General features: G+C 37.8%; 1 protein-coding gene across 1 annotated transcript; it reads left to right on the forward strand.

Annotated features, from left to right (window-relative positions):
- The first annotated feature begins 7,689 nt into the window (after nucleotides 1-7,689).
- On the forward strand, nucleotides 7,690-59,118 carry LETM1 (leucine zipper and EF-hand containing transmembrane protein 1). The gene is made up of 13 exons (XM_044680015.1): nucleotides 7,690-7,723; nucleotides 14,377-14,830; nucleotides 24,107-24,250; nucleotides 24,692-24,829; nucleotides 28,193-28,396; nucleotides 33,272-33,391; nucleotides 37,317-37,448; nucleotides 38,093-38,281; nucleotides 42,759-42,902; nucleotides 49,858-49,992; nucleotides 51,937-52,127; nucleotides 54,482-54,620; nucleotides 58,134-59,118. The coding sequence occupies exons 2-13, from the start codon at nucleotides 14,420-14,422 to the stop codon at nucleotides 58,281-58,283; spliced, it is 2,097 nt and encodes a 698-aa protein (XP_044535950.1). The 5' UTR covers nucleotides 7,690-7,723; nucleotides 14,377-14,419; the 3' UTR covers nucleotides 58,284-59,118.
- The last annotated feature ends 12,971 nt before the right edge of the window (nucleotides 59,119-72,089 follow it).

The raw sequence follows: 72,089 nt of genomic DNA on the forward strand, positions 1-72,089 counted from the left end.
AACAAACAAAAAATGACCAGGCCCTGCTCTCTAGGATCTCACAGTCTAATGGGGTAGACAACATGCAAATAGCTATGTGTAGATACTATGAATACAGGGTAAAGTGGAGAAAATCAATAGATTAAGGAGAACTGGGAAAGGTTTCTTCTAGAGGGTGAGATGTTAACTGAGGCTAGAAGAAAGTCAGGAGGTGGAATTAAGAAGGAGAGCATGCATAGCTGACAACCAATGAAAATGTACCAAGTAGGGAGATGGATTGTCTTATGTTAGGAAGAACAAGGAAGCTAGGGATCTTAGATTGTAGGATATGTCAAAGAGGAGGGCAGTGAAAAAGAACCGGAAAAGGGAAGAAGGGGCAAGGTTAAAAACTAAACAATTACTTAATCAGTAAACACTTAGTAAGCACCTACTACATGCCAGGCACTGGGAATACGAAAAAGAGGCAAAGAATAGTCCCTGTTCTCAAAGACCTTACAGTCTAATAAGAGAGATAATGTGCAAAAATATATACAAAGCAAGCTACATACAGGATAAACAGGAAATAATTTAAAGAAAGAAGGCACTAGAATTAAGAGGGGTTGGGGAAAGCTTTCTGAAGAAGGTAGAATTTTAGCTGGGACTTAAAAGAAGCCAAAGAGCATTCTGGACATGAGACACCAGAGAAAAACATCATTTTCTGCATGGGAAGCCACTGGAGTTGATTAAAAAGGGGAATGGCATAGTCAGAACTTCCCCTTGGGAAGATCAGTTTGACAGTTGATCATGTGGCACCAATGATCTTATTTGATTGCCTTTTAATGTTATCTTTATTAAATTCAGACAACATATTTTCCTTTTAAAAATTAACTTAAATAACAATGAACAGGAATATTTCAGTATCTAAAGGACAGAAAGAGAGTTGTACATGAAATTGTGAACTTCTCTTGTATAGTAAGTTAAGTACACATTGACAAGAGGATTGACTTGAACTTCCACACAGGACCAGAGAATCTGGATTTTATTTTCTTTATCACCTTCTAGTCCTAGCCTTGCAACAACTGTTGGTGTTTGGCTCTCTGTTGGGAGCCTTAATGTGGAAAAAAGGGAGAGACAATCAGGGCTCCACAAGGGACCCAAATAAACTGCCCAAGGGGAACTTCTTGAGCACCCCATGAATGGGAAAAAGGAGCAACAAGGGAGTTCTAGGTTATTTCTTGACACATTCTCTAAACTTGGGCCCACTTATACTTGTGAAAAAGTGTCACAGAGTTGTGGGAGGATGGTTCGTGCCAACTCTATCTAGTAAATAACTTTTATAAAAAAAATCTAATGAAACCTCAATGATGAATTGATGTCTACTAGTACTTAGAGAGGTATGTACATAAATGAGGACTCTATGCCCCTAGTGAACTATATATACCCCTATCCCCCAGAGAGAGAGACCAAACTCTGGGGACCTAGCTCATCAGTGTGAGCGTGAGGATGAGAATTCCCAGAATCTAGATGTGCTGCATCTTATATGTATGTAGTTATTTACATGTTGTTTCCAGCATTAGGATAGAAATTTCTTGCCTTTTATATCTGTTAGTATGGTGTAGGGCAGTGATGGGCAAACTAGGGCCTGAGGACCAGATAAGGCCCCCCTGAAATGTTCTCTTCGGCAGAATACAATGAGTAGGATACAATACAATGAAACCTGAAAGAGTTGCCTTAGAAACAGACTGACAGATGAGCATTTTATTTCCTTTGGCCCCCTCTTTAAAAAGTTTGCCCATCACTGGTAGAGGGTTTTCTGGGAGAACTAGCACTTGTGGTGTGAGGGCTTGCTGAGCCTTTTCAGGCTGCTCATCCATCTTTGGTGTCCACCTTTCACCCATCTCTCTCACCTGTGGCTATAAACCAGGTTAAGGATAACCCAAGAAATCTCAAACCTGTTAGTGAATTGGTGAGTGCCTAAGCATGAGAAGACTTCCCCTGGTGGAAAAGGCAAGTGCGAATAATTTGCAAGGTCATCCATTGCATCCCTGACCATTGGCTGTCACCCTGACTTTTATCTCACCACCAGACTTTGATGACTTCGGAACTGAGAGTGAGACTGATGACTTTTTCTGCTTTGCTTCACTTAAATCCAGTGTAAGATATCACTCTGTGATGCCATTGGTCCTCTTTGACAAATGAAGGATGAACAACAACATCCCTTTTAGCACAGTATCTTTTAGGATTAAAATTCTCTGGAGATTGCATATTAATGTATAATTATTTATTAGATAGTGAAAGCTGAAGAAAGGCTTAGTCACATGGCTGTGCCTAGCTGATCCGAGTTTGCTGCTTACCTTGTGTCCCAATTCATTAGCCAAGACCATGCCAGTATGTGCTGCTTCCTAGCCAAAGCCAACAGAACTGTCCCTCCAGACAAGTTTCCAAATCAAGTTAAGAGCCAAGACCACTGCTGCTTCTTCAAGTCCTAATTTATAACCCCTGTAAGGTTACTCTTTCTGGATCTCTCTGGTTGGACAGACTTGACTTCAGTACCGGGCAGAGGCCAGTCTTCTTGAAGCCATGGAGGACAAGAGGCAAGCATATTCCTATATGCCAGGGAACCATGAGGCCTCTGGTATCCTTCCATATGGCATGCATGTATGCCTAATCAAAGGGTGAGGCTGAGGCCTACCAAAATGGGTTTTTAAAACTTTCCTTTCTAAAAGGAAAAAGGAGTGTAATTTATATTAAATTCATATATCTTGTCTATAGCAATGTTTAGTAATTGTTTGTTGATGACTGAGGTAGGACATTTAGGATTGTTTTTATTTTCATCTCATAAGTGATTTGTAAATATTTTCTAAGTTATTTGTTGATCATTTTTTTCCTTTGGAAACATTTGTATTCTTTTATCACTTGTCTCTTGAAAGATAGCTCTTATGAAACATCTTTTATAAATATCGGATACCCAGAATTTCTGGGGAGTTGCCACAAATTTATAAGACCAAACATCATTTCTCAGTACCTAACTGGTCATAGGATATGTGCAACCTACAGAAATAGAAATGCAAGCTCAACAACCACATAAAAATACTCCAAATCACGAATAAAAGAAATGCAAATTAAAACATCATTGAGGTAACACTTCATTTCCATAAAATTAAGTAGGATTTTTTTTTTTTATTGGACCAGCTGCTTTTATCAGGATAGGGAACTCCATCTGCCAATGCAGGTCTGCAGTGTATAACCTTGGAGAGTTTGCCTGGGACACTGAGGGGTTAAGTAACTTGCCTGGGTTCACACAGCCAATGTGTGGCAGGAGTAGGCCTGGGAATCCGGTTTTCCTGAGTCTGGGACCAGCTCTATCCATTCTGCCACCTTACTTCTGTCAGCATGAAAAAAAAAAATCTTTGTGTAGGAAGGACTGACACAGGAAGAAGCAGAACTAAAAAATTGATATACAGGGACAGATGGGCAAAAGAAAGATGCTACTTGGAGAAAATGTAAGTATAGGGGCCAGTGTTGACTCAGATGAGCAATATTATCCCAGAAACTTGTCCTTGCTGTGAGGAAAGAAGAGCCTGTGTTTATATCCCAATTGCTGAATAAGAATTTGGTGCTTAACTGGCTACTTATTTGTTTTGAGGGAAGGAACCATGTAGTAAAGAATATTTATAGGGAAGTAACTATCTCAAAAAAACATGATGAAGCAATTTAAAAAATCAAGGGCTAGGATACAAAGAAAGGTAAAAATGGTCCCTGCCTCTGAGGAACTTGCATTCTAGTGGAGACAACATAAGTGCGACCATGTATGTACAAACTACTATAGCATGTGAGTACTGACTCTGGGGCCAGTAGGCTACATCTGCCCCTCAAAACTTTAGTGGGGGTAGGTAGGACTCAGAGGTTGAGGGTATCTGTTCTCTATTACCATTGCTCCCATGTCCATTACTGTTGTTAGGGGTCATCTCTATATGCTTCCTTCTCAGTCGCACCATGAATAAAGTATAGAAGTTCTCTATACCATTGAAATGACCTGGGTAGAAGCTTAATAAAAGATGGCTTAGCTGAATTTTTCATCTTATATCTGTTATAATAATACTACCAGAGATTCAATATAACATATCCTTGGGCCAATCTGCTGGAAATGCCTTATTTTGCTTCATCTGTTTTTGGAGGGTGGGATGATTTCAACAGTGCAGGAGACTCCCTCTGTTGGTTAAGGTCATCAAGCTTCTGTAACTTATAGTCTTAGTTGCCTTAATATCCCAGAGATAAAGTGACATGCTTGTATAGTCACTTAACTTTTAGGTATGTCAAATGTAGGATGTTGTTCTAAAGCCAGCCCACTCTAAGCCATGCTGTCTCTCTAATAATGTTTATTGGATTGAATTAATAATGGTCAGTGAAAGTTATAACATTTTAGTACTTTATTATCTTTTCTGATCTTCATAATAGCCCTTTGAGGTAGATATTACATTTTTAACAATTTTATTTATTATTATATTTACAGATGAAGAAAAAGCCTCAGAGAGCTTCAGTAATTATATGGTAGTCACATAGGCAGTTGAAAACTTTTTGAATTCTGGTCTCTCTTGACTTCAAATCCTGTGATTTTCCTTTTCACCAGGCTGCTTCTTCAAGTCTCCTGCCTTATGGGAGGAATATCATTTTGGGTCTCAGTTGCCTACCTGAGAAGGCTCTACTGTGTGGCCAAGCCCCTGAAGATGTTAATAATCTACCTGAACTCATTTCTCAATGATTAACACACTCCTATGTAGTGATTCAGAACCCCAGATTATCGTTCATTATTCAAATACCTTTTCCAATTTCTCTCCGGTTGCCACCTTCTTTACATAGTCCTTTACTCAATGCATCCATGCCCACTCTAAATTCATGTCTACCCTTTTTATTTTGCTTTCTGGAATACCTTCTTTTTTTTTTTAAACATTTATTAATATTCGTTTTTAACATGGTTACATGATTTTTGCTCCTACTTTCCCCTTCACCCCCCGCTCTACCCCCACCCGTGGCCGATGAGCATTTCCACTGGTTTTATCATGTGTCATTGATCAAGACCTATTTCCAATTTGTTGATAGTTGCATTGGTGTGGTAGTTTCGAGTCTACATCCCCAATCATGCCCACCCCAACCCATGCGTTCAAGCAGTTGTTTTTCTTATATGTTTCCTCTCCTGCAGTCCTTCCTCTGAATGTGGGTAGTGTTCTTTACCATAAATCCCTCAGAGCTGTCCTGTGTCATTGCATTGCTGCTCGTACAGAAGTCCATTACATTCGGTTTTACCACAGTATATTAGTCTCTGTGTACAGTGTTCCTCTGGCTCTGCTCCTTTCGCTCTGCATCAATTCCTGGAGGTCTTTCCAGTTCACCTGGAACTCCTCCAGTTTATTATTCCTTTGAGCGCAATAGTATTCCATCACCAGCATATACCGCAATTTGTTCAGCCATTCCCCAATTGAAGGGCATACCCTCATTTTCCAGTTTTTTGCCACCACAAAAAGCACAGCTATAAATATTTTCGTACAAGTCTGTTTATTTATGATCTCTTTGGGGGTACAAACCCAACAATGGTATGGCTGGATCAAAGGGCAGGCATTTTTTTATAGCCCTTTGAGCACAGTTCAAAATTGCCAGTCAGAATGGTTGGATCAGTTCACAACTCCACCAGCAATGAATTAATGTCCCAATTTTGCCACATCCCCTCCAGCATTCATTACTCTCCCCTTCTTTCATTTTAGCCAATCTGCTAGGTGTGAGGTGGTACCTCAGAGTTGTTTTGATTTGCATTTCTCTAATTATTAGAGATTTAGAACACTTTCTCATGTGCTTATTGATAGTTTTGATTTCTTTAACTGAAAATTGCCTATTCATGTCTCTTGCCCATTTATCAATTGGGGAATGGCTTAACTCCTTGTATATTTGAGTAATTAGACCCCTGTCAGAGTTTTTTGTTATAAAGATTTTTTCCCAATTTGTTGTTTCCCTTCTGATTTTGACTTGGAATACCTTCTTCATGGAGTGAGGAGCTTTTATTTTTAATCTCTTACTTTTTCCCTCCTATCAACTTCTGGCTCTCACTGTGACCCTGGTTTCTTCCTGAAGACCTTAGAAATGTTCTAGGTCTACACCCTCATTTTACTTTATTTATTTATTTTCCAACACCCACACTTTCTGTCTCAGAATCAGTACTGTGTATTGGTTCCAAGGCAGAAGAGTGGTAAGGGCTAGGCAATGGGGGTTAAGTAACTTGCCCAGGGTCACACAGCTAGGAAGTGTCTGAAGCTGCATTTGAATCCAGGACCTCCTGTTTCTAGGCCTGGCTCTCAATCCATTGAGCCACCCAGGTGCTCCCTGCCTCTTTATTTTAAAAGAGAGAAGACTGAGGCTCAGTGATTAAGTGATTTGCCTAAGGTCTCACCGGGCATAAATGTTTGGAATGAAATTTGAACTCAGTTTCCTTGACTTCAAGTCAGGCATATTTTATATTTGTTTATAAAGGAGAGGGAAAGTATCAGAATAATAGAAAAAAATCAGATAGTTTCGTTCACAGAACCAGGTAATTAAGAGAACATTAATAACTACCAACTCATAGACCTGCTTCCTAATCACTGTAAAATCTTTGAGAGTTATTTGTAGTGTCCTTGAAGAAAATATTGAATAATAACAGACAGGTTTTTATAAGCAATTTTCTACAGTGGATCACATGTTTCTCTTCATAATTGATTGAAGGGTGTGGATATAAGAGCCATTATTTGTGCTTATTGTCTGTTATAACAAGCATTAGAATAAAATATAAACCTAAAGATTCTTTTCTAATAAATCTTAAATGCACATATATCTTAAGATCACATAAGGTTCCTCAATCACTACAAAGAGAGATAATAACTAATTATTGTCAATTGAGGCAAATGAGGGAAGTGTGCACTTGCTAGAGCGCTCAGTATTGCCATGGGAAATGTTCTGCTCAAGGTCCAGATGGAAGAGGGCTTTCTTAAATAAAATGGTGAGGTCATCAGATACTCTCATTTACAGATGAAATTATTCTCTTTGCATCAGACCTCAGAATAAAAATGAGATCAAGGTTTGCTGAAAAAGAGGCTGGTTGTTTTAATAATCCATGTAGGAAAAAAATCAATTAGGTGATGAATAAAGTTGGAATTGTTATTGACCACAATCTAGTTGGAGTGGCAAATCCGTTGAATTAATACATCATCATGTATATCTTATAAATGGACAGTAAGATGGACAGATCTTGAATGTAATAGAAAAAAGAGAACAGGCTAGCTTGCATTTGGAAAAATCATGTAGGGTATTTAACAATTTTAAAAGGCTCCCTGACACAATAGCACATTTTTTTAATGAATGTTTTCCTAATGATGCTTTATAGTTGTAAATCTTGGAAGAATATAGATTTTGAAGGGTCAAAGTTAGAGGTGACCAAAAGTTGGTGTAGAAATACATGGTGGACTCTGTGTAAATAGACTGTGCAATAAGTGGCATAAGGGAAATCAGTCAGGAAATGTGTGATCAAATTAAACTAAACAGAATGAGTTTTATTCAGCTTACATAGTAATTGCTTTATAATAGTTCACTAAATATTTCTTTTTAAAAATTCAAATGACTTTTTACTGAAGTGTAAATTTGGAATGGTTAGGATTTAATTTTTTTCTTTGTTTTTGGTTTTAGGTAGTCTGGGAGATCGTGCTTGTCTTAGTTGTACATCTCTGAGGTTGATAAACCATACGTAAGTAACAGTTAAACATGACATCAAATTTTTTCATTATTCTTTGTAAATTCCTGACAGTTTAAGAACAGTATGTGCCCCTCTTAAATATCATGAGAGGAACAGCTGGGTAGCTCAGTGGTTTGAGAGCCAGGCCTAGAGACGGGAGATCCTAGGTTCAAATCTGGCCTCAGACACTTCCCAGCTGTGTGAATCTGGGCAAGTCACTTGACCCCCATTGCCTACCTTTACTCTGCCTTGGAGCCAATACACAATATTGACTCCAAGATGGAAGGTAAGGGTTTAAAAAATATATTATGAGAGATTTGGGGAAACATTCCTTTGAAAAAAAATGAATAGCAAACCTTCCTTCTTTTCTTATCTGTTCTTTATCCTTTTTTTTCTGAATATCTGGAGATGTAATTATATGTTTTCTTGTACTATTGAGAATATTATCAGATATTTATTTTGTCTTTCTCATTTTATGATGTATACTTCCTGTTTTGTTGAATGTATGTCAATTAGTAATCATGGTTAGTGTATTTGTGACCAAATGAACAAGGCCAGACTTGTTGCCATTTCTGATGGATAATCTTCTAGGTGGATGATAAATAATAGTCGTGTGGTGACAAAATAATTTCTTTACCATAACAGAAGAGTATTTATTTTTAAAAAACACAGAATTTTTAAATTTATTTTTAGCATTAAAAAACTTTTTTTGAGTTCCAAATTCTCTCTCTCTCTCTTCCCCCACCCTACCCTACCCATTGAGAAATCAAACTATATATAATATCAGTTATATATGTGAAATCATGTAAAACATTTCCATGTTAGCCATATCACAAAAAAAGAGCAAAAGAAAAAAAAAGAAAAGAAAATGAGAAAAATATGCTTCATTTTGTACTCAAAACTCATAAGTTCTCTTCCTGGAGGTAAATAGCATCTTTCTATCATGTGTCCTTTGGAACTGTCTTAGGTCACTGTATTGATCAGAGAAGCCAAATCTTTCACAGTTGAACATAATTTCAACATTGCTGTTACTGTGTACAATAATCTTCCAGTAATTCTCACTTTGTTTCACATCAGTTCATATTATTCTTATCATATTTTTCCTGAAATCACCCCACTGGTCATTTCTTTAGCATAGTAGTAGCTATCACAATCACATGCCACAACTTGTTCTACTCTTCTTCAATTGAAGAGCATCCCTTCAGTTTCCAGTTTTTGCCACCACAAAAAGAGCTGCTATAAATATTTTTGTTATATAGATCCTTTTATTTTTTCTTTTATTTCTTTGGGGTGCAGACCTAATATTGGTATTGTTGGGCCAAAGGGTATGCCCAGTTTTATAGCCCTTTGGGTATAGTTTCAGATTGTTCTCTAGAAGTTGGACCAGTTAACAACTCCACCAACAGTTCATTAATATGCCTATTTCCCCTTGTTCACTCCAACATTTGTCAGTTCTGGTAGATGTGAGGTGGTATCTCAGAACTGTTTTAATTTACCTTTCTCTAATCAATAGTGATTTAGAGCATTTCTTCATATGAGTATAGATAGCTTTGATTTCTTTTTATGAAAAATGCCTTTGTTCATTTCCTTTGATCTGTTATCAGTTGGAGAATGGCTCTTATTTTTTTACAGTTTGACTCAGTTCCCAATACTTTTGAGAAAGGAAGCCTTTATCGGAGAAATTTGCTGCAACATTTTTGATAATTACTTCATTGCCTATGATACCTTTTAGCAAAATATTGTTTTCCTGCTAATCTCTTTTTAGTTAGGGGCTATTTTTGCTTTGTCTGAGGTCTGCCCTGTCCTCTTCAAGTTAGCTGGAACATTATAGATACTGCTTCAGTGCTTTATTTTAGCTCTGTTTTTGTCTTTCTCTGCCAAATATGTCTCTTATACACAATATATTGTTGAATTCTACTGTCTGCTTCCATTCTATGGATTAGCTCAGTCTGTTTGTAATCATAGTTAGTATCACTAACTTCAGTTCCCTCTATTCCATTTTATTCTCTCTTTTTATCCTGCTCTTCCTCAAAAGTCTCTCTTGCTTCCAACTACTGCCTCCTCCAAACCATCCTCCCCTTTATCAGTCCTTCTCTTCCATATTTTTCATCCTTTTCCCCTTCTGTCTCCCTATTGGGTAAAGTGGATTTCTATATCCAATTGAGTGGATATATATGGCTTTTACTCTTTGAACCAATTTTGAGGAAGCAGAGTTCCACTGAAGTGAACCAGTTCTGAGATTGAACTTCAAACATTGCCTACCACTCCCTAATTTTCCCATTTATTATAAAAACTTTCCTTGTGCATCTCTCTCTCTCTCTCTTTTTTTTTTAATTTTAAACCCTTAATTTCTGTGTATTGACTTATAGGTGGAAGATTGGTAAGGGTAGGCAATGGGGGTCAAGTGACTTGTCCAGGGTCACACAGCTGGGAAGTGTCTGAGGCCGGCTTTGAACCTAGGACCTCCTGTCTCTAGGCCTGGCTCTCAATCCACTGAGCTACCCAGCTGCCCCTGTGCATCTCTTTTCTGTGAAAAAAATTTCCCCATTCTCTCTCTCCCTTTCCCCTTCTTCCAGTACAGCCTTCTTTTTCATGCCTAAATCCTTTTTTGGAGATTATCCCAAAGTAATTGACACACTCATAGTTTCTGTCTATGCAGATTTTTTCTAACTGCCCTAGTAATGATAAAGTTCTTAGTAATTACATGTATCATCATCCCATATAAAAATGTAAATAGTTTAATAACTCCATTGAATTCCTTATGATTGTTCTTTCATGTGTAGCATTTTTGTGTTTTTATTGAGTCTTGTATTTAAAAATCATATTTCCTGTTCAGCTCTGGGCTTTTCATTGGGAATGCTTGGAAGTTCTCTATTTCATTAAAAGTTATTTTTTTTCCTCTGAAGGATTAATCTCTGTTTCCCTGGATAGGTTTTCCCCCCTAGCTCATTTGTCCTCCAAAATATCATATTCTAAGACCTAAGCTCCTTTAACATGGAAATTGCTAAATCTCATGTGAACTTGACTGCTGCAGCTCCATGATATTTAAATTGTTTCTTTCTGATTGCTTGCAATATTTTCTCCTTGACCTGGGAGTACTGGAATTTGGCTATAATATTCATGGGAGTTTTTATTTTGGGATCTCATTCAGAAAGTGATTGGTGATTCTTTCAGTTTCTATTTTACCTTCTTATTCAAGAATATCAAGGTATTTTCCTTAATAATTTCTTGTAATGTGATATCCAGACTCTTTTTGATCATGGCTTTCTAGAAGTCCAATAATTCTTGAATCTCTCACCTGATTCTGTTTTCTAGGTTAGTTGTGTTTCCATCAAGACTGGTAATTTTGTTTCCTCATTACCTATTCTAAACCTTTCAATTTTTTTTATGCTCTTATTGCTATAGTTAGTTTTTCTAGTACAATATTAAATAGTGATGGTGATAATGGATATCTTTGCTTCACTCCTAATTTCATTGGGAAAGGTTTTAATTTATTCCCATTAAAGATAATGCTTACCAATGGTTTTAGATAGATGCCATATATTACTTTAAGGAAAGCTCCATTCCAGTATTTTCTAATGTTTTTATATGGAATTGATATTGTATTTTGTCAAAAGCTTTTCTTCATCTATTGAAATAATTATATGGTTTTTATTGGTTTTGTTATTGATATGGGCAGTTATGCTGATGGTTTTTCTAGTATTTAACCTTCCCTGCATTCCTGGTATAAAACTTGGTGATCATGGTGTGTGATCCTTGTGATTTAATGCTGTAATTTCCTTGCTGATTCTTTTTTCATAATTCTCTTGCATCATTCATTTCTTTTCCCAGTTTTTCTTGTCTCTCTTATCAGATTTTTAAAATCCTTTTTGAGCTTATCTCAGAGTTCTTTTGGGCTAAACACCATTTCAGCCTTTCCTTTAAGACTATACATGTAACTGTTTTGATATTATTGTCCTATTTTGTATTTGTGTTTTGAGCTTCCCTTTCACATAACTTTCTCGGATCAGTTTATTTTTTTGTTTTGTTTTTTTGCTCATTTTCCTAGCTTGTTTCATGGCTTTTACTTTTATGCTAAAATTAGGCTCTGCTCTTGGGGTGGGGGGAGTTGGGGCACATGGAGCTTGGCTACCTGGGGGACTGTGCCCAGAGCCATGTGGGCCTGGTTGCCTGTACGGTGGATGGGTTGGGGGTGGGGTTGGGGGGTGCCTGACTACAAACTGTGCCTTGCTGCTATCTTATCTGGATGCTGCCTGTGCTGGATTGCATTCCCCTCTTACCCTAGTGAGTTAGATTTTTTTCTGCCAAATTTCTAAGTTGTCTTGGGCTGGAATATTCTTTCACTCCATCCTTTTGTTGGTCATACTGCTCCAGAATTCATTTTGAGGCTTTAAAAAAAATAATAGTTGATTTAGAGGTTAATTTGGAAGAACTGAGGGAATTCATTTCTACCTTATTCCACTATCTTGGCTCTGCCTCTTGGTGGTGTCTACTAGTATTCTAGAAATAAGATTTGGGAGGAAATGAATGTCTGGAGTCAAATCTTAAATACTAATTTTCAATCATAGATGTTACTTCTGTAGAATGTTCTCTCCCCCCCCCCCCCCATCTTTATCTTATTCTGGATGAGAAGGGTTTGATGCAGTCATCATGTCATTCATAAACTGAAATATCTAGAGGACTTCCTACAGGAAATTTCTCTTCAGTTTGGATTTTGCACCAGATCTTTTCCATCATAATAGTGAACAGAAACACCTTCTTAAGAAAGAGACCTTTAAGGCAATATTTTTTGTACAAACTGAAATTTTAAAAATATTTAACACACACCATGGACTTTTATATTCTACATTTTTGAGTCTTATGTGTGATATTAAAGGTGTGATCTACCATGGAAAGTCACTTGTATGAGTCTTCTTGTTCCCTTCTCATGCATCCATCCAGTGTGCCCTGCTAGTTGTAATTATTCTCACAAAAATATTGTGAACGGGAAAGTAGTTTGATGGCTGGTAGTTATTGATAGTTTTTCAGTTGCTGTTTATGTATTGAGCCCATTTTTAACTATTAAAAAGGTCTTGAGGTCTTTTTTTTCAGTTACCATCTGTATCTATGACCTTTTGAAAATCTTGAATGTTTCTCAGTGTCCTCAGTTGCTTCTTCTTTAATACAAATGAGTCATTTCCTATTAAAATATAAATGTTAAGGGCAGCTGGGTAGCTCAGTGGAGTGAGAGTCAGGCCTAGAGACAGGAGGTCCTAGGTTCAAACTCAGCCTCGCCACTTCCCAGCTGTGTGACCCTGGGCAAGTCACTTGACCCCCATTGCCCACCCTTACCAATCTTCCACCTATGAGACAATACACCGAAGTACAAGGATTTTAAAAAATATATATATATAAATGTTAAGTTTTTTGTAATGCTATTTGGTACCTTCTTTTTTTCCTTCAAGAAAGTATTAATGATGTATAGGTGTGAGGCTACGTGAGAGGGAGGGGGATGGCCTTTTATTCTTTGCTTCTAAACATAATTTACCAATTTTTTTTCTTTTTGCTGACCTTAACTATTACCACCTTTGTTTGCATTGATGTCAAGTATCAGAGTACTAATTAATTTCATTTGGAAGGTCTTAAGGGATTGTGGTGAGATCTGGTAGGTAAGATATTTCAATGCATTTAGCTGTACAGGTCTAGACCTTGAATGACATTAACTCACTTGTTTTAAAAATTCATTAGTGGTTTAAAAAAACCAACCAAGAATTTTACCTTTTTAGATTCTCCCCATCCCTTTTTTGAGGAATGAGGTTATGAGATATTTTGGAGGCTAAATGGTTCCTGAGAATCACACTCTCAGAGCCTACTTGTTGACTGTAAACATAAGTTTGGTTTCTACTTTTTGGGATGTCTTGGGATAGAGGGGGAAGAGAAAAGCCTTTTATTTGGATATAGATCAGTTCTACAATCCTACCTTCATTGGTACTTTGTCTTAACCAATTGAGATAGCCAACCAGACCACTTATGGCTTCCTTTTTGTTTATACTTTTCTTTTTGTTCAAACTCTCTTGGAGCCAGTAATTCAAATATTTATAAATAGGTTACCTTGCAAGCCAGAAATTATACAATTTCCCTTTAATATTATCATATAAATTAATAGTAATAGAAAAGTGGTTTGTTTCTTGACTCAAGAAGGGATTGTTTCAGGAAATAGTTTACAGTGAATGACTGAAGACATTTTATTTTATTTTTATTTTTTTTTATTTTTATTTTTTTAAATTTTTTTTTTTTTATTTTAAACCCTTAACTTCTGTGTATTGTCTCATAGGTGGAAGATTGGTAAGGGTGGGCAATGGGGGTCAAGTGACTTGCCCAGGGTCACACAGCTGGGAAGTGTCTGAGGCCATATTTGAACCTAGGACCTCTCGTCTCTAGGCCTGGCTCTCAATCTACTGAGCTACCCAGCTGCCCCCGACTGAAGACATTTTAACAAAGAAGCATTTGACATATTGATATATTCACTGAATTTAATGTATTTATTTAGAACCAGTTTATACATGTATTTTCTGACAAATTATGGTGTACTATTTCAATTCATCTTGCTCTATCTGTGTAAAGTTTTTAGGTCATAAATTAAATTCTTTGATTGCTTATTGTTTTCTCTTTTTTTTTCCCTAAAGGAATTTCAAATTTGGTTGTTGCACTCATGTCCACTCTGTTTACATGTCCTTCAAAAGTGATTACTTAAATTGTTGGACTAAAAGACCTGAACAAATATATATGGTAGTGAGATCTCCTGAATCATGGACGCCTCTTTCCAGTTTTCGCTCTCTCCAGTCTCCACACATTTCTGTGCGGTGCTTGCACTCTTCTTGTCCTGTTCGTGATGACTCGGTAGTAGAAAAATCCCTAAAGTCTATTAAGGATAAAAATAAGAAGCTTGAAGAAGGTGGGCCTGTCTACAGCCCCACTGTAGAGGTGGCTGTGAAGAAATCAATTGTTCAGAAGATTGTGGATGAGCTTAAGCATTATTATCATGGCTTCCGATTATTATGGATTGATACAAAGATTGCTGCACGGACACTTTGGCGAATTCTCCATGGTGGCACCTTATCTCGGAGGGAGCGGAGACAGGTAACAGGGAGTGAATATCTGTGTGATTTTGCTTGATTTCATGTTGCTTTAAACATTCTTAAATTTGAGCACTAGAAACAGAGAAGTTCTTTTTGTATAATAGAAAAAGGATTCTCCACTTCCCTAATCTTTTTAAATATAAAGGTTAAAATTTCAGAAGTTAATTCAAGGTAACTTACAGGCCAGTGGTCTCTAGATGATTGGGCTAGATCAGTGATGGGCAAACTACGGTCTTTGAGCTAGATGCAGCCCCCTGAAATGTTCTATCTGGCTGTGTGACATTATTCCTAATCTGATGAATACAATGAGTAGGATGCAATACATTGAAACTTCTAAAGAGTTGCCTTAGAAACAGACTGACAGATGAGCATTTCCTTTCCTTTGGCCCCCTCTTTAAAAAGTTTGCCCATCACTGGACTAGATGGTAGAAGACTTACCTCCATTTTTTTTGCTGAGTATCTTGGAACTAAATGCTTCACTATTCTCCTCTTTATTTAAAGAAGGGAATAAGAATGCCTTGTCTTGGCCTTCTTTGTAGGAATATTTAAGGAGATTCAATAAATACATTTTGTTAAGTAAGTTCCTTGTGCTCTTGGAATTGCACAAAGTATATGTAGAATTATAAGTAATCAGTTTGCAAGCAAAATTAAGACATTAAATGCCCCCAGATATGCATTTTAAACTAATATATTAATCATCGTACTAAGATGTTTAATCTTCTAGACAAATGCATTAATAGAATACATTTTATTTTTATATTATTTTTACCAAGATGTATCTGACAAGGTATATTGGATTTTTATCAGTAATTTGCATCTGAATAAATTTGTAGAAGAAAAAAGAAATATAAGTCCTCTTGCCCAGAAAAGCTTTTTAGGCTATTCCTTTATCTGAAAATGAGTGTAAGAGTAAGAGTGTTGGAAGGACAGATGAACTTTGTGCTGCCTCAAAACAATAGAATTGAGTCATTGGTGGAGAAAAGGAAGGATATACAGATGACAACTTTTCTATATCCGAGTCTTAGACTCCTCTAGTCTAAGAGAATCTGTTAATTTGTTCAGTTACTTGAAATCTAAAGAAGCAGTATTTTTATTTGAGTATTTGGAATAAAAAAGGGAAGCTTTATGAATTCCAAATCGTTTATACAAGTGTGTGCATACAAGAACAACCTTTGAAAATAAAATAATAGAATGCTTTGTTCAGATTTCATGTTTTATCACATTTAATGACCATGGCTGGTTTTAATTTATTTTATATTTTTATTATGTCTTGTTAAAAAGAATAGAATTTTTTATTGTGATTGATAAGAATGTGATTTGTAGTTCTGCTTTTCAAATTTTAGCAGATGGTTTTTTATTTGTATGATATATTTTTCAAACAGTCTTTATGGAGGGAAATGCAAAATGTAATCCATATGAATACTGCTAGGGTAGTGAATAAACTCAGTTTTGAATGATTTAATTTTAAGGACTTTTTTAGGTATAATTCATATCATGGAATATTTGAATGTGTCAGAATTATACTGTTGGGCATTTATTTTTTGTCAATATATGTTTTCTTACTCATGTTTTGAACCAGATATTTATTGATTTGTGGGCTAATTTTAGCATCAAGACTGGAAACTATACTTATATTTCATAATTACTAATGACTAATGTGTAAGACTTACTATCTTAGTAGATAACCTGCTTTATTGAAGAATGTGAAATTGAGTTTCTTATTGTTAGCTGTATAAATGTAAGCTTCAAGAAAGTCTAGTATATAAATATGGTGCCTTATACTTTTTAATGTGATTACTTTTTTAAAAGTCTAGTGGCATGGTGTTTTTCCTGAAGTGTTTCAGTTGGAAACTTTTAAACAGCAAAGATCAAAGGAGTTAGTATCCTTATGACAATTCAGAGTAGCAGCAGGAAACTCTGACACAATGAACCCTTAGAATTTAAGAACCTGGGGAGTCAGACAGATTGACAGCAAATTTGGTGAAATGTCTCCAAGGGTTCCTTTTTTTTAAAAGATCAATGAAGCAGCTAATTAGTCTTAGCATATATGATATTTCAGTTTACGTTGGAAATGTCTGAATAAATGAATTTCACTTTTTACATTTCTGTACATGTGTAGTTAATGGCATTGGTTTTGGGGATGGTGGGGAGCAGAGCTATGGCCTGGAGTTTTTCCCTTTAGTTTAAGATTGTATATTCATTATAATTTGGGCTTAAATACATGATCAGATCTCTTCTGAAGGGAAAATATGTCCAGAAAAGAGTAACATTAAAATAATTGAGGTCGTGCATTGCAGACCATATGGTGTTTCTTGTCTTTTTTCAGGGAATAACTTGTCAGCCAGCCTTTTCTCTCTCTTCATTCTCTGAGGCATGCTACTGCTAATGATGGTCCTGTTCCTGGCAGAAGTGAAAGTGGGGAAAATGCCATTAATGTAGGTTAGACACTTAATAGCAAATGATTCATTTATAGTTCAAAAAAGAACTATAGAGTATTCTTTTTTACAAGTCTCAGGATTAAAAGTATTTTGGTAGCTTTATAAGAAATTTTGTTTTCTAAACAAATTTTTCTAAAATTTCTAAAATTTTTCTAAAGCTTTAGGAAAGATGACATTGTCCAAAATCTTGATTTTCTTTCTTTCGATATTTTTACTTTTCAGAAGGCCACAGATAATTGACAGTATATGGGAAACTTTAGAATTAAATAGCTAGATTGATATTTAATAACAGTTGAATGTCTTATAGCCATTTATAAATGCTTCCCTCACAGTCTTGAGGGACAGCAGTGCAAGTTTTTTTCTTTGCATTTTATAGATGAAGAAACCGTGACTCAAAAGAAGTGAAGTGACTTGCCCACAGTCACTTCCTTGAGTAAGTGCCAACGCTAGACTTGGAGCCCAGGGCTCTGATTCCACCTCTGCATCCTAGGGCATAGCATCATGTATACCTTGTAGTTCAAAGAGAATCATAAATTACCAAAAAGCTGCTATGGGAAAGGTCCCACTTCCAAGTCATCTTGGGAAGCTCTATTGTTCTGCGCTTCTGCCTGAATAGGAGGAGAAGGTGACATAGAGAATAAGAAGGTAAAATCCAGGGGAGCATATGTTTCCTAGGACCATTGTCTGTTATTCTCCTTTTGAGCAGGAAGTGAATGCAGCAGATGAGACCCATTTCCCATCAATTGCTGGATGCCGACAGCTTGAAGCATAGCTACTAGAAAAGAAATCAGATGCTATCAAATGATCTGGCTCATAATATAGTGATGTGGATACCATAAAGGGGGACAAAGGATTTGAAAAAATGTCAATAATTAGAATAACTGTAGAAAAAAATCTTCTCAGTGTGTTATTGGGGTACAGTATAGAATTCCTGGCAGGTTTTATGAAACTGGAAAGACTTTAAGTAGATCAGGTGATAGATTGTACTTCTGGCATCAGAAGGTCAGCCTGGCTAAGTTGGACAAACTATTAAATGCCAGGCTATAGGGCTGTGTTGGTGAACCTATGGCATGAATGCCATTCGTCACATGACATGCCCCTCTGCCCAGCAGCCCAATGGAAGCGCATCCTCCCTCCCCTGTCTGGGATAAGGCGGTGGGGGGAGGGGAAGGGAGAAGGAGTGGGAGGTGGCTTACATGTGGTGCGAGGGTTGCAGTTTGGGCATTTGGTCTCTAAAAGGTTCGCCATCACCACTATAGGATAAAGGATGCTTTCAACCATGGCATCTCATGAAAACTTTGTATCTTTGTGGAGGGAACTTCTGCCCCAATATGAAATAGATCCTTGAAGAGCCAAAAAAAGAGAAAAATCACATTTTAAAAATTATAATAGGATAAAGTATATGTGATGAGAAACTGAGGTTCATTTAAAGAAACCTCACAGGAAATGCTGCCAAATAAGATCATGGATATAAATTGCTTGGCTAAACTGAAAGCACTTATAAATGATAGCTATTGTTGCCTAGAATGTCAACATACCCATTATTAAAAAGATGTGGTGGAAATTATATTCATATTGAGGGTCACAATGATGGAGAGGTAGACATTATCTTGCAGTTACATATACATTGAATAGAGGCTTTTCTGAAAGTTGTTCTTGAAATTTCTGTTTTATAGGCTTCTCTTTCTTCATTTACTTCCTTATAAATTAGGAGAAATAGTCCTGTATTAGATATGCTTGTTCTAGAGAATAATAAAAACCACATAGAGTATGACAAAATTTTTTTTGATGAATTAAACAAAATCAAATATTAATAGTTCTCACAATATCACAATGTAATATTGAAACTAGACCTAACAGTGGTAGTCAGTATGGTAGGTATCATTGTAGAGAGAAGTGCAAGTAAGTGAGCTGTAATGACTTTCTGAGTTAACTTTGTTTCTGTATTGTTTCAGGCAGTCAGTACTTCTAATTTTACATTAAGATAACTTCTTTATGATCTCTTTTGTCCTGTAGGCTGTCCCTGCTGTTTGCTGGTCAGTTTTCCACACATTTGGTTTTGTAACCTTGAGATCTGGTTTTTGGTATCTTTGGTTAGATTAAATGCCAATCCCTGCCCACTTGAGAATGATAACTGTTCTTATTCCCATGTCTGCATCTGGTAGTCACTCAAGGCAGGTGGGCACTGTAAGCATAGGGGAGGGAGGCTTTGTTTAGCTTACTGACTTCCCAGACATCTCAGTGATAATTTTTTATATTTTTCTCAAGATAAAATATTTCCAGTTGCACTAGGGAGCCTTATCCTGAATTCTGTGGCCTCTTTCCTCAGATTTTACCTGTTGAGGAAAGTCTCATCCTTTATTGAAGACTTAAATTAGATTGATTAGGGAGGAGAGTTAGGAATGACAGACATAAGATTCTTGTCATCCTTGGCGATTTGCCTCGATTTTGGGCAGATATTTCAAGTTTGTTTATGATGATTTTTGTAGGAGAAATTTCTGCCAATATGGCTTGCTTAATTTCAAGGAATAATTAAATAGCAATCTCCTTGACCTGGTGATTTTTTTTAAATTTTTTTAAAAATTTTTTAAACCCTTAACTTCTGTGTATTGACTTATAGGTGGAAGATTGGTAAGGGTAGGCAATGAGGGTCAAGTGACTTGCCCAGGGTCACACAGCTGGGAAGTGTCTGAGGCCGGCTTTGAACCTAGGACCTCCTGTCTCTAGGCCTGGCTCTCAATCCACTGAGCTACCCAGCTGCCCCCTGACCTGGTGATTTTTGAGTGATATTCATTCAAGAAACACCTCTTATGTGCCTGTTAAACATTGCTTTAGGCACTAAGACGTACAAAAATGAAACATACCCTGACTGTTAACTTTAGTTCCTTTGGTTGCCCCTCTATGAGATGCATCTCATTTTTAGCTCTTGAAAATGACAACTTGGATTTGTAAGACCTTGTTGGTTGCATAGAGCTATGGATTCTGTCTTTATTTTCTTACCATGTAGCTTTTGTCTTGGGATCTAGTTTTGGTATAAATATCTCCATAGATAAAATTTAAATGTGGATTGACATATATTTATATGTATTAAATTTTTTTTTTGCCTTTTGAAATTTGTTTAACTTAAAATGCAGCTAAGTGTAGTTTTAGTTATTAACAACACAGATTACCTTATCATTCAAAAGAAAATATGATCAAACTGTGATTTTTCTCCAATGATAGAAACTATTACATTGTCAGCAATAAAATAACTTAAAAAATATATTTTCCATAATATTCAGGTTTATAAGCTAAGATTATTTTCTATCTAGAAATTAATTACATAGTTAAATTGCTATCATTTGACAATTCTTGCTGCAAAAGTGTCTGGTCTCCTTTTCGTTTTGAGGTACTTTCATGATTCTGGAATGGCTCTGGCCTAAATGTCATGGCAATGGAGGTGTGGGTAGGGGCAGAAAAGAGGCCTGAAATTTGGACTTTGACTACAAACAGCTCTTTAAGACTAGCAACAAAGGGATTTGGCTGAGCAGAACTGAAGGTCACACCTGATGCACCGTGCTGGGGATTTTGCTGTGTGGGAAAAAAGCCTTTTCTGTGTGATGGTGATATGGAAGAAATGCTGATATCTTTTGTGAGATGATAGAATAGGATAGAAAAGCTAAGAAAAAAGGGACAAATAAATGGGTGTGGTCAGGGCTCCTGGGAAAGACAAGCAGCAGATGCTGTGATGTTGGAAGAGGAAGAAGACCTCATTTAGATAAAAAGAGGTGCTTGTGGGGGTAATATAGCTACCTGTGCTGCCCTTCCATATAAGATCTGTGACTGCTAAGGAGAACATGAGACATGTCACTTTGTGGCTGGAGCTGAGAGTAGGAATCATCCATGCTGTGCCTTTGTGACCCTCAGAAGACATTGATGTGCCTGACTTCAGTAGTACAGGGGGCAGCATTCACTGGGTGCAGTAACATCCAAGTACGATGGCAATCCTGGATGCCACAAAAGGATCTGGAGACTAACTACTCTGGTTGGGAAGACAGCATAGTCACATCTCATCCAACAAAAACCTCTTTCTGTGGTCATCCATTCTTTGTTTCTTCCCTTTAATTCCAGAGCATATGATGCTCTGTCTTTTTTTATGATGGCCCCTTTCCTTTGTCCTATCAGACATTCCGGTTCTATCAGACATATTTAGGTTTCCTCAATCCTGTTCTCCAGACTGCCCCCCCCCATCTTTCCCTTAGCTCTGTTCCTAGTTTAAGGGATTATCCTACTTTCTTCTTTCACCCCCATATTTCTAAAGAGTAGTCTACTTTCTGTTTATGCTTTACCTACCAATTCTTTAGCTCCTGGAAAGGTAGGTTGGGGGCAGGTGACAGAGTGCTTCAAAAGCTAAACAGAGGAGCTTATATTTGGTTTTAGTCAGGAGAGTTTATTGAATGCAAGAATGACATGGTCAGAGCTGCTGTTTATGAAGTTTACTTTTTAAAAATGAACAGCAGTCACTTTTGTTGAAGTTTCAAAATTGAGATACAGAATAGTCAAAACTGCTTCATAGGTCCACCAGCAGTGCATCATTGTGTCTGTCTTCCTGAAGTTTCTCCAGGGCCCACCCTCCCTTCCTTCTGCCCACCTTCCTTCCCTTCCTCCCTCCCTTCCTCCCCACCCCCAGTAATATTACACTTTTCCCCCAATTATATATAAATACAATTTTGGGCATTTGTTTTCTAACATTTTTAATTCCACATTCTCTCCCTTCCTCTCTTCCCTAAGATGATAAATAGTTTTACATTGGTTATACATGTGCTATTATACAAAACATTTCCATGTTTGTCATGTTGTGGAAGAAGACACATTAAAAAAAAACCCTGAAGAAAATAAAGGGAAGACTGGTCTGCTTTGATTTGCATTCAGACTCCATCCAATCTTTTTCTTGAGGTGGATAGTATTTTTCATCCTAAGTCATGTCTTTGGTCCCTTGTATTATTGAGAATAGCCAAAGTCATTTATAGTTATTCATCATATAGTATTATTGTTGTTGTATTCAATTGCTCTTCTGGTTCTGCTCATGTTCCTCTTCATTATTCATATTCCAGGTTTTTCTGAAGTTCTCTGTTTCATCATTTCTTTTAGAGCACAGGAGTATTCTGTACAATTGTGCCACAACTTGTTAAATCATTCCCCAGTTGATGGACATCTCCTCAGTTTCTAGTTCTTTGCCCTCACAAGAACTGCTATAAATATTTTTGTATAATATGCCCTTTCCCCTTTTAAAATCTGTATGGGATACAGACCAAGCAGTGGTAGTAGTATTTATTGCTGACCTTTGGGCATAGTTACAAATTACTCTCCAGAATGGTTGGATCACTTCACAATTCTACCAACACAATTTTCCCACATCCTCTCCAACATTTGTCATTTTCCTTTTTGGTTATATTGGTCAGTCTACTAGGTGTGAGGTGGTACCCCAGAATTGTTTTAATTTGCATTTCTCTACTCAATAGTGATTTGCAGCATTTTTTTATATGACTAAAAATTTTCTTTATCTAAAAACTGCCTGTTCATGTCCTTTGACTATTTATCAAAAGGGGAATGACTTGTATCCTTATAAATTTGACTCAGTTCTTCCCTTTGAAATGAGGCTTTTGTCAGAAATACTTGTTATGAATTTTCCCTCTAGTTTTGTTTTCCTCCTACTCATGGTTGTATTAATTTTGTTTGTGCAAAATATTTTAAATTTAATGTAGTCAAGATTATCCATTTTATATCTTGTAGTGCTCTATTGCTTTATCCATAGATCTGATATTTTATGACATACTCTCCTTATGGTACTTTTCTTTATGTCTTGTCATGTATCCATTTTTAAAAAGTGAATTTTATTTTCTTCAATTATATGTAGAAACAATTTTGCATAATTGTTTTCTGACATTCCTCAAATCAGATTTTTTTCACTTTCCCCCTTCTAGAAGCAGTAAATAGTCTGATATAGATTATACCAAACCTTTCATAAAATACATATTCCCATCTTCCCCATGTCTTGAGAGAAGACACATATCACACATACAACAAAAAACTATAAAGGAAATAATGTGAAGGATAGTGTGCTTTGATCTGAAGTCAGATTCCAACAGTTTCTTCTTTGGTTGTGGATAGTGTTTAAAAAAAAATTTAAATTTTATTGTCAGTTCTTTGTGGTTATCTTTGAACCTTGTTTCACTGATAATAGTTTAGTCCTTCACAATTGATCATCATACAATACTTCTGTTATTGTATATCATGTTCTCTTGTTTCTGCTCACTTCATTTTGCATCATTTCATATAAGTCTTTCCATGTTTTTCTGAACTCATCCTGTTCATTATTACTTATGTCATCATGTACCCATTTTGGCCATATTTTAGTATACAATGTGAGATGTTGATCTGTGCTTACTTTTGCTATATTGTTTTCTAGTTTTTTGGTATTTTTAAAAAAATCAAATAATGAATTCTTTTTAAAAAAAGTTCTCATTTTTATTTTTAACCCTTACTTTCTGTCTTATTAAGAATTCTTGCAAGGGCTAGTCAGTGGGGGTTAAAGGATTTTCCTAGAGTCACACAGCTAGGAAGTATCTGAGGTCAAATTTGAACTTGGCACCTCCTGTCTCCAGGCCTGACTCTCAGTCCACTGAGCCACCTTGCTGCCCTAATTAGGACTTGGTACTTCTTAATATTTCCTATTCCCATTTTAGGCAACTCTTCCTTATAATGTATTGTAGTTGTCACTGATTTTCATGTAGGAAAAAAGTCTCCCTTTGTAAAAATAATTCTTTCCAGTTGCCAACTAATATTTTTCTTTTCTCCAGTTTCTTCGGATATGTGCTGATCTCTTTCGCCTGGTCCCTTTCCTGGTCTTTATTGTGGTTCCATTCATGGAGTTCCTGCTTCCAATTGCTGTTAAGCTCTTCCCAAATATGCTACCATCAACATTTGAGACACAGTCCATAAAGGTAACAGTAAGATATAGTCAAATGAGCTGGCTTATGAATGATTTTTAAGTGCTTTAAAATAGCTTTGCAGTTCATGATCATATTTCAGATGTTAGCTGTAGTTGTCTATTTGAAAACTTTGGGTTATTTTTATATTGCAATGCTATTCTATTTTAAGTAAAATAAAACTTTTTTGAGTGTGTGATCTGTATTCCAAAATAAAATAAAGGGAAGCCATTTTGTTTCTTTGGAGCCAGTCAGCCATAACAAAATGGTCCATTTCTGCTAATGAAATGGCAGCTTCATTGTTTCTGCAGATTCATAATGGACATTCTCCAGTGAGGAGTCTTGGATTTGATGGTTATTCTTAAGGGGGATAAACAAGGCAATGATCAGAATTGACACATATTTCCTGGATGGGACATTGTGAGCAGAAGCTTTCTTTTTTTTTTTTTTTCCTAGGAGGAGAAATTGAAGAAAGAATTGAGAGTAAAACTTGAAGTGGCTAAATTTCTTCAAGACACAATTGAGGAAATGGCCTTAAAAAACAAAGCTGCCAAAGGAAGTGCTACAGAAGACTTTTCAAAATTTTTTCAAAAGGTGACTGACGATCTTTCAGGTGTCTAACTTTATGCTTTTCAAGCTATTTAGATAAGGAATTTAAAATAGTTGTGAATTTTTGTAGTGTTATCCAAAAATTTTCTTTTTTTTTTGTTTTGGACATTCATTGGAAGGAACATTTTGTGATGAAATTTATTAATGTTGTCCCTAAAACTTAAGCCTTGATGGAAGAGCAGCAAATGTCTGAGAAGCAAATGACTTGTGTTGTTGTCTTAGTTTTGCTATAAGTATAGTCATAAAGCCACAAGTCATTTTTCCTTTTGATGAGTTTTTAGTTTCCTCATTTGTAAATTAGAGATAATAATCCCAACTGTTTGGGATTTATGTTTATGCAAAAACACAGCTTGCTAATGGGTTAAAAAATTATAAAGTGGGGGCAGCTGGGTAGCTCAGTGGATTGAAAGTCAGGCCTAGAGACAGGAGGTCCTAGGTTCAAATCTGGCCTTAGATACTTCCCAGCTGTGTGACCCTGGGCAAGTCACTTGACTCTCATTGCCCACCTTTACCACTCTTCCACCAAGGAGCTAATACACAGAAGTTAAGGGTTTAAAAAAATTATAAAGTTATCATATTTTTTCAGCCAAATATTTTCAGAGAGTCAATTTAATTCAGCACTAGGTTAAGTGCTAGTTTACGGGAATGCTCAGCACAATCAGTGATAAATTTCCCCATTTGCAAGAAGACAAGAATGTCCACTCAGTCTATTGCATGAACTTCTGAGGTCCCATAGCACAGTGGAAAAGAGACTTACCTGAGAGTGAGTAGAAAAACTAGAGCCATCCCTTCTGGCTCCTAGGCCAGGGTGCCTCCCTTGGTAACCCCACATGTGCTTTTTTTTATTAGCCCCTCTAAAGCCCCAAACCAAGAATATTTGCTTTCTTGCCTTCTTGACAGAAGTGCAATGATAACAAAAACCATGTAAGAAGAGGCTTTGATTAGAATCAGTGCAGGGATAGTGCTGTAATGTACTTTTTATTAGTCTCTGTGAGAGGGAGAATAACTACATTTTGATCCGAGATGACATTCCTTTTCAAATACACAACTAAGAGTTTTAAGTTTTTTAGAAATAAAAATGGGAAAAATTTTTAGAGTGGAAAGAGATTGTCTATTCCAAGGAAACAGAAGACCAGAGAAGAGACTTGCTCAATTGAGGCTAATAGACACATGCTCTCAGAGCCAAGATTAGGGCTTTGATGTCCTGCCTGGTGCTCTCTGTAGCAAATTCCATACAGTGAAGAATTGGGACAGTCATGTAGTCAGAACAGACACCACTAAGTCCATACACTAATGCTCTTGCATTTTGCTATTAGGATTTACTCTACTTTTAGGTACAGTTCAGGTAAAGCTGTTAAGTGGCTTGATTCTTCAAAGCCAATGGGAAGATGGCGAGGCTATTTTTTGGTGGCAGGCACATTGACAGAGCCCAGACCGATGGGAAGACCTGTTAGTAAGGGAAGAGGCATGAAAAGGACAGGACGGTGCCAGAGGAGAAATCAGCCATTTTCCCTTGTAGCAAAGAGCCCACCATGCTAGTTGTTAAATGGAACCAGCCCATTTCAGAGCTGACTAGAACTGGATCGTTCTATTACAAGCCCCATTTTCTGTAGAAGCTCAGGAGAGGTGAAATCACTTGTCTAAGGTCAGAAAACTAGTTATTGTTAAAGCTCGAGCAAGAATCCCGATCACCTTTGTTTCCCTGGTTATGTGGAAGGTTCAATGCTAGGTGCTAGAGGACAAGGATAGAGAGGGACCCTGCCCTGCCCTGCCCTCCAAGGATGCGAGCTGAAATGGAAGAGAATATGGCTACAAGTCATGTGAGAAAGGAGGAAATGCCAGCAACTAGGGCAATCCTGAGATGCTTCTCTTAGGTTTTATCTGACTTGGGACTTGAAGCAAGCTGGGGATTCCAGGAAATGAGGAAAGGGAATATGTGGTAGGCCTGGGCAGTGGGGCAGCATGGGCTAAGGAATGGAGGTGGGAGCTGGTATTCTGAGAATGGGATATGGGAAGTGGGGTGGAACTGGACTGTCATGTGGGAAAAAGAGCGACAGCTGCTGAGATGGGCTTTAGGACACTCTCAAGCACATTGTAATAACAGTATTGATTCTGAGATGGAAGGTAAGATTAAAAAAAAAAAACAGAATCAATACTATGCATTCTAAGGTTCTGAGCAGTAACAACTAGGCAATGGGGATTAAGTGACTTGCTCAGGGGCACATGGCTAGAAAGTATCTGAGGCCAGATTTGAACCCAGGACTCCTGAGCCACCCAGCTGCCCCTTCTGGAAGATATTGATGCAGGATCCACCTAGCCAGTTGCCAGGGCTTGTGGTAGAGGGCATTATACCACTGGAGGTCCCTCCCTGGCCCTATTGCTTCCTGTTGGGACTAAGGATGTCTGAGAAATAGCCATTTGGTGAGTAGTGGGTGCGAGAGGAGTCAGTTAACATTTCAGCCTGCTTTTTTGTCAGACTCTTTTACCAAATATGGTATGAAGCCAAGTGGGGAGGGCTTTGGAATTTCCTTGTCCCCAGACCCATTTGTGCAACATTCGTAATTGTCAAATTTCAAATCCCCTCTATTGTTTCATTTTGCTAGGCTTTTGCTTTCATGCAAAAGAACAAGTTATCTGTAATCACTGTCTGAAGACTTTTAACTCCATTTTAATATATGAAATTTTAGCTTTGATAGTGGAAAAAATTATTACTTGTATTTTACATTATCAACCTTGATTCTCAAGCCTCTTTCTCTCATCCATGATTCTCCTCATAGTCTCAGAATAAACTCGCACTCATTGATAAATTGCTAGGTTTACTCTAGAAATGTTTGACTGGAGGTTTGATGCCCAATAAGTAACTTGTCATTCATAAAAAAGAAAAAGTCTTTAAAAGATAGGTGTCACATATTTAGAGAGTTTGAATTTCTAAGAATTAATTCTCTTTGCACATTTGAAGTGTAGTTTTAGGGAAGAAGGATTCATTTGTTATTTTGGTCCCAGAAGACAGCAATAGGAGAAATGGATAAAGGCTACTTTTGTCCAGTATGAGAAAGAAATAACATTTAGGTCATTTTAAAATGGAATAGATTGGAGGTGGGATTCAGTAAAGGCAGCTCCCATTTAGGGCCAGATTAGACAAGGTGTCTTGAGACCTTTCTAGCTCCAAGGTGTAGAAAGTCTGTGAAGTTTGTGATGGGACCCTTGTGTAGGTCCCTGGGATTTTGCTCCATGGGGCTGCAGATCCTGGAGTTGAAGGGAAGATGGGGTTCCTGACTGTGCCCTGAGTCTTGTTGTTGATTCACGTGAGGCTCAGAGGAGAGCTTTTGTCTCCTGTTTGTTTTCCAGATACGAGAGACTGGGGAGAGGCCCACCAATGAGGAGATCCTGCGCTTCTCCAAACTGTTTGAGGATGAGCTGACTCTGGACAACCTGACCAGGCCACAGCTGGTGGCCCTTTGTAGACTATTGGAGCTACAGTCAATCGGGACAAACAACTTTTTACGCTTTCAGTTAATCATGAGACTCCGGTCAATGAAAGCAGATGACAAGGTAGGTGGACATGAGAGCTGAGTGAGCTGATGGAAAAACTGGCAGTGGCACTGTCTATTATTTTTTGCAAGGGCCTTTTTTTGGTAGTAGAGTTTTTACTTAGAATTCTAGCACTTTCCTGCTGATTTGTGAAAGGGAATAGAGGCTCTGGGAGTTGGTACATTTTTTTCCTTATGAAGAAAGAAAGTTTAAACTGAAGTATACAGTGTCACAAAAGTCTTAGTGCAGATTTAAGCTTTAATAATTTTAGAAGTAAAAAGTGCTACAGAATTGCCAAGAAAATCTTTTTTAAATTACTCAAATTGATTTTACATTTAGCTTTGTGAATTTTGAATAACAAATTTTTGATTTTAAGAAGAATATGCACTTTTAAATTTCACATTTCATTTTTGAGTCTCTTAGACCAGTGGATTTGTAGAAGTTCACTTGCCCAATTGGCCACCTCAGTCATCCACTATATTTCTGTTAGACTTTTTCTCATGATATTCTTTCAGAATCGACATGTCTGCTTGGATGATCTTAGGGCCAGAATCACAAATGCAGTTTTTCCAGGCCTTGCACAGCAGCTCCTGAATGTTTTTTATCAAGTTAGAAGATTGAGCAGAGTCATGTACTGCACAAGATGGTTGTGATTTTGAATTTTAGTAAGACATACCAATGGTTTAAAAAAATTTAAATCATTAATTTTGAAAATGTTTTTTGTAAGTTTGTAGCATCTATGCTTCTGAAGTTATTGAAGTTTAAGATTACACTAAGACTTTTGGGACCCCTATATTTTGGTTTTAGGATCTATCAAGAGATCTTTTTTCTAATTTTTCATGTCTGATTCCGAGGATTAAATCTAATCCATCTAGAATGAGATTTAGCTTTGATTGAGCTGCTCCTCTCTCACTCAGATTATTGCATAAGGCTTAGGACTGAAGTAGCCAGCCAGTCCCCTACTAGTCATAGGCAGGAGACATTGGCAAAGCTTTTTGCAGAGCTACTGTGGCATCTGCTTGTTAACTTATGCCAAACCCTGGCATACCCAAATGCTGGCCATTCTCTGTCTGCTGCAATGCAGACATCATTGTTTCTTGAGTGTGGGTGGAATATCATGAGTTTTCTAAATCTTAAAATCTTTGTTTAGGAAATAGGGAATCCAAAAGGGAGTCATGAAGAAAGAGGTTTTTTTTTTTTCTTGTGACCAGTGAAGAAAATTGGCGGTTTCTCCTCTTGTTTCCATACTAATATTTCTCTCTAGCAGAGATTCTTAACTTGGGAGCAGTCAACTTGTTTTCTTAATATCTTGATATCTGTATTTTTAAAAATGGGTTTCCTTTGTAATCTTCTGAATCTTATTTTGTGCATTTATCAACAATACTCTGAGGGGGCAGCTGGGTAGCTCAGTGGATTGAGAGTCAGGCCTAGAGACGGGAAGTCTTAGGTTGAAACCTGGCCTCAGACACTTCCCAGCTGTGTGACCTTGGGCAAGTCACTTGACCCCCATTGCCCACCCTTACCACTCTTCTGCCTAGGAGCCAATACACAGAAGTTAAGGGTTTAAAAACAAAACAAAAAAAAACAATACTCTGAGAAGGAGTCCCTACACTTTCATCAAGTGACCTGGGCCTAGGTTCTGAGCCTGGACTCTGCGCCTGGCTTTTGTCCTGTGATTTGGGAATGTCCTTTCTCCTCTCATAGCCTTGTGTTCATTTTCAAATGAGAGGGTTGGATTAGGAGATATCTAAGGGCCCTTATAGCCAAGAGCTCATGACGTTTCCTCAAAATGCCAGTCAGGCTTCTCAGATATCCTGTACATTTCACATAAACTTTCTTCCTTGAAATTCAGAAAACTCAGATTCCCTAGAGCTTCATTTCTAAGTAAAAGTAAGTTTATAATTTCTCAACAATTCAACTGTCATAGTACTGAAAGACTTATTTTGATAGTTGTTTTTTTTCTAATAACTCTTACCTTCTGTCTTAGAATCAATATTAAGTATTGATTCCAAGGCAGAAGCATGGTAAGGGCTAGACACTTGGGGGTAAGTGACTCCCTCCGGGTCTTGCAGCTAGGAAGTGTCTAAGGCCAGATTTAAACTATTTTTTCCCCTTTATTTTATTTCAGTGACAAATTTACACATAAGTTTTCACAAGATTCCATGATTCATGTTGTCTTCCTTCTCCCTCCTCTCCCCTCCCAGAGTTGACAAGCAGTTCCAATGGGTTATACATGTATTATCACTCAAAACTTGTTTCTATATGATTCATTTTTGGAAGAGAGTAATCTTATAAGACCAAAACCCCAGCTGAGGCCAGATTTAAACCTAAGACCGCCTGTCTTTAGACCTGGCTCTATCCCCTGAGCAAGCTTTCCCTTAAGTGCCTGTTCAACTTAGAGTATAAAAACTCTGCATATTTATAACTATTGGTGGAGGACTAGAGTGTTGGGCTTAGGATCAGGGAGACATCTTTAGATCCAGCTTCTGGGAGATGCATCCATTGTGACTGACAATGGTCAAATCATTCACCCTTTCTCAGATTCCAGTTCCTCATTTGTAAAATTGGGATAAAAATACTTGGATTTTTTTACCCCCCTTACAGGGTTCTTATCAGGATCAGTTGTGATAATGTAAAGTGTTATTCATAGTGAAATGTCCTCTATAAAAGTTAATTATTCTAGTTGTTAAATTCCTAGTTGTGTCACTTTGGAGACTTATTCTAAATCCAGGGGTATCAAACAGATTAAGATTTAATTGGAAAATACTTAAAAAATCAGTATCAATACAATAGAATATAGATAATATGAACATACGCTTTTCTAGGTCAGTACGTGGCCCACAGAGTTCTTGTATATCATTTTGGAACTCCAGTTTCTATTTGAATTTCACATTAATGGTCTAGATCAGTGATGGGCAAACTTAAGGGGGCCAAAGGAAAGGAAATGCTCATCTGTCAGTCTGTTTCTAAGGCAACTTTTTCGAAGTTTCATTGTATTGTATCCTACTCATTGTATTTGTCAGATTAGGAATAATGTCGCTGGGCTGGATAGAACATTTCAGGGAGCTGCATCCGGCCAGCTGGCCATACTTTGTCCATCACTGATCTAGATTATCAGCAGCTTTACTTACTATTTTTATTTATTTACTATTTTGAAGGGAAAATCCTTCTACTGAAGTCTTCCTCCATACCTACCAGGGCATAGAGGCAAGCTAGGATGGACTAAAAGTTAAATTTTCATGGGTGTTTTTCTAAATAATCTTTTTTTTAAAAAAACATTAGACATAGTAATATTATGACATGATAGCAACCCCTAGTGGCTATTATCTAAATAAAAGTAAATGGAAAAGCTGGAACTCTTGGCTACTGATGCTTTTTTGTCCATGACTCTTTATTCTAATAGGCTCTATGTAAAATAGAAAATTACATGTACTTTCTGCCCTATGGGCTTCTAGTATACCTCTAATTTGCTTACTTCTATCTAGTGTTTTACAGTGTGTTCTTCTTCTTTTATTTATGTGTGTGTGTGTGTGTGTGTGTGTGTGTGTGTGTGTGTGTGTGTGTGTTTTAAACCCTTACCTTCCATTTTAGAAGGGCAGAAGAGTGGTAAGACCTAGGGAATGGGGGACAAGTGACTTGCCCAGAGTCACACAGCTAGGAAGTGTCTGAGGCCAGATTTGAACCCAGGACCTCCTATCTCTGGGCCTGGCTCTCAATCCACTGAGCCACCCAGCTGCCCCCAATGTGTTCTTAAAACAACTCTGTGATAATCCATGATTAAAGAAGAAAGTAAGCCTTCTGAGAAGTGACCTGCCTATAGACACCCTAGTAGTAAATGGCAAGTTTGGAATATAAACCTGGCTCTTCACAGCTTTTCCTGCCATACCATGGAAACTGATAGGGGGGTAAAAACCAAGTTCATAGATGGGCAGCACAGAAACAGGGATCTTCAGGACTCTTGACTGCTCAGCTTGGTGGACACTTTCAGAAATGATTGCCTTGGCTCCAATTACACTTCTTCATGCTCCTCACTTCTGTTTGTATTTTATTTAACTAAGCTAAGAGACTACCTAAATCTACCAGTAGGAAATGTCAGCACTTCCCCACAAACAGGTTCTTTTGAAAATTAGTCAAGACAGTTGAAAGGAAATGAAAAGTAGAATATTTTAGGCCCATTCTGGAATTTTAAACCTTCCTGATGCTCTTTCAGGACGGTGCATCGTTACCATACTCATTTTTCAAAATCTTTACTCGTTCTTTAAATTCATTGGCCCATCTTGCTCATAGTACTTAATGCCTCTTCCGAGCTTTTTTTGTGTTTTTTTTTAAACCCCAAATTTCTACAAGGGATGGGCAAATGAGGTTATGTGACTTGCTTAGGGTCTCGGAGCTAAGAATTATCTGAGGCCAGATTTGAACCCTGGTCCTCTGGACTCTGCCCTTCCCCCTAGCCTCTTTTGGCTTCTGTAGAGGAGTGCGCTGTCCTTATTCTCCTGCCTTTCTGGTAGCTCCTCTTTACCAGCTGACTTACCTCTTCCCTTCTGTTTATCCTACATTTCTCCCCTATCACTGGTCTACTCTCAGAGGGCAGGCCTGGGCTCTGTGTGCTCTGGTTTTTTTCCCCTTTGTAAATCTTATTTCCTTATTTTCCCTTTTCTCCACCTTTCCTTAAGGTTCTTGTTGCTTTCACTCAAACAAAAAACAATGGTAACCCCTAAATTAGGATTTGTTTACCCTAGAACCATGTTTTACTGCTGCCTCTCAAAAGATTAGACAGATTTGGATTTGAGAGAAATAGCTTGTAATCTGGAGCTTCTAGCTTCACAAAAAAACCTCATTACTAATTTCTGAAAAACCCACATTTTTGAGATTGTTATGCTTTATTTTATTTTATAGCTTATTTCTGAGGAAGGAGTTGATACTTTGAATGTTAAGGAACTGCAGGCTGCTTGTCGGGCACGAGGTATGAGAGCTTTGGGAGTTACAGAAGAACGTCTCAGGGAACAACTCAAACAGGTGAGTGACAAACTTTATTGTGTGTGTGCAGCATGAGGAGTTGCTGAATTTTATGCAGATTGAATTGGGGATGTGCTAGATAATAAGTGGGCTGTTTTTATGAGTCACAAAGTGACTAAGAAACCAACTTCTAAATTACCTTTTGACTTGATAACTATTCCCCAACCTTGTGACTTCTGGTGAACCCATCCATTGGATGTGGGGTGCAGCATGCATTGGGATAATTACTTACGGTTAGAGCTGCTCCTTTGAAATGGACAGTTTTGGATGCATTTTCATTGACTATTTTAGCATTTCTCAAACTGTTTTCAGAATTTACTGACTCAGTGGTCCTCAGGAGTCTAAGGACATAGTGCCTCAGAGATAAGGGAGGGGAGAATGAAGGGAAATTCAGATTGTAAAAGAAGAGTCTTTTTATGCTGAAGAAATTTCCTTAGAGTTATATTTTAAAGGGAATGATACTGCTTTTATTTACATTTTCCTGTGAAGCCTCTTTTGATTGTCATCATGTGACTTATTCAAGGTTCCTTGTAACACAATTTCAGAAATTCTGGCCTGTTGTTTGGGCCAGAAGAAAGATAAATGAATCAAGTCAGCACATAATTTCTGAAACTCAAAGCCTCACTATCTGATGACATTGCTAATTAGTAAATTGAATGATTTCATGTGAGGCCTTCTGGAGGAGTACTGTTCTAGCAGAAGCAGTCTGTATATCCATAGATATTGTAACTAGTTGCAATTGATCTTATTTTTCTAGGAAAGGGATGAGGTAATCTTTTGATTTAGTCAGGCTAGGAATTTGATCCCTGTTCTGTCAGTGCAGAAACAGAGATTGGGATATTTTTCCATGGGCTTCCTTGAAGGTAGGGGTCTGTGTGGTTCTCTTACATGTCAGTTCTTCTTTGAGTGATTCTGCTCTGAGTCCTGTGATCGCCACCCTCAGGTCCTGGGTCCCCTTGGCTTGTGGTGTTCTCCATCTCTTCCCCAGACTCTCTGCCTGATGTCCAGAAGACTTGTCATGTGCCATGGATAGTTTTCACTGCATGACTTAATTTTTCCACTCATTTGATTAGGATTTCTAATGCCATTTCTTGTATGCCAACCATTGTTCACAACATTGTGTAGCTAGCCTTCTTCCACCCCATGTCTCTCCATTACCTTTTGCATGACCTGTAATTTATATTCTTATATGGAGACAATAGGATTTCATTATTTGTAGCCATACAGCATCCCCACCAGAATATTGATGGATTTAAAGTGCAGCAGCATATTTCCAAATTCAACCTAGTTTGCTACTACTGTCCCAGACAAAACTTGGTTTCTTCCCCTCCCCTCTAAGCTCTGAGGGCTTTGCCTCATACTTTACTGAGAAATGGAGATTGTTTGCCTCGATTCCCCCCGCCCACTTTTCTCTGTCTCTTCATCTCAGAATCCATTGACATCCCACTGTGTTATTTAGAATTTCTGGGGTTCTATTTAGAAATATTAAGCCTCAAGATATGTAGATATATGACAAACTTCTAGTGGACAGGTGGGGGACTTTGAGACTACATTTTCCGTGATCAAATGGGTTTCCGGTTTTGGATGTGACAACGGGAACCAACGTAGAGCATGACTTAAAATTAGGGGTGGAGCTTGGGCTTGGGCTCTTTTCGTATGAAGCAGACAAGATGATAGGAGGTATGGACTAGTGGGCAGTTTGAATAGATCTTAGCCAGGCGCGTAGTCCGATTTTATTCTATCAACATGGGCCTAAATAAAATATTAGTTTTCCTCATAATATCAGCCTTTATCAATTTTAATCATTACACCACCCTGATTCTTTCTCTTTTTATCCCAGTCTTTGCTGATGAGATGGCCCTTCTTCTTACTTAAGCCAGCCTATGTCATATGTAGTTTCCGATCTCAACATTTTCCATTTTCTCCATCAGATTGCCTCCTCAGTTGCCACATTGCCTCTTTTCTTATATGTTCCTTTTCTGCTGCTTTCACAAACATGCCCAAAGCTTCTTCATCTTTTTTTTTTAACATTTATTAATATTCATTTTTAACATGGTTACATGATTCATGCTCCTCCTTTCCTTCTTCATCTTTTTTAACTAAAAACAAACAAACAAAAAAAACCCTCGCCTTCTGTCTTAGAACCAATACTATGTATTGGTTCTAAGGCAGAAGAGCTGTAAGGGCTAAGCAATGGGGGTTAAGGGACTTGCTCAAGGTCACACAGCTAGGAAGTGTCTGAGACCAGATTTGAACCCAGGACCTCCCATCTCTAGGCTTGGTTCTCAATCCACTGAGCCACCTGCTCCCTGAAAACTGTTTTTACATGTAATTAGGGAAAAATAAAATAAAAGTTAAAAGTCTTTACTAGATCCTTCTATCTCCTAAAACTATCATCTCTGAGATCTTGAAAATCAGTTCCTCTGTGCTTTCAATATCATGATGTCTCCTCCATACCTTTCATTCTTTTTTATGTATACCTAATTTAGTACCCCATTTTTCCTGACTTCATCTATCGCATTAAGAATCTGTTCATCTGGATATATTATTTTTGCCTAGTCCTATGATCTCATCAGTGTAGGGAGTTCCCTGATGGGTAAACACCATCTGTCAATAAAGATCTGCCCCTGCTCTATATAACTGCAGTCTGAGAGAGTTGCTGAAGGCATCAGTGTGCCACAGTATGGCCAATGTGTATAAGAGGTGGATGTCTTGACTTCCAGTGTGTCCTTCTGTTTTTTTGTCAACCACTCTGCCTCTTCTGGATGACTACAAGCCAGACACTGATGAGTAGTTGTATCAGACAACACCATTTTATTAGTAATAATGTAAAAGCTCAAAGAAGTCATCTCAGAGCTAGTAAAAGGCAAATATAGGACCTGAACTTGGGCTTTTTTATTTCAAATCTTAATACTCTTTTCCTCTCACCTCTCATGGGCCTTCTGACTTCCAGGCTGCTGCCCTCTGGGCTACATGCCTCTCATCGGCAGTTCTCAGCTGAGGAGCAGAAGTCCTGAACCCCCTCTAGTTCAGGCTCTTTACTGTCACAGCCTTCTTTTTTTAACCCGTCCTAATGAACTCTCAAGCCTCTAAAAGTCTGGGGATCTTTGGAAAGTGGTGAGATACCTCTCCTGTTCCTACACTGGTCAGATTTCATTCAGAATATCATGTCCATTTTTGGATTCCATGTTTAAGAAAAGAGATTGATAAGTTATAATTTTGTCTAGAACAGAGTGATAAAGATAGCAGAAGGAGAGAGAACTTGAACCTGCCCTAAAACCTTCTGTTGAAGGACTTGGGGCTGCTCAGTCTGGCAGACAGAAGACTTGTGCAAGAAGGCTGTTGTTAACCCTCCTCTGGTGTTTGATGAGTTTAGAGATGGAAGGGCCCCTAGAGATCATATAGTCCAAACTTCCTCATTTTACAGATGAGGAAAAATGACCTAAAGCAGTGATGGCTAACCTTTTGAGTGCTCAGACTGCAGCCTCACACTGCATGTGAGCAGCCCCTACATCCCCCCCCCCCGCCCCCCTTATGACAGGAGAGGGAGGAAGCGCTCCCATTGGGCTGCTGGGCAGAGGGGCAGGTCATGTGAGAAATGTCCTCAGGTGCACATGGAGAGGAGGAGAGGCACAACCCCCCCCCCCCCACCCCTCCAGCACACATGCCATTTAAGTGATTTGCCTTATTAGATAGTAATTAATGGATTTCAAACCCAGCTTCCTTGATTCCAGAATCTAGCACCCTGTCCATTATATCACACTGCCAATTTAAAGTAGTATCTGAGGTGAAAATGAGAGTTATTCCATCTGATCTTGAATCTGATAGAACTATGCCACACTGGGAATGTGAATTATCATTGGGAGTAAATTAAAAACAAAACAAACCATATTTCCTAAAATCTATAATCTCTTTTGAATTGCAGTGGTTAGATCTACATCTGAACCAAGAAATCCCTACTTCGTTACTTCTTTTATCCAGAGCTATGTATCTTCCTGATACTCTGTCACCAGAGGATCAGCTGAAAACCACTTTACAGACCCTTCCCGAGAGTGTAGTAAGTATGACATCCCTAATGCGGCTTTTTTTTGATACAGAGAATAAATTTTAATCTTAGTCTTTTTTCCCTAAATCTTATAAATTTCCATAAATCATTGCATAATTATGATAATAAACAGCCACCCCAGTAAAAATAAAGGCTTGCTCCTCACCAGCCCCCTGCCATTGGCAGTAGCAGAAGCAGACCTTTATTTGGCTTTGATTCTGGGAAGGCCACTAGCCCAAAGGAAGCAGAAAGAACCAAGCCCTGGCTCAATACTCCTAGAAGGAAATGGTTAATAATGTTTCAAGGTAGAATGTATTAAATGGGTGGTACCAGCAGGGGAGAGCCATCTCCTTGTTAATGAGAATCAGATACAGAATAGAGTTTTTCCTTGTTGATTCTTCTACAAATTGGGCAACATTGCCAGATACTCTTAAAGAATTTTCCTCCATGCAATCTATAAGTACAGAAGGGCCTGACATAAAATCAGATCCTCTAGGATATTGCCTTGTATTCTTGACTCTAGAAAATTTCCATTTTTAAACTTTGGAATTTTTTTTGCTTAGCCATAGGAAGGAAGAAAATGTAAGAATGTTTAAAGATTGGCATGTGGTGTTTTGAGGGGAAATTACTTTCTCATCATGTTTTTCCTTTTATAGGCCAAAGAAGCTCAAGTCAAAGCTGCTGAGGTTGAAGGTGATAAAGTGGACAATAAAGCAAAGCTGGAAGCTACTCTGATGGAAGAAGCTGCCATTAGACAAGAAATTAAAGAGAAGGAAGAGCAAGAAAGGTTGACTGAAGCTGCTGAGAAGGCCAAAGAACTTGTCCAGGTGGAAACAGCTGTAAAGGTGGTTTTTGTATTTGAAAATACAATGGTAGGGACAGGTAGGTGGCTCAGTGAATAGATAGAGAGCCTGGTTTGGAGATGGAACTGGGTTTTAAATCTGACATTTAGGTCCTTGACATGTTTCCATTTACTTAATCTAGAGATCCTTTCCTTTGAAAGATAATGCTTTCATATGTATTTGGATAATATGAATAGAGATAATGGCATTTGGGGGCAAACTAAAAATAAAATTTCAACAATGTTTAAAAGTTCCATTATCTTCCCTTTCAATTTCTCAGGTCTCTTCCCCCAAAAAATTGTTTTCAAAGGTACATTTGTTTTAACTTTATCTGAATTTTTGTCCCTCGTTATGATCATCAGACCCTTTTATCATTCCTTGCTTTTTTTTTCATTGTCTTTACTCTAGCTTCTTTTGTCTCCATTTGACCCCACAGACTTTAATGATTTATTGGCTCTACCCCCCTACTAGTCTACTTTGATCTCTGGACCTTCCATCATTTCCATCCCCCAATCCTCATCCCTACTTTGTTCTTATCATCTGATTCCTCCATTTCTAGTTAGGAGCTGCTGAGCATTACTAGAGAATTTTAGGAAATAGAACTTTGTCATCTTCTGCATATCCTCCACTATGAATTGGCAGTGTATAACCTTAATTTATTCCTGCGTTCTATGTAGTAATTTATATAGTGTAATAAATGAGGTCAGGGGCCTCATTTATTACAGTAGTAATATAGTAATTTAACAGATCTTTCACTGTTCTCTTATTGCCCATAGCAGCTCTACAAGACCTTTTTCTCATTCCTGAATCCAGTGTTAGCCCACTTCTCACACAGTCACTGATCTAGTCCAGTAGTTGACATACATTTTCTATAAAGAGTCAGGTAGTAAATATTTTAAGCTTTATGGGCCAAGAAGCAAAATCAAGGATAATGGATAGATATTTGTTTGACAAGACAGAAAACAAAATGTTCCTCAACTTTTTATTGAGAAATTAAAAATATAATAATGCTAATTGAATATAATTTTATCATAATACAAGTTTGCTAATGAGAAGAATTGAATTCTTTTTGAGGGGATAACATTTTGTGTAATTGGGTTTCAAAGTTAGTATTCCCTATCATCAAAATTGATTTCAAATGTTCATCTTTGTAAAAGTTAAAACTAGATATATTCAAACCCGGCCTCAGCCACTTCCCAGCTGTGTGACCCTGGGCAAGTCACTTGACCCCCATTGCCCACCCTTACCACTCTTCCACCTATGAGACAATACACCGAAGTACAAGGGTTTAAAAAAACAAAACAAAACAAAACAAAAACTAGATATATAAGGTATGGTCACCAGAAATCGGATTAACGTGATTTCAAATTAAAATAGACCCAAGTCAGGATGCCTTTTATGGAAGTTTATTTACAATTAGGAAGACTGAAGGTAGAGAAATTGAGAGAGAGAAACTCTGGCCTGGACCAGAGGACCAGACCAGGTAAGAATTTAGAGGCCCCAGCAAAGGAGCACAGAGGTTAATTAGACTTCTAGCCACAAGGCCTTTTACAATTAGAGAGGCAAGAGAGGCCTCCTTGAGGGTAGAGCCTCCAGAAACATCAAGGGAGGAGAAAGGAAGTCAGCCTAACTTACCCATGTGACAATTCAGAGGGAAGCAGTCTGAGGTCTCACCAGAGATCCTTCTACACCAAGTTCAAAGTGCCAACAGCCTCCACAGAAAGTTACCATAATATTTAAAAGATAGCAGCTTTTGTCACTTCCTGCATCCACCTCCAATTTCAAGTGGACAAATGGCAGCCTCAACATTGTGTTTTTGATTGGTTACTTACTATCACGTGTGGGTAACAGACCTTCCCCTCCCCACTTAATTCTAAGTTGGGTGGGGTGACATTATTTCTGATGGCTAGAGTCTAAACAATGAATGAGGATGAGCTAATTCCATTTACACATCTTTTAATACTGATCTGTAACAAGGTTTTAGATATTTCATCTTTGGAAATCTTTACACAGACAAGTACTGCTAAATGCTGATATTAGTTCATGAACATATGGTTTGTTTTTTTTTAAACCCTTAACTTCTGTATATTGGCTCCTAGGTGGAAGAGTAGTAAGGATGGGCAATGGGGGTCAAGTGACTTGCCCAGGGTCACACAGCTAGGAAGTGTCTGAGGCCAGATTTGAACCTAGGACCTCCCATCTCTAGGCCTGACTCTCAATCCACTGAGCTACCCAGCTGCCCCCTGAACATATGTTTTTAATTGAACATATTCATAGCTTGGAAGGCATTTGTAGAATTCTCTTAGGTTCTTTTGTTTACCTTTTAGCATGTTATTACATCACAGATTACTCATTTTCATTTGAAGGTTAGATGGAAACTTTGCAAGGTTAAATGGATTTTGAAATATCAAAATTACTTTTACACTTATATCAAAGTCCAAAAGACACTGCTGGAACTGTAGTTTGAGCTCAGATAATAAATCTGATGTAGATTTGTTTGAGAATGGAGGTCTTTTTGTTTTGGATTTTGACAGCATAAGAAGTGTATAAAGCAGTCTGACATTACTTGTGATTCAAACAGTGTTTACTGCCATTGAATTAACTTGATTGCAGTATACATTTCATATATAAGCACTGTTTTGCCTTGTTTTATTATCTAAACAATTAAAACAATTTTAATAACAAATTTCCACATGGGTTTTCTTAAATTAAATAATCCAAATTGTCTCTCTTTTCCCCTCCTTCCTCCTGGAGCTGGCAAGCATTCAATATGGTTTATACATCTATTTGCCTTGTTATTTTGCATTGAATTAATTAAAAAACATTAAGTCTGCTGCAAAAGCAGTATTAGTGGTTGAAGGCAGTTCTTTTCATTCAGAAAAATTTCAGTCTTTGCCCTGAGTCAAAAAATCATAGTAAAACTTTTATTTTCCTTTCTTATTTTCATGTTTTGACATGATAGTTTTATACTGGTAATAAAAAAAAGAAAAATGTCACAGTGCTGTGGCCCTGCAAATACTGTCGAATTAGAACTGCATCACTATGATTTTTGTGCACTGAGTTCAGGGGTGAAGTGATGAAGGCATCACATATGGCCTCTGTCCTAACTACTGAACTCTGTCTTTGTAGCACAAAAGCATCTTGTAGACAATAGGAAAGCAAATGTTTCCATGGACCTTTATTGTAAGTGTAAAAACTATTCTTTGTTCATGTGCCATTCAGTGACAGGCCTGTGGCCATAATTTATTGACTCTGATCAAACCTTTTAACTTTGCTGAGAAGATGGAAGTCACCTGATAGTAACATCCTCAGTTCCCCTCTTCTTCATTCTTCAAACCTCAACACCTTCATCTGTTTTCTTTTCCTTCCCTGCAGTCACATAGAAACATCCTTCCCTCATTAAACAAATCTCCCTGGGCCCTTAATTCCATTCCTTCTTCCTTTGGTGGAGCTGTAGTCTCTTCTAGCGCCTTCTGTCTTACCGTGCAGATGTTTCCAATCTAAAATAATCATTCTTGACCTTTCTTTCTCAGACAGCCACTATTCTATCTTTCCTCCTTTTACTGCCTAACTTCTGAAAAAATCTCCTACATGTTTAACTCCTCTGCTTTAATAACTTCTCTCTTCCAACTTCTTACAACCTGACTTGTATTCTGCTATTTTCTTGGAGCTCTCTTTGAAAAGATGACCAAATCCACTAGCCTTTTTTTCTTAGGTTTTTGGATAACTTTCTTCTTTCCTTTAGTTTCTGAGATACTCTATTTTTCAGATTCTTTTTAGGTCTTCTCTCTGAGAACTCTTTTCAGTCACTTCCTCTACTTCTCACCTCTTAATGTGGTTATTTCCCTGAATGTCTGTCCTCAGTGTTCATCTTTTCTCTCTAAATATTTTCTCATAGTAATTTCATTCATTCCCATAGTTTTCTTTCTACTTTACACAGGTGACTCTGATCTACATCTCCAGTTCTGATACCAGGAGATCCAGTCTTAGATTTCCAGCTTTCCAAGATACATCACCTGGAGATCCTTATAGCATCTCAAATCCAGCATTTCCAAAACCTAGTTTGTAATCTTTCCACCTGACCCTCAAGTCTTTTCTTGTTTTAAAGCTCTTATCATCTGCCTCACAATCAATACTAAGTATTGGTTCCAAGGCAGAAGAGCAGAGAGGGCTAGGCAATTGGGGTTAAGTGACTTGCGCAGGGTGTCACCTAGCTGTGTGAGACTAGATCTGAACCCAGGACCTCCCATCTCTAGACCTGGCTCTATTCACTGAGTCACCAACTGCCCCCAGGGGTTCTTTTGTGAATTAAAGAATCAATCTCTAATTCATGTTTTGCAAATCTAAATGTTTAAATCATGTTCATTCAAGGGGGAAACTAATATAATTTGTAGATGATAACTTTCATAGACTATAACTCTGGAAATATACTACCTGCTATTGTGGAATTATTTTTTAATTGTGTATTTCCTCAATTCAGAAAGAAGCTGAGTTGGGTATGGATCTGGAACCTCAGCAGGCAAGAACTGTCCCTGCACATGGAGATGTACTGCAGGAGCCCACCAAGGCGCCATTGCCCTCAGAGATGCTTGTTGACAGTGCCCCTGTCTTGGAAGGCCTGAAGGTAACTAACTGACCTATGAAACTAGGCTGGCTTTTCAAGGTTTCAGTAGAGCAGGATCAATGAAACCCGCTTGGTACATTCAGAATTTGAAAAGGTTTGTTTGGCTCTATAAATAAACAGAATATTTCTGAGAAAACACAACACATTAATACTTTTTCCTACTTCATTTTTATTTTTTAAAAATTTATTTATTTATTTAGAATATTTTTCCATGTTTACATGTTTTATGATTTTTCCCACTCTTCTTCCCTCCCCTCTACCGGAACTGACAAGCATTGTTCAAAACCTATTTCCATATTATTCATTTTTGCAATAGAGTGAATTTTTAACGCCAAAACCCCAATCATATCTCCACTGAACCATATGATTGATCCTGTGTTTTTCTAATGCATTTCTACTCTCCCAATTCTTTCTCTGGATGCTTTTTCCTACTTTATAAAGGCAAAATAAAGCAGGCTTGATGAAAAATACCTTAAATCTTAATTCACAAAAATTTACACCATTTTGTTCACATTTTTGCCTGTGTCTTAGCATGAGATGAAGATACTTAAAAAACAAGGAAGCTAGAGGAAGCTACAAAGAAAATGAAGGGATGTTTGTGGCAGTGAAAAGAGAAAATATAATTTTGTGACTCCTTTACACTCAATGTCTCTTTTTCTAGAGTGTCAGTAACCCATTGGAAATGCATAGTTGTCTTATACCCTTGCAAACCCCATCCCCACTCCAAAAAAATTCCACTCAAGAAGATTTAAATGTACTTGTCAACCCTGTATGTAAATAAAGCCTTCAGGATTATTTAAAACATCTAAGCTGGAAGACAAGGTTTATTAAAAAACAAATACAAAAAAGTAGCCAGAACCTGCAAAACTAGTGTGAGGAAGGCTAAATAAAGCCCAGGATGACTTGAGTGTTGCAGAAAGTGTAAAGACAACAAAAAGGGATCCTAAAAAATGAAAGATGCAAAACAGAAGAGAGAGAGAGAGAAACAGGTCCCTTATTTTGGGAGACAGGATTGACAGCTGCTAGGTTGAAAGCAATTCCGTGGCTTTTTAAATTGCCTCTTCTCAGCATGGAAAGCAATTTACTAAAGGAAAAGGTAGAACACTTAGTGTACAGAAACAGCCCCATCTTGGGACATCTTAGAGGGGCGAAGAAAGCACCAGTTTTGCCAAGTGAGCCTGCTCAATATCCTTTAGGAGAAAATTGAAACTCTTCAACCTGACCCTTTTCTGCCCTTATTTGACATGTCTCCCAACCCTGCCTTCTGTTTCGACCAAACAAATGAAACTTTCCCCTTTAACTTAGCTTTCCTTCTCAAAGGCTCCATGCATTCTGCCTGGCCTAGATCACACTCACCTTCCTCTTCTGCCAGAACCCATTTTTGGCAAAGCTTTCTCTCATCTCAGTTGCCAGGCTTCTTGCCTCAGTTGATTATTGATTGCCATATGTTATACATGTTACAATCCCCCAGTGAGAGGTCCTTTTTATGTATTTGTACTTGGACCTCTTGTGGCTAACAATAATTGTTTGAATTTGATCCTGTGCTGCTCAATGAACTTGAAGATATGTCTCATAATCTTGGGGAAATTTTGTAGAATGGGGAACGTAACAGAAAGCTGGAGATGAACAATTAATTTCCTTGTAGAAAAAAAGTGGGTTCTCTGGACTGCGAGCTCATGAGTTTGATCTGAATCCCTAGGAGCATTCTAGAGGGGATTTTAAAACGGCACATGCCGATCACAAACATACAGCTAATTTGTGTTCATTAAGAGTAACATTGGCCTTATTTCCCTTTTTTGTGAAAAGTTTAGTTAGAGTTGAAAGATGAGAGGAACACCACTGTTAATAAGTGATTCTTTTCAGCAAAGCCTTTAATGATATTCCATGCTATCCATGCATGTAAATGTGAAGTGGATTATCTTTTTGCTAGATAGATGCCTAACTAGTTTAGGAAGAAGAGTGCTAGACACTTGGCAAGTGTTAGGACTACAGCTCAAAAGGTAAAAAAGTCTGCCTTCTGGGAGCTTACATTACCATTATTATTATTCTTGTTTTACAGATAAGGAAACAGACTAAGCCAGATTTAGTGTTTGAAGTTGAATTTGAACTGGGGTCTTTAAAAAAGTTATTGTCATGTAAAACACACTTCTGGATTGGTCATTTGTTGTTGTTGTTTTTTTAAACCCTTACCTTCTGTCTTAGAATCAATACTGTGTATTGGTTCCTAGGCTAGAGAGTGGTAAGGGCTAGGTAATGAGGGTTAAGTGACTTGCTCAGGGTCACACAGCTAGGAAGTATCTGAGGCCAGATTTGAACCTCCCATCTCTAGACTTGGATCTCAATCCACTGAGCTACCCAGCTGTCCCCCATATTGGTCACTGTTGTAAGAGCAAAATCATAGATAACCAAAACCCCAAAATAAAACCATAAATACACTGATGTGAAAGGCGCTTCCACCAGTTCTTTCTCTGGAGGTGGAGAGCATTCCCTGTCATAAGTCTTTCAGGATTGAACCAGATCATTACGTTGCTGACAACTGTGAAGTCTTTACAGATAATCATCGTCCAATATTGCTGTGACTGTGTACAGTGTTCTACCAATTGTGCTTATTTTGCTTTGCATCAGTTCCTGCAGATCTTTCCAGCTTTTTCTGAAGTCATCTTATTGATCACTTCTTATAGCACAATTGTATTCCATTACCAACATGGACCACAGCTTGTTCAGTCATTCTCCAGTTGATGGACCACCACAAAAAGAGCTGCCATAAATATTCTTGTACACATAAGTCCTTTCCCCTTTTTTATGATCTCTCTGGGATACAGATCCTGTAGTGGTATTACCGTATCAAAGGGTATGCACTGTTTTTTAGCCCTTTGGGCATAGTTCCAAATTGCCCTCCAGAACGGTTGGATCAGTTGAACTCAGGTCTTTCTGACTCCAAACCCAGTACCAGCATCTAAAGTAACTGATAGGGGAGTAGTTCCGCACTGTGATGAGACAGAACAGTTCTTCTGCTTGGGGGACAAACTCTCCTCGGTAACCTTTAAGAGAGAGGAACACTGTGTTTGGGGGGCACAGAATGGGAGTAATGGCCTTCCCAAAGTGGGTCACCCTGGCCACGTTTGCCCCACTTCCACCATTTATTCACCTAGGCTTGCTCTGTGGAAGCCACTCCAGCTAGGAGAGCTTCCTCTGTAGGGTTTTCACTGTGTGTGGCATCAGCTTCTCTAACAGAGGATAACCAGAAGGCAGGATGGACCAGTGGAATGATATCTGGGTTTGGAGCCAGGGGATCTGGGTGCACAGCCTAGCTTTGCTGTTGAGTCAATCCTGACTTCTAGCACACCTTTCTGGGCCTCACATCCTTTATATAGAAGTGGAGATGACTGGACTCAGTGATCCTTCCAGCTCTAAATCCTTTGGTAGTGATGAACCCACCTCATAGGAATAATTCTAGTAATAGTGGTAATAGTGATAGTAATGCTAATGGTGGTGATAATGGCAGATAATGGCAGTCATGGTGGTGGTGGCGGTAGCAGTAGCAATAGACAGTTTAAATTTATATATTGGCTGCTATGTGCCAAACACTGGGCTAAGCACTTTACAGTTATGATCTTGTTTGATCATCACAACAACCTTGGGAAATAGGTGCTGTTATTACCCCCATTTTCCAGATGAGGAGACTAAGGTAAACACTGCATAAATGACTTGCTCAAAGATACAGCTAGTAAGTGTTTGAGGCTGGATTTGAACTCGGGTCTAACTGAGTCAAGTTTAGTGTAGTAGCTTTAAGAAGTGAGAGATATAGGAAGACTTTTTTTTAAAATTTAAACATTTATTAATATTCATTTTTAACATGGTCACATGATTCATGCATGTAGGAAGACTTTTGAAAGATTTTCATTAAAAAGAAAAACTCAATGTCCTTCAGCTGTTTGAGAAACATTTTACTGTATCTTTAGCTTCTAATTTATTAAGGTGTGGATACATTTCGATAGAAACATGTGATTTTGCTTAATAACTGAACTTTTAAATGTTTAGAGCTATACACTTCAGTACAATGAGCGGTGAGGCTTCAAGGACTTGGTTTCCCCATTTTTGCTTATGTAATGGGTGAAAAGGGGTTTTTATTGGGTTAATATTAAAAGGTTGGTCATCAGGGGATTGAACAATTATCAGTCCCCAAATTAAAGATTAACTTCAAGCTAAAATGACTTTTATAGAATTTATTTACAAAATATAGGAGAGAGTGGAAGTAGAGAGATGAGAAGGGGGTAGAATAAGAGATTTGTATTCAAGTCTGGGCTTTACTCTGGCAGGGCTCCAGAGGCCCAGCCAGAGCCTAAAAGTCAAGTAACAAGGGTTTAGCCACAAGTGCTTTCTCCCAATCAAGGGAGCCTCCAGGAGGCTAGTGCCTCCTGGGAGATTAAAGGAGTCAGACTTCTTCACTCACCACGTGTAGTTCGAAGAGAGAGATTTTTAGAACAGTCTCACAAAGATCTCAGGGTCCCAAGTCCAGGTCATGAACCAGAAGCTTCCTTCAGGTCCCATTCACGAACCAGAAGAGAGGGCCCAGCTGACTGAGGTCTCTTTTTAAAGGGGCCTCTTTCGCGTCACTTCCTGTGGCCTCCTCTTAGTTTACATGTCCAATCACAACAGATGCATTTCTTAGGACTGCCCATGAGGCAGTCAGTAAATTCTGATTTGTTACTCTAGCACACATGGGTTACAGACCACCCAAGTTGTGGGTTAAATGGAGATGTTTTCACCTTTGGTGATTAAATCTAAAGATGGGCAAGGTAGATTTAATCTCATCATACTTATATAATAATTTTATATTTGCTTATATAATTCTCTCTATATAATAATAAATATATGAAATATTGGATAGTACATATAATAAAATAAATAATAATAATAAAAATATATGAATCTATAAATTGTAGCACTGTGAACATCATTTTTATAGGCTGTTTGTTATACACCAGGAGACTGCTCCTGCATTTTATTACTACTTTTAGTTGAAACTTTCAAGCCTAATGAAATAACTGTTTCCTCTACATCAGTTTAAAAAATCAGTTCCCATTTTCTTAGTATTTTAGAGACAATTTACTTAGTGTATCAATTCTATTAACTTTAAAAGTATTGCTTAAATAAAATGGTACAACTCATTATAGATAAATATACATTTAAATAATCATTGTGAATAGCAGTATAAGGAAATAAGGACTACAGAGGGCAATAATCACAAAAAGAGTTCATTTCAGGAAAAATCCAGTGGTAAAAGGAGCAGAAACTTTGTGCATGGCTATGATAATATGTGAGATGATAGATATGAACCTTCCACAAGAACTCATCTGGGAATATGCAGCAGTGAGTGCTGCTAAGGTGCAGGCTGTCCAGGTGGGGGAGCCTTGCCCACCCTGCCCTCACTTAGCTTGGTGAAATGATGCAGATTTGTGTCTCTTCGAGAGGCTTCTTTTTGGAGCAGCCTGTGTTAGGAAATTTTCTGGACAATTGAGCCTATTTCTATGCAGAGAGGAGTCATGTAATTGATGAAGCCTCCCCCCTCCCCCAGTTGTTGATGCATTAAAATATCTAGAAGGTAAAGGAAGAAGAAGAGAATTGGACCATGATTTTTATGTATGAAGATTCATTTATTGTATAAATATAGGTTTTTCTTTTCTCTTAGGATAAGAAATTTAACAATTTCTGCATTGTTTTTCACTTATTGGAATGGATCATTCAGGAAAGTGCTATGAGAGTTACTTTTTTTAGTATTGTGGTCTTCAAATAGATCTGTCAATATATATATATATATATATATATATATTTTTAAATTACACAGTTGTGTTTAGCTTGTAAAATTGGTCAGTAGTCAGATGGAACTGGCCTTTTTTTCTCAGATTCCATTGCAGTTGGAAGAATGGGTTATCTCAACACATCTCTGAGTGCTTCTTGCTTACACTCACAAGTTTTAGACAGGGACAATAAAGCTGAAGGTGGGCCAGTCTTCTGCTGTGGTTTTCCACTAGAATATTAAATAGCATGAAACAGAGCTTTTTCCCCAATTCCTTAGCCAGTGAGGTATAAAATCAGTTCTTTACCCAGGTGATGTATCCAGAAGTCATTTTTTAAAAACTTAAATAGAAAGAAAACTTTTTATGTGAAAGATTGAGTTAAAACTTCTTGGAAAGATATCCTTCTCCCATAGCAACAAATAACTAATGGGAAAATATGTCTTTATTCTTAGCAAGGGAGATGTTTAATGGTTCTAAAAAGTTGCCTGGTCCATTAAGAGATGATGGCTTTTTGGAATTTTTTCCCAACTGTTTTATTCTTCATTATAAGGGCTATAAGGCTCTGGGTAGTGGAATGGGAGGAGATATAAGTGATGTAAAAACCAAAGATAGCACTAAAAATGGTTTTCAAAAAGATAATACATCCTGTAGTTAGCAATAGGGTAGTCTAGTAAAAGAAATGCTAGATTGAGGGGTCAGGAGATTTGAATTTGATGGTGCCCAGGTCCTAACTTTCCTTCTCTGGGTCTCATTTTCCCCATCTGTTGAATGCAGTGGTGATATACCTGGGCTCTAAGGAGACTCTTTCTATTTTTCCATCCTATGGGTCTCCCATTCAGGCATCTTGGGAACAAACCAAGGGGCCACCCTCTGTTCCATTTTTAATCTTGTCACCTTTTAGCTGATCCCTTTTGCATCTCAGTCCTTGAACATTTAATTTTGATATTAACAAGTTTGACTGTTTTTGTTTGTTTTTTAGTACTTGATGTAGTTGAACAACTGCATTACTTATATATTTTATACACACACACACACACACACACACACACACAATGAGAATATATACTATTTAAAAAGTTAGGAACCTGTGAAATTATCTAGGAACAAAGTTCAAATGTTCTTGTTTATTCTTTGGGGCTCTTCTTTTTGCTCAGGGAGAAGAAATAACCAAGGAAGAAATTGACTTGCTTAGTGATGCTTGCACTAAACTGATGGAACAGAAGAAATCCTTAACCAAAGAGAAGGAGGAGCTCAAGTTGCTGAAAGATAATGTTGAAGAATATAAAGAGGTACCAGGCACCAGAGGGAAGAGGATGGGGAGAATAGGAATCTAGCTGCAAGTGTTTTCCTCTTGGGCTATCGTTAGTGGCTTACAGAGCATGCCTCTCTTCCTAGTGTATTTATTCTCATTATAGACAGTGTTTTTTATGTTACTCTTTGATACTCAAAGGATATGCCTGCCAGAGTCTCCAAGGTCGTCCTCCAGGAGGCATTGACTTGTTTGATTTTAGGCCTAGCATATACACTCGGGATCTCTCATCCTGGATAACTCATTTCCCCTTTCTAAGTCTATTTTCTCATCTGTAAAATGGGGACACAGTTGCTTGGTTTCCTGCCCTCACAGCTTTGTTGCAAGGAAAGCTCTTCATAAAACTTAAAACTGCAATAGAAATGAGGGATGGCTCAGCAATCCTGGACTCCTGTGGTAGTAACTGGGAAAAAAGAAGCCTAAGCCCCAGGAAAGATGGGGTGCTGCTGGCTGGCTCTGCTGCCTTTCCTGAGCAGCAGTGTTTTTGACTACTCCCACAGACAGACAGATAGAGGTTAGGTTCACTTTGGCATAGGAGAGGAAGAGATAGAGAACTGGGCTCTCAGTCCTTTGGCACTGGTTGGAAGAGCTAAAACTGCCTCTGCCTGGCCTATTGCAGATTGACAGTTTAGGCAGCCCGTGGTCATGGCAGAGAGGAGAAGGAGGGAGTGGTTCCCTTCTTACAGTAAGTTTCCATTTGTTGCAATGATTCCATGATTTGCAAATTAAAGAGACAGTCTGTTGTGTGGGAGTTACTTTAACTGGTTTCTCTCCAGCTCTGGGCTGCATTCTTACTAAATCTCTCCATCATTGCTCTGTTTAATCCACTAGCATAGGAAAGAAGCTACATAGAGTCATTTCTTCTCTGCCTAAATGAGTGGAGGCAGAAATGGAAGTATTTTATAGAGAAAATGATAGATTTTCAAGAGCTGCCTTTAGGACTGACAATGAGGGCAACCTTTCTATTAAATTGGTTTATGTTTTTTCCTGGAATTAAGATTGGGATCAAAGGAAAATTATGGTTCTAGTTATTCTTAAATATATGCAATAAAGATCTCTATATTACATTTCATAAACCAAATTAATATTTTCATAGAAGATGAAATAATAAATCAATTTAAATAATTTATTTCTACTGGCATTCTGGCATCATCTTTTAACATGAAGTTAAACTTAAATTATCAGTTATACATATCCTGTTGTATTGTTTAATTGTTAAGTTACTATAGAATGTGACTAACAGGCCACATACACAGAACAGAAATAAAGGACATTCTTTTTTTAGTATATAATAAGAGTGAACTTCATTTCCTAAATACAAGACGGCAGATAAATATTTTTTGTTGTTACTTTAAAAAGAGATGTTTGTTTTTATGTCATGCAAAAGAATTGAAGCTTTACCTCTTTTTTTTTGTATTGGCTTGAAGTGGGGGAGGATGTCTCAGATCTGCTACTATTAGTTGTTTTTTTTTTTAATAAAGCTTATAAAAAATTATAGAGTTGGGTTGGTATGGAGGAAGCCTAAGTTTTTTGCTTTTGTTTACTACTCATTTTACTGTTTGGATTAGTAGACTGAATCCAGGCAGTCAGTCACTCATGCTCCTAAAATTTAGCTTTGTGGAGGAAGAGTGATTTAGATATTAACAATAAATTGAAATCCAAAATAAGTCCTTGCCACTGAATAGAATTTCTGAGAGAGAGAGGGGGTGGGGTGGGTGGTGGAGGGGGAGAGAATGTGTGTGTAACGAGTGTGCAATCTATATGATTGAGAACCAGTGGGAACTCTTTTAAGAGTTCCTATCATTTTATATCTTTTCAGTGCTAGTTTTCTTGAATTTTATTACTTCCTTTTGAGGTTAAGCTATATTTTAAGTGTAAACATATCTCAGGAAGATTTGCTATTTCCTTTTAAACTCTTCATCAGGATTTGCAAGAAATCAGAAAGGAACTTTCCAAGACTGGCCAAGAACAGAGTGTAGAAGAATCTAAAGCAAGCAAGAGATTGTCCAAGAGGGTGAACCAGATGATTGGACAGATAGGAAAAATACTTAATGAATTAGAGACAGATCAAAAGCAAACAGCAGGAAAAATGGACAGTAATGTCTATACTACTGGGTAAGTAGTGATGAACTAATTTGGATTTAATTTTTCATAGTAATATGCTTTTTTTTAAATAGTGTGATTTTTAGATACCAGGGAGAAAAATTTTAAATTATTTATTTACTTTAGCAATCTTCTACTTAGATCATTTCTTTTAAAAATACATTCTTCCAAGTACCAGAAAGGTATGTTTCTCTATTCCTCTCCCCTATGTAGTTTCAATTTTGAGATAATTTATTATAATCTTTGGCTTCAGTGACATAACTGCAGATCAGTAAATGTAGAGGAGGAAGATCCACTATTTATCCAGGCCCTAATCTTTTCCTAGAACTATAAATATTGCTTGGATACAGAACTTGGTGATTAGACATTAATTATCTCTGCCTTAATCGCATAAAAATGCTAATATAGAAACATTCACAGTGACCAAAAATAAGAATTCAAGGAACAAAATCTATACCATCTAGAATTCTCATCAAATACTGTAAAAATGCTTTTTGTTTTTTCTTTGTAATGAATTTGTAAGGAAGTTTTGATATAATGAGAAAGATGACACAAGAGCAAGGGGGAGGAGCAAGGATTTGATGGATGAGATACCACTTCACCTGATTTGGTATTTATGTTGAAATTCTTTCTTTTTTCTCTTTAATTTTTAAGTTTGTTCTAGACCTTTGTTCAAATAACTATGAATAGAAAATATCCCACAATTTATCTCAGTAATGAATTATTAAAACCATATAAACATTAGAACCTTGTATACCCCTTTTTTTTAAACCCTCACCTTCTGTCTTAGAATCAATACTGTAGTGGTTCCAAGGCAGAAGAGTGGTAAGGGCTAGGCAGTGACTTGCCCAGGGTCACACAGCTGGGAAGTGTCTGAGACCAGATTTGGACTGAGCATCTCCCATCTCTAGGCCTGGCACTATCCACTATCCACTATCCACTATCCACTCAGCTGTCTTTGACCTTGCATACTCTTCACAGAGTTCCATGTAAACAAAGTCTGTTAAGTTGTATCAACCGCCTATGAGCTAGAATACTTGTACGATAGACTTAGTGTGTGGCTATTTATTGAGTTGTTATAATCACTCTGCTCTTCTGAAAGTCATCATTTCTTTTAGACTTGGCTTTTCTAGGTCCTCTTCAAGTGGCCCTGGAGCAGGAATCCTATGAACTGTGTTTTAATGAAACTTTAGTATGCTAATGGATAAAGAAAATATCTGATCAGATTGCTAGTCTTCTGACTGGGTGCTGTATTTCAATGCAGTACTTACTTTACCTCTGAGAAAAAACAAAATATGCTCCAGAGCTTGTACTTGACCAATATTTTTTTTTAAAGTTCCAATTTGTATATATGATCTTTGTTCCTTATTTTTGGAGAAGAAATTGAAAAAGGCAGGACAGAGATTTAAGGTTATGGGAGAGAGCAGAAGGAGACTTGGGCAGGTTAGAGGGTGAATTTGAGGTAAAAGAGGGCTGGGAGGTACGGTGGGGCTTGGAGCCAGGTAGATACAGAAATAAGAAGGAACAGGGGCCGGGTCCAGAGTCAAAGGAGAGAAAAAGAATCAGGGGAGTACAAGGCAAATTCATGGGTTCAGACTCATTGAAGATGCTAATGGAAAGACTCAAATATCCAGTGATTTCTTATATGTTTAGGATTTTGCTTTTTCAGGGACTCCAGAAATGAAGATTAGAGATCCATATTGCTATAGGGAGAGACTGAGATACTATATGGGCTTCATCTTATGTGGTTCCTTTGGGATTCAATTTTGAAGAGAAAGTTCAGTCAGTGTCCAGTCTGTTGAAGGAAATTTATAGGACCTGAAAATGGACACAGTAGAAAGTAACTAATTCAGATGTTATATATAGATGTTCTAAAAACCCATTGTATCAGGCAGAAGGGATGGGATAGATGACCCCTAAACAAGTCCCCTTTGAACACAATTTTCCATAATTCTCGAACATTTGTGCTTTTTTTTTTTCAGTGTAGCACATTTCTGGTCAAAGTGGTCATTCATATTCATGCACGTTTTAGGAAGGAATAATGGCCCTAACTTCCTTCCTTAGAATTTATAACAGGTAGCTATTTCCTGTCACTTCTGTTCAGTCCTCTTAAGTGAAGAAAATGTTGGGACCAAGAGACCATGTAGCAAAGCTGGAATATCTTATCCTGAATATTAATATTATTGGATGGGACTTTGGAACCAGGAGGCACCAGCAGAGCTATTTGAGTTCTCAGGGGTCACTCATGTGGTCTGCAGCCTGTGGTAGGGGATGATGACATGCTGCTTCTATTCCTAGCATTTCTCTTTCTAGTTCTTCTGGTTAAAGTAACTGTTTGCCATATACAGATTGGGTTTCCCCTTTAGGGAAAATGTCATCACCATCGGTGAGCTTATCAATGTGATGAAACAACTTGAACAAATTCCTGAGAGCAAAATGGTGAAGTTGGCTATTGCCCTGGATGACAACAAGGATGGCAAGATTAACATAGATGATGTTGCCAAGGTAAGCAACAAGTGAGGTTTCCTGGGGACAAAAAAGAGGTCGAGCCATGTCAGATTTTCCCAGAGTTGAATAAGTAATTTCAGTTACCTTTAAAAAGAAAAGAAGCAATTGCTTCCTTTTTTGCTGAACAGATACGGTTTGTCCTTACTCCCACGGATTGGGTAATGGATCCACCCTTAGAGATTGCAGTTTTTCTGTGTGGCTCAGGCCCACATCCTAGGCCGTAGTTAAAAACAGCAAGACCAGCCACTCAAATATACTTTAAAAAGGTTTCATTGTCTTTCATTTGGGAAATGAGGGAACAGATTTCTGTTCCTAGTTTTTTTGTCCTTGATTACTATGTTGTGAATGTGTGCCTTGGTTGCTTTTTTGTGCGCATTCTGTCGACAAGATCCTAGAAAGGGACCATACTTTAATTTGTTTGCATTTTTTTTCATTATTTCTTTCTAACACCTGAATATTTGCCTAACTCTCCCTTCTTTCCCTTTTCCTTTATAAGCTTTCCTGAAACAAACATTTCAAATGGAAATTTTGACTAGCTTTAAAAATCAAACAGAATAGTAGCACACTGTGAATTGTATGTCCAGTTCTTTGATATTGTTCATTTACTTAACATATTTCTTGTTTTTCAGGTAGATAAGAGAGATTTAATGACAATCCTATAGGTCACCAGTGCTTTTAAAGAGCCTTGAGTGTCTTTCTCATTTAGTACTCTTTCTCGGTTGTATGTAGCTAAGTTGTTGGGCTTAGCAACACCAGTATCTTCTTGGGTGCTCTCAGCTCTGTGGACATCTTGTTTTGTTCCTCGTCATCCGGTGGAATGGAATCTCTCTTTATCCTGCCATTTTTTTTTAAACCCTTACCTTCCATCTTGGAGTCAATACTGTGTATTGGCTCCAAGGCAGAACAGTGGTAAGGGTAGACAGTGGGGGTCAAGTGACTTGCCCAGGGTCACACAGCTGTTTATCCTGCCATTTTTGATAGTTATCTGTGCAGATAGTTTTTTTTTGTTTTATTTTATTATTTTATTTTATTGAAACCCTTACCTTCCATCTTAGAATGAATACTATGTATTGACTTCCAAGGCACAAGAATGGTAAGGGCTAGACAATGAGGGTCAAGTAACTTGCCCAGGGTCACACGGCTAAGAAGTATCTGAGATCAGATTTGAATCCAGGTCCTCTTATCTCTGGGCCTGGCCCTCAATCCACTGAGACACCCAGCTGCCCCCTATGCAGATAGTTTAAAGTGTGCAGCTTGCATCAGGGAATTTGGAACCATGGGAATTGAGGAGCAAGTATAGGGTAGGAGCAGGATCCCCATCATAGAGTGTGGAAGCAGTTTGCTTATATGTTGGAAATCACAAAATAAGGGGCAAAGGTGAGCATAAATAAACACAATACCTAGAGGTCTCTGCTTGAATCAAATAGACTCTTTTCTGTTTGCAACAAATGCTTACAAATGTGAACTCCACATTTATTTAGGTCCTAGACTTAGAGCTGGAAAGAGCCTTAGAGATAATGTGTTCCAGGCCACTCATTTTAGAAATAAGCAAACTGGGACTCAGAGAAGTGAATTGTCTTGCCTAGGTCATCCATGTGGGTAATGGCCAAGCTGGGCTTTGAGATGGGTCTTGTGATTCCAAATTCAGGATTCTTTTTGCTCCCCATGCTTCCTTCATAGGATGAACAGTATGATCGTGAAATGGAACTGAACTTGTGAATTAGGTTTCAATCACCACTTGTATGGCCAAATGATCTGTTCTAACCCTATGATATTCTCTGTAATAACATTAAAGTGCCAGTGAGTTAAAAGGCATCCTTTCACTTCCTGGCCTTCTGTTTTCTTTTTGTGATATGAGTGTTGGACTGGTGGCCTCCCAGAATGAACCCTTTTGGCTCTGGATCAGTCATCTTACATAGGCGCATCCCTGCTTTGTAAGGGAGGAGCTCTTTTTTGTGGACCAATCCAAATTTTTAATGAAGTTCATTTAGCAATAGAGTTACTACTTAAGAGTTTTTTTGTGCTTCTCTAAATATTATCTTCCACTGGGGACTAACTAGATTAGAAAAAAAAGAATCAGGGTAATAATACAAGTTAAGTTTGAAAATGAAATTGTGGGTATATGGAAAGATGCTCAACCATTCTTTTATTCCAGAGAAGCATAGGAACTTTCTATACTGGAAGTTTATAAAAGCTTTTGAAAAATGATTTATTGACTCAACGAATATACACATGGAAACTTCCTATGGACAGATTGAATTGATAGAAGTCTATGGGCCAGGACTTTAAATTTAGTAAATATTTACTAAGCACCTGCTGTGTACAAAACTCTGCTCTAGGGCTGGAAAGGGGGACAAGACGCTTAGATAAAAGGTGATCTTTGCCCTCTTGGAATGAGCTGTGTTGTGGATGAGAAAGAGAAAACAGTATTAGACAGTATTCTATGATAAGAAGATTAGAGAGTGTGCAAAATAAGGTGCTTTGTGAGATCTAAAGGAAAAATTAGGAAAGACTTCTTCCAGTGAAGAAGGGAGCATTTGGGCTGAACTTTAAGATAGAATAAGAATTCACCTCGCTATCAGCAGGGGCAAGGTTGATATTCCAGACACAGGGAAGGAACAGCATATGCCCTTCTAAAGTCTGACCCGGTTTTAGAATTAGCAGACTTGAATCTCCTTCATATTTCTGTGACTTAGGGCAAGTCACTTCACAACTCTGAGCCTCAGTTTTCTCATCTGGCAGTGAGCCTCAGTTTTCTCATCTGGCAGAGGGCCATGATAATACAGGATGTTCGTTGTGTGGACTGAGGTGATGTGTATTTAGTTCTTTTTACCAGAAAACAGCCTATCAGTCTGCCCTATTATAAGCACTAAGCATAGCCCACCCATTCTCTAGTTCCAGCCTTATAGCATTGCCTTATGAGACTGGCAGAACATTTGGTGGTAGAGGAAGAAACTAAGATGGAGAGGTAAGTGACTCGACCGAGGTTAGAGAGCCCATCAGCACAGAGCCAGGATGTGGCTTTACTGTGATGGAGCTGTGGGCCGCTTGGTCATCTCAGATGGGACAGTGTCTCGCCACCTTTGTAGGGAAGATCCCCAAAGTAGGAAGGCTCTGCCCACTTACCCGCGGCCCTGTTCTCTCTTCCTCACGCTTGCTTTGTTGGTCTTGCCTAGTCTGTCCTTGTGTGTGGATGCATGCTCTGCGCGAGGAGTTCTGGCTGGGGAGGTTGAAGGACCAGAAGCCCAGCAGCAGCCCAGGGAGGGCCGTGGACTGGGACAGCTGAGAGGCGTCACCTTGGTGGTCCTGCCATGGATTTAGAATGATTCTGCCATCGCTTAAAAGCCGAGAGGCTCCTAGGGAGGCTCCTTCAGAAGTCACATAGCACAGGGCCTCCGACTCCAAAAGCAGCTTGTTTCCACACTTGAGTGAGTTTGGGAACAGGCAGCGTTGTGGCCATTGGAAGGGGCTCATTGCTTGACTGCCGTATTCTTTTTTGGGTTCCTGCAGGTCATTGAACTGATTGACAAAGAAGACATCGACATCTCCACGGGTCAGGTCTCGGAGATTGTGGCCTTGCTGCATAAGGAGGAGAAGGTGGAAGAGAAGGAGAAGGCCAAAGAAAAGGCCGAGAAAGAGGCCGTGGAAGTGAAGATGTGAGTCTTGGCCGCCGCCGCTGCTGCTGTGGCTTGGTGGAGAGGCCGCCTCGCGCCGGCAGCGCTCGGGGATGCCTCCTGGAGCCTTGGGCGGTGGCCAGGCACGACAACTTTGCTTATAGCGATGCCACTGACAAAATAGCTATTTTTCTGGAATAAAGCAGACGCTTCCATGATCAAATAAGTGATTTTCTATCATTCCATGAAGATGAGAGCACTCTGGACCCCCTCCCCCTTCTCTGCCTGTGAATCATGCTTTGGCCCCCCGTCCCCATGGGGTCACCATGCCGGCGGCCCGTCCTGAGAGCAGAGAGCGCAGCGAGGAGCCGCGGGCACTCCCGACATGACAGACCGCGAACTGCCCTGTGATGATGATTGTGCCCAAAGTGGGGAAGGCGGGCAAGGGTCCAGCCTCTCTTCCCTATTTTGGCAAAAATTTTCAGGTGATTTTTTTTTCTCCCCTTGGATCTAAAATGATATTTTCCTACAGATAAGTTAGAATCACTCCTTTGTTTCCCCAGGTGATCTTTTATGTGCTTGAAAACAAAGCTAAATTCATTCAAAGCTACCCCCCTCCAGCCAGGGGCCGCTGTGGCATTTCTTCATTGGGCCAGCTTTAAGGTTTGGATCTACTTTTGAAGCTGATTGAGATGAGCAACCCCTCACCCTTTTGTTATTCTGTTTGGATTGTCCTAGCAGTCTTTAAATTGGGCAGGTGCATTTCTAGGGATATTGTCATATTTATTTGAATGAAAACTTGATTTTTTAAAAAGAAGATTTAAATAACATGTATCCCCCAGAAATAAGATGTAAATAAAATCTATCAGTATACATTTCCACAGGCTTAAAACTGTAACTATTAAGAAAATTGTTTTATTTTCTCCTTTAATTAATGTATAGATGATAATGATATCTGGCCACTTAAAACTTTTTTTATGCTTGCACATTGTGTGTCAGGGAATAATTTCTTTTTGGGGAACGGGGAGTGTGTCAGGGAATAATTTCTTTTTGGGGAACGGGGAGTGGTTTTCCTCCTAGTGATTAACTGGCTGATGTTTTCTCCCACATATCCTCGTCTTGCGTACCTGTTTTAATAGTAGCTTGTGTCCATTACACTTTGAAAAAAATCTAATGAAGTAGATGAGTGTTAGTATTTGGATTTACTGTACCAAATCATTTTTCTCTAAAATATATTTTTTTGAGTAAATAATTGCTTTTTGGGTTTTTGAATGAATAGGTTTTCTCAGTTGTCCTCATTTTCAAGTTTTAATAGCCCAGGACAAGTTTTAGTATACTTTTAGTTGTACAGTACTTTACATGGATTTGGGGTCACTCTTTTAAAAACTATTATTTTTAAACTGCCTGATCCATACTTTTTTATCAGTTACCAACCACCAAGCATTCCCTATCTCAATAATATTTATGCTATGGCAAAAAATCTAAGCACTCCCCTTGAATTAGTATTTCCATTTTTAAACTCAAAATCAAATAGATTATTTCTTGGATAAAATTTAAATATTTAACATGAATTATTAGGGGAGCCAGTGGTATAGAGTTTCGTTTGATGATCACCACTTACATGATGGACCATAGTATTTTCTTTGAAAATGTATACAATAGCAGCAAAGTCAGGTACTTAGTTTGCTGCCACTGGGTGTTTTTTCTTTTGTTGAGGGTTTTTAAAAAATTATTTTTAGAATCATTTGTCACAAATAGTGAAATGTTAGATATCTTGAGAATGACTACAGCTATAACTATTTGTAAATTTTGTGTATTCAGCAGTTATAAAGGATTATAGAATGTGTTCTTTGAAATATTTGTACTGTATTTTGAAACTGGGCATTTTCAAACTACTATTGGTAAAGGCGAGTTATAGCAGCCTTTATAAAGGTAGGTAGTCTGGTTGTTTGATTTGGCTGTATTTCATATAAATTTGCCGTCCAGTGCTGAAAGCAAAAGTGGTTTTAAAAATCTGTATTAAAACAAAACTTTAGAACAGTGGGTTTTTTTTTTGGTGTGTTAAAATATAAGATGGAAAACTATTTTTTCCATATTTATACCACCCCCTAACACAACTTTTATTTAATAATAATAGCTGTGCCAAATTTTTAATTGGCCCATAATTATGGTATTCGGGTGGTGTGTATTTTGGGCAAAAAATTTAACTCAAAGGGGTGCCTTTCATATGTCATCTAAATATAGGAATATAAAAATATAGGAATAAAATAACTCATAGAACTAAATCAAGACAGTGAGGAGAGAGAAGAACTGGGAAAATGTGTTATAAATTGCTTTCACTGTTTTACTTAGTGGTTACATGGCAGCTTAAAAGCCATAATAGGATTGTATGTTTTAGAAGGGACACAATGGGATGTGAGTTGTTGCATTCAAAAGTTTTCCTTTTTCCTATCTGAAGTGACAAGGTAGAATATTTGAATATTTATAAAACATTTTAGAGTAGTTATTTAAATTTGATTTTCAGTGGTAAAAGACTGGATTACCTTATGATTGCCAAATATATCATCATTCATCTTGGAGTTTTTATTCGTGAGAGCTATTTCCTTGAATGGGACATAGTTCACAAGTGAGTGAGTTCCACAGATGTTGGCTTGATATGTTACACATATCAGGATAAGGAATCTTGACTGATCCTCCCTTGGGCCTTTGTGATTGGAGAAGAAGCGAGCCAAATGACAGCTTCCTGGGGCTGGGGCTCGGGATTCAAGTGACTTAAAAAAAAGAAAAGGCAGCAGAACTAAGAGAGTTATGAGCCTGGTAATAGCAGTGTGGCTCTAAATACCCTATAGCAGATGAAATTTGATTAGGAAAACTGCTCTCTTGCTGAGAGGTACATCATTTGACACCTTTTTGCTAGTCTTCATCTTTGTACCCTGATTTTGAAAACTTTTCCTAAAAGACCCTCCTTTGACAAAGAGGAACATGGTAGGGAAGCAGAGCAGACTAGGTTCCTGTAAGAAACCCCATAAGGACGAATTCGCAGTTGTCTACCCGAGTCCCTCATTTTACAGGTGAAGAAATAGAAAGCCCAGAAGAATGGAGGAAGTGATCTGGCCAAGGCCCCCGGCCCGTTAGGAGGGAACCAGGTCTCAGCTTCCGCGCTAGCTCCCAGCCTTTCTCCTCCTCTCCCTTCTGTTGACGTCTTCTAGGATTTTACTAGTCTGACTCTTGGCTTCTTGTCTGCAACTGCCCGGCCCTTTGTTAGAGCCTCAGTGGAGCCTGAGCCTTTGGGTTCTCCATCTCTGCCCTGGTACCGTGTCAGGCATTGCTCCTTTTTGGTATGTGCCCTGGCTGTTGGACTCCAGTTTGTGAACCTCATCCCTCTTAATGGGAGAAGGTGACAGATGGCTGGGAACCAGGCATGAGATTAGATGGGCCTTTAGCCTGCTCTAAGTGCAATAGCAATACATCTTTTTTTCCAAAGTTAAGATCTTGAGGTTTTTTATGTGTATAAAAATTTCAGTTTTAGTAAATTTGTAATGGTTTGACACCGGTTCTATTGGTTATTTTTACTTTTTGTCTGTGTGAGTGTGAGTGTGTGTGCGTGCGTGCGTGTGTGTGTTGGGGGAGGGAGGGAGGGGACTATACTTAATTTTATTTATTGCTGCTTAAATAAATGACCAGGCACAATTCAGAGATATGGTGGATCCGAGAATATGAGGTTTTTGGGATGAGATCACAGAAGGGGTGAGTTACAATATGAAAGTTGAGATTTTATAACTGTTACAGAGTAATAACTGCGTCATGCATTTTCATTGTCAGAATCTACTATGTTTTCAGGAGTTCCTACAGACTCTTCAGGCTTGTCCAAAGCTGAAATAGGGCTTTAAGAAGAGCTCTGACTTGTTTTTAAGCAGATGTAAAATCTCACCTTTCCTTTTCCCTCAATGCCCAATCTAAATATATGTTTATAGGAATTTTTTAAATTGGTATGGTTCCAAGTGCCATTTTGGACAGTCCAGCTTCAGACACTGCTTTTGAGATATGAAAGTTATCAGGCTGTTTTTTTTTTTTAAATAGTCCATGGGTAGAGATGGTAAAGCATTTTAGGACAGTTTTTAAAAAGATTAATAAACCTTTATGTTAATACAACAACTTGAAAGGCTTCTTAACTTTAATCCGGTAAAAGGATATATATCAATATATCTGCCTTCATGGTTCTCAACTATTTTGTGTGTGTGTGTACCTGTGTGTATTTTTCAAAATGGATATCAGTTGTCATTTAAGTACAGAAACAAGTAAAATGGCCTTGAAGTTTGAGAATTTTTGTGTGTGTGTGGTTTTTTTTTTTTTTTTTTTTTTTTTTGCTATCTATGAGTTAATTGAATTAAGGACAGACTTACAGCCTTAACTACACATTTCTAGTGCCTAGCACAGTACTCTGCATACAATAGGCACTCAGTAAGTGTTTATCAAATTGAATTTCTTGGCTTTTGTCAGTGAGACAACCATTTTAATTTAGTATGTATGAGTGACTTATTTCTCACAAGCATGACTAAAATCAAAGTAACCAGAGCCCTGGACTTTGGAGATTCCTCCCTCTCTTAAATCTAATTTACTTCTGAGTTCAGAGACCTTTGGATCCACCATTATCTTACTGATAGAAATGCACTGATAATGTAAACCATCTAATTTAAATGATTCAATGTCATACATTTTTACTGTGTATTTTAAAGAAATATCAATAGTTCAGTTTCTTTGTATGACTTTCAGAAGAAACACGCTCATATGTTTTCTGGACACATTAAATTTGATGTAAGGAAAAGATATATAATAAAGGGATGTCAATTACTTTTTTATTATGTGGTTTTTTTCCCCCCTCCCTTTTTTATTTGATAGCGGAAAGACAAAGCTGGTGGTCAGTTGTGTTTCCTTTGATAGAACCTCAATACCAAAGCTGTAGAATATTACAGTTTGAAAAAACTTAACATCTCTGTCATCCTGCATTATGTTTTCCATGCCTGCTTGCCTCTGTTCCCGATTATTCACGTTTCCTAACCACCCTAAATTTTTATGAATTTGGCGCAGATTTTCCAGTTGACCAGAGCAGCTGGGTAATTGGTTTTGACTGTGATGAACATGATGGAATGATTGTCTTCAAAGGAAATCCCTCAGAAGGATGTATGCTTATTCCAAAGATGCTGAAATATTGAATGCAACATATCTGTGACTCCCCTGAGTGAATTCCCTTCATAGCCTGTGGCATATTATCTTCATCCTCGAGGATGGATTTAACTTTGGGAAACTGAATAGAGTGTAAACCCTGACTCAGGCATTCAAGACACTTTGTCTTCAACCTGCTGCCCAGCTTTTTCTCATACAAATTGACCAAAAGCATTCATTTTTTTTTTTTTTGGTCATACTGGAGTGTCTTCCTTCTCTGATCTTATTTGTCCTTTTGTCCTTTACTTACAGAAAACATTCCTATTAGATTCCTTTTTGTATTTATCCATCTAGATCTTTGTGGCCTCATTGTCTAACAATGCTTTCTATACATTCAGCACTTAATATTTCATTTATTGTTGGACTTGAACAGTTAAGCCTCATTTCAGAGACAAGTCAGAGACAAATAAGGGAGTGATTAAACTGTGTAATTATTTAAGCACCAGCTATGTGCCCGGTCCTGGGAGGCACCAAGGATACAAAATGGAAACCATCCCTGACCTTGAGGATCTTAACAATTTACTGGGGGAGGTGATGGAGATAAGTAAAAATATTCAGAATCAGTACAAAGTAACTTTGAGGCAGAGATTCTAGTCATTGGCAGGATCAGATGAGGAATCTAAGAGAAGTGATTTGCCCAGGGTCCCAAGTGGCACAGCTGAGAGGGATTCAAACCACCCATAGTAGGGGTTTAACAGATATTTGAAGGAAGACTTGTGTAAGCTGGGGCAGAGTGAAGTGGGCCTACCCAAGAGAATTTGATTTACACCATGGCCCTAACAATGTAAATGAAAAGATCCTGAAAAAATTTGAATACTGGAAAAACCACTGAAAGCCTTAGAGAAGAGAACAGTGAAGCATTCTTCTTCCCTCACGGGAGTAAAGCAGAAGGTTAGGCCATTTCCAAGCATCTTGCAAGCTCTCAGACATGCTGTCACTGTGACATGTTCTCCGTAATCATTTTCCTTTGTCTTAGGTTCTTAAGAAGTGAGAGGGAAGGGTCTGTGATATGAAGGCAAAAGGTCTTCATAAATTGTACAAAAATAATAACATTTGTTGAATATTTCTCTCATCCTTTTGAAGCCTAACTCCAATGCTGTTTCCTTTAAGAAGCTTCCCCTGAGAGAGATGCTTGGTGAGAACTAAGATGGTGGAGTAAGGGCGCTTAGCTTGCTCAAACCCTCCAAACACACAAAAATAGAAAATACACCACCTCCAAACAAAGGAAAACAGGAGAGACACATCTCACTGGTGGGGAGAAGGGAGAAAAGACTGGTGAGGATCTTACAGAGAACACATCAGCCCGGAGAGCTTCCATGTGGCCCAAGGCAATAAATTTGCTGAGTGGGGAACAATAACATAGTAGACGAGAGGGAAACTGAAAATGGGGACTGGGATCCAGCTGGAAAAATCTGCTGTGAAGCTACACACAAGAAGTTAATTGGTCTACTTTCTGAAAGTGCACACTGCAAAACAAGTGGGGCTACTCCAAGCACCAAAGAAGGCTACATTGCAAGATTGGAACAACACTCCCTCCACCTAAGGAACAGAACAGAACCTCAACAGATAGACAAGGTAATGAGGGGGAAACTAATAACCAGAAAAATGAGCAAAAGACAAAGAAAAAATCCTAATCTTAGAAAGCTATCTTTCTAAAGATAGGGAAGGTCAAAGAAAGGGACGATCAAAATGTAAACTTGAAGAGGACAACGATGACAAAAGGGAAACATGAGGGAAAAACAAAAAGAAAAAAAAGCCTCAGAGTGAGAAAGGATGTCAGGCCCCAAAAGACCTTGAAAGAACCTGAAAAGAACTTTAAAAAAATCAAATAAAAGTAATAATAGATTAAACATCTTGAAACTAAAATGAGTCAAATGGAAATGGAGGACAAAAAAACACTGAAGAAAACAACTCAAAGACTAGAATTGGCCAGATGGAAAAGGGAACACAAAAGCTGAAGGAAAAAATAACTCCCTAAAAATTAAGAGTTGAGGAAATGGAAGTGGATGACTGCATAAGGAATTGGGAAACAAGACAAAATCAAAAGAATGAGAATAGAAAATCTGAAATACCTCATTGGTAAAACAACTCATCTGGAAAATAGATTTGGGAGAGATGATCTGAGAATCTTTGGAATACCTGAAAGCTATGATAAGAAGTGGAGCCAAGACATCATATTATAAGAAATCAGGAGACCTGCCCTGGTATCCTCATACAAGATGGGAAAATAGAAATTGAAAGATTCTACCAGTCACCACCTGAAAGAGACCCCAATGTAAAACATCCCAGGAGCATAACAAAATTAAAAACTCCCAAGCCAAAAAAGTATTGTAAGCATCAGAAGAAAACAATTCAATCCCAGTTAGGATTACACAAGACCTGGCAGCAAACATTAAGGTACCAGAAGGCATGGAATATGATATTCTGAAAGGCAAAGGATCTAGACCTACAATCAAGAATTACATGCCCAGTAAAAGTGAGCATAATTTTTTGGGGGGGGAGGGGAGTGATATTTAATAAAATAGAAGACTTCCAAGTATTTCTGACAAAAATAGTAGACCTGAAAAGAAAACTTGATGACCAAATTCAATACTCCAGAGAAGTATAAAAAAGTAAACAAAAAAGTAGAAACTTTAAGAATTTCAATAAGGTTAAAATGAGTACATTCATACCTGGAAAGGTGATAATTAAGATACTTTAGGTAGATAGGATACTTGAGTCTCTTAAGGTATTTAAGGTACTTAAGATACTTAAGTTTATCACAATATAGTAAGAAGGAATATACATAGGAAGAAAGAAGAGGGTAAGCAGAATAGATTGGGTTGCTATCCATTAAAAAATATCAAGGGACAAGAGTAACACATGGAGAGAAGAGAAAAGGAAAGCTAGAAGGGAGTAATTTATATCACATGAGGTAGCACCCAAGAGTCAGTACAGTGGAGAAGATGAGTGCGTGTGGTGAGCAATGAACTTTATTCTCATCTGAATTAGCTCAGAGTGGGAATAACCCTAACACTCAGCCATGGAAACTTACTGTACCTATGGGGAAGTAGGAGAGAAAGATAAATTAGAGATGGTGCAGGGGGATGGAAAAAAGGGCTAATGGGGTGGAAGGAGGCAGTGGCTGGAAGTAAAACATTTGTGAACAGGGAAAGGCAGAAAGGGAGAAGAGTAAAATGGGGAAAATAAGATGGAGGAAAAAAATTCGGAGACATAACTGTGAATGTGAATGGGATGAACTTGATCATAAAATGGGAAAGGATAGCAGAGTGTATTAAAAACCAAAATCTTACAATATGTTCTCTATAAGAAACACATTTAAAGCAGCGAGGCACAGAATAAAAGAGACTAGAGCAAAATCTATTTTGCTTTAGTCAAAATAAAAAATGCAGGTCTTGATCTCAGACAAACCAAAAGTAAAAACCGACCTAATCAAAAGAGATAAAGAAGGAACTGACATCACAGATAATGAAATGTCACAACATCCAAATTTTTAAAGGAGAAGTTACAGGAGGAAATAGTACAATTTTACTCATGGAGGACCTCAACCTTTCCCTCTCAGAAGTAGATAAATCCAACCAAAAATCTAAAGAGACAAAGCTTTATAAAAGTTAGCTATGATAGATCTCTAGAGAAAACAATTGGGAGCAGAAAGGGATAAACCTTTTTTTTTTACTCAATAGTACATGGCACCTTCACAAAAATTGACCATATAATAAGGCATGAAAACCGCACCACCAAATGTAGAAAAGCAGAAATATCAAATGCGTACTTTTCAGAACATAATGCAATAAATACTACTCAAAGAGCAGCAGAAAGATTAAAAATCAATTGGAAACTAAACAATCTCCTAAAGAATGGGTCAAAGAACAAATCAGAAACAATAATTCAGAATAAATCAGAGACAAATATTCGTTAAAGAGAACAACAAAGAGACAACATACCAAAAGTTTATGGGATGCAGCCAAAGCTGTATTTAGGTGGAAATTTGTATCTCTAAAATACATCAATAAAATAGAGCAGAACAAACAATTAATTGGGCATGTGACAAAAAAAAAAACCCTAGAAAAAGAATAAATTTAAAAATTCCCAATTAAACACTAAGTTAAAAATCCTGAAAACCAAAGGAGAAATAAATAAAATGGAAAGAAGACCTAATAAATAAGGAGTTGGTTTTATGAAAAAAAAAAAGAAACCACTAGTTAATTTGATTTAGAAAAGGAAAGAAAGCCAAATTACCAGTGTCAAAGATGGAAAAAAGATGAAATCACAACCAATGAAGAGATTAAAGCAATTATTGGGAATTATTTCACCCAACTATATGCCAATAAATCTGAATGTCTAAATTAAGTAGATGAATATTTGCAAACATGTAAACTGCCCAGATTAACAAAAAAGGAAATAGAATACTTAACCCCATTACAGAAAAATAAAATTAAAAAAAGAATTCTCTAAGAAAGAGGCTTCAGGGCCAAATGGATTCATAAGGGAATTCTGCCAAATATTCAGGGAACAATAAACTAGTACTATATAAATTATGTGGAAATATAGCAGAAGAAAGAATTCCTCCAAATTCCTTTTATGACATAAATATGGTACTGATACCTGAATCAGGAAGAGTTAAAACAGAAAGAAAAATACAGACCAATCTCCCTAATGAATATTGATGAGCAAATTTTAAATAAAACGCTAACAAGGAAATTACAGCATTATATCACAAAGATCATATATCATGATCAGGTGGGTTTTTTGTTTTTTGGTCAGGAATGCAGGAGTGGTTCAATATTAGGAAAACTCAGCATAACTATCAATAACAATCAACAAACCATATGATTATTTCACTATATGGTGAGAAAACCTTTGCCATTATACAACACCCATTCCTATAAAAACATTAGAAAACATTGGAATAAAAGGAACTTTCCTTAAAGTGATAAAGGGCATCTATCTAAAACTATAAGCAAGGATTATCTGTAGTGGGAATAAACTAGAATCCTTCCTAACAAGATCAGGAGTGAACAAGGATTCCCATTATTACCACTACTATTTAATATTATACTAGAAACACTAGCTATAGCAATAAGCAGAAAAAAAAGGAATTAGAATAGGCAAATGAGGAAACAAAACTTTTCAGATGATATGATGGTATCCATAAAGAATAGAAAGTCAAGAATTTTAGCAAAGTTTCAGGATACAAAAATAAAGCCACATATATCTTTTCTATTAATCACCAACAAAGTTCAATAGCAAGAGATTGAAAACTGGAGACAATATAAAATACCTAGAAGTGTACTTTATGAAAACCAACCCAGCCACTATATGAACACAATTACAAAATACTTTTCACACAGAGAGCTAAATAATTGCAAAAAATATTAATTGAAGGAAAGTGGCCTAGGTGTAGCAGATCTCAAAACTATACTATAAAGCAGTAATCATCAAAAACCATCTCGTGTTGGCCAAAAAACAGAGTAGTGGATCAATGGAATAGTTTAGGAAATAACACAGTAGTTAATGACTATAGTTACCTAGTATTTGATAAGCCAAAAGAATCCACTATATGACAAAAACTGCTGGGAAAACTAGAAAACAATATGACGGAAACAAGGCATAGACCAACATCTCACACCATACACCAAGTTAAAATCAAAATGAATACTTGATCTAAAAATAAATTCCATAAAGAAATTGGGGGAACATGGAAAAGTTTACTTTCAGACTTGTGGATAAGGGAAGAATTTATGACCAAATAAGTCATAGAGAACATTATAAAAAATGAAATGAATGATTACATTAAAAAGTTTCTCTACAAACAAAACCAATTTAACCAAGATTAGAAGGGAAACCACAAATTAGGGGAAAAAATTATAGCAAGTGTCTGACAAAGGCCTAATTTCTAAAATATATAGAGAGAATGTAGTCAAATTTATAATAATGCATTCCTCAATTGAAAATGGTCAAATGATTTGAACAGGCAGTTCTCAGATGAAAAATTAAAATGATCTATAGTCATGTAAAAAATGCTCCAAACTTTGTTTAGAGAAATGCAAATTAAAACAATTCTGAAATATCACCTCATACCTATCAGAATGGCTAACATGACCAAAAAGGAAAATGATACATGTAGGAGGAGACGGAAAATTGGGACACTAATGCACTGTTGGTGGAACTCTGATTCAACCATTTTGGAGAGCAATATTGAACCACACTCAAAGGGCCATAAAAACCCTTTGACCCAGCAACACCACTGCTAGGTCTGTACCCCCAAAGAGATCAGAGATAAGAGAAAAAGACTTAGTTATACAAAAATATTTTTAGGAGATCTGGGATGTCCATCAGTTGAGGAATGGCTGAATAAGCTGTGGTATATGGTCGTCATGGAAAGCTATTGCACTATAAGAAATGATGGGCAAGATGAGTTCAGAAAAAAACCCAGAAAGACCAGATTTTGAATTGGTTTAAAGTGAAATGAGCAGAGCTAGAAGTGTGTAGAGTAATAGAAATATTGTACAATGATCAACTGTGAAGGACAAAACAAGGTTGCAAGATAACTCCAATGGACTCAAAAAACTTGCCAGCCACAGCCAAAGAAGGAACCGTTGGAATTGGATTACAGATCAAAGCATGCCATTCTTCACTTTATTTCCTTCATGGTTTTTTTATTGTATATGTGATAAGTGTCTTTAGCCACAACATGGAAGATAGAGAATTATATATTGCATGAAAGCATTGACCTAATCTATATCAGAGTATTTGACTCTGGAGAGGAGGTGGGGAAGATCTGAATCACAAAATGTCAGAAAACGATTATTGAAAATTATTATGTGTAATTGAAAAAATATGTAATTTAATAACAATAATAAAAAAAAAGAAACAGAAGAAGCCTTCCCTGGGATAATCATGATTTCTAGTGAATTAGGCTAGCAGTGGGTTGGACAGTCACCTGTTTGCCTTATCCCCTCTCCTAGACCAGAAGGGCAAGGACTGTCACCTACACAAACCATCCATCTACATTGGGTACTTTTTGATAAGTTGGCATTGATTTAATGCAAATAATTTTACAAAGAACTTTGCACCTTTGAGCTTATTTAAGCCTTAGCACTGTAAAAGAGGCTGCTACAGGTTAGGGTTATTTGCATTTTATAGATAAGGAGTCAGGTCAAGGGCTTGTGACTTCCTCAAGGTCCCATATATATGGAAACAGGATTTGAACCCAACTCTCTCCTGACTTCCAGAACACCCACCGCCTTGGGAGGACTTTAGTTTTCTGTCTTCCTGAATTCAATCTGTCAACAAGAAAAGGATCTGTTCAGACTTTGAGGTTTCCTCTCTCTCATAATACAGGGCAGTTGCTTGTTTTTCTTAAAAAAACAAACTTTTTCCTGCCCAGGGTAACCCAGCTAGGAAGTATTTGAGGCCAAATTTGAACCCAGAACCTTTCTGTCTCTAGGTTTGGCTCTCAATCCCATGATCCACCACATTTCACCAGATGTTTGGTGAGTGTGCTATTCTATTCAGATATTCTAGGAAGGGTGAGGAATGACTTTATACACAAATGGCAACAATACTACCGTAGTGCAGTGTAGTGGGTGATAAATGTGTCAAAAAGGCTCAAAGTGTCCCAGGAGTTTGGGAAAAGGTTTAATAAGAAAATGGACCAAAATGTTACCTGTCTTTGGCTCTGGTCTCTGGTACCCCCATACACTTTTCTGCTTTCTATACTACTTTTCCTTGAGCCCCCAGTTCCTAATGTTTACTCTTCCTACAAAACGTATTTGGTATCATTTATGCTTATGTATGAATGTCATTGGGGTAATAACTCTCATTTATGTAGTGCTTTAGGGTTCATAAAATGATTTTTCTCACTTCAACCTTTTGTGGTAGAAGCAGTGCCAAGATAGTTGTCCTTTCTCCACAGATGAGGAAATAAAGGCTCAAATATGGAAAGTGAATTGTATTCCATCCCAGGCACCTTGACTTTGATGTCCTGTGTTCCCTTTAGTATACTGGACTGCTTCTGTTTAAACCCGATAGCTAGAACCTGTTGGTTTTCTTCCCTAGGGAAAATAATTCAGCCTTGGTCACAGAGGTATCTTAAGGCAGGAAGCTCTTGCTGGGGACATGGGTTAAAATCATCTGACTCTACTGTGGATGGAATTTATTTCAGAGCCAGGGCTTGGGGTTCTCTAGTCACTTCCTAGTCTGTCTTAGGAATTTGTTACCTTGACCATTGGTTAATTCCCATAGTGGCTACTTGGCTCTCCTTTGGTGCATGGCCACAGATTGAACCTCAACTCTCAGCCACGTATCTTAATCCCAGGAAATATTTAAGAGAATGTGGGTGTTCACTCAAAGAGATAGCAAAGCAAATGGGGTCTGAGCAAGTCCAGTCCTTCAGTAATGTCTTACTAAAAGGAAAACTATCAGTTATGAATGACTTGGGTTTTAAGAGTTCATGTTTAGAGGATGGGATAAATCAGTGTTGGAGGCACAGTGGAAAAATAGGCATGCTAATGCATTGCTGGTGAAGACGCGGATCAGAAAAACCATACCAGAAAGCAGTTTGGCATTTTGTAAATAAAATGGCCACAATGCCCAGAGATTCCACTGCCTGGTATGCACCCCAACG

Source organism: Gracilinanus agilis, chromosome 6, assembly GCF_016433145.1.
Source record: "Gracilinanus agilis isolate LMUSP501 chromosome 6, AgileGrace, whole genome shotgun sequence".
Classification (NCBI taxonomy): Eukaryota; Metazoa; Chordata; class Mammalia; order Didelphimorphia; family Didelphidae; genus Gracilinanus; species Gracilinanus agilis.

Excerpts from the sequence above, each read along its gene's own strand:
- LETM1 (XM_044680015.1), top strand. The coding sequence starts at position 14,420 with ATGTCCTTCAAAAGTGATTACTTAAATTGTTGGACTAAAAGACCTGAA. Across the intron at positions 28,397-33,271 it reads CAATGAAAGCAGATGACAAG|CTTATTTCTGAGGAAGGAGT; the intron begins GTAGGTGGACAT and ends TTTATTTTATAG. Across the intron at positions 49,993-51,936 it reads ATGTTGAAGAATATAAAGAG|GATTTGCAAGAAATCAGAAA; the intron begins GTACCAGGCACC and ends ACTCTTCATCAG.